The sequence below is a fragment of the Podarcis raffonei genome, chromosome 6 (genome assembly GCF_027172205.1).
Source record: "Podarcis raffonei isolate rPodRaf1 chromosome 6, rPodRaf1.pri, whole genome shotgun sequence".
In the NCBI taxonomy this organism is placed as follows: Eukaryota; Metazoa; Chordata; class Lepidosauria; order Squamata; family Lacertidae; genus Podarcis; species Podarcis raffonei.
In genome coordinates, this window is record NC_070607.1 from 80,850,907 (window position 1) to 80,922,995 (window position 72,089).

The window sequence follows — 72,089 nt, forward strand, 5'->3', positions numbered from 1 at the left end:
CTAAATTACTACTCAGCTATCCTGCTATTTAAGGCCTTTTATAAACCACTTACTCAATGAACCTCACAGTGTACATAACACAGTTAAATTAATTCTCAGTAAAACACAGACAGTATTGACAGAATTTAAAAACAAATATACATGACTGAATTATGTGGCCAGAAAGGCTTGCTGAAATAAACAAATAAAAGCTTTTGGCAGTCGCCTAAAACTGTACAATGAAGGTGCCTGCCTAATGTTATGTGGAAGCCACTCACCCAAACTGTAAGTCTGTTTCTTTGAGAAATAGGAGAGTGGCATCTCTCAGTGAATGCTCTCAAAGCCATCCAGGAAAATAAAAGTCATTTGCCTTGTTCTTCTTCCAACCAAGTCTAAACTGCAAAGTCAGCAGCTGCAAAGGATTAAGAGACTGCAGGCTTGACAGGATGAAAGGACATGAGGTCCCCATGTCAGCATCACATTTTATACAAACAGCCCAGTGCTAGAACTTCCTGCAAGAGCAAACAGAGAATGTACCACCCACTGTTGTAGTGCAATGGCACAAAACATGGCATTAGGCTGGCACTGCAGTGATAGTACACCAAGCTAGTGCAAGTGCTGAGAACTGGGGTGCCAGCACTTCAAATCTGGTAGCTGAAATAGAACTCATTTATAGGAGGAATGAAAAACATCTCTGTAAAAATGTGAGCCTCAAGCAAGTTTAAGTAATTAACTGACATTTTGCTAAATACTGTTAACCATACTTCCGCCTCAAACTTCTAAAATGAAAACTGGTTCTAAAAGCAGCAGAGGTAGCTTTTCAATTCCTCATTCAAGAATTATTTCCTGTGTGGTAATGTATTTAAATAGGTCTCTATGCTAAAGTTTCAAGGCAGAACATGAAAACAAAACCAATGTTATAGCTCTGTTCTGCACAGGCAAGGCAGAAAGTATCAGATATGAGGAGTGAAGAGAACTTTAATCATTTCTCTGGTTCACGATTTTTGTGTTTTTACAATTTTGTATTTTTACTTTTTCCATCCATCGTTGTTGTTGTTGTTGTTATAAAACAACAACAACAACAACAACTTTAAAACTGAGAGCAGGCGTTTTTGTCCAACAAGTTCAGGAAACATATTTTTGCTCAACAGAACTTTGCCCGGAAGTAGGAGTGATAACAGAGTGGTATATTGCTTACAGCATCAGACTAGGGAGATGCGAAGCCTACTAGGCCATTTTTGGCCAGTCACACTGACTCAGGCTCACCCACCTCACAAGGCTGCTGTGAGGATAGAGTAACAAAGCCCCTATATAGAGTTATAGCCCCTAGGTATATATTCTATCCTAAGCTCTGGAAAGAAGGATTTTGAGTATTAAATAACCACCTGACCATAGAAGCCTAGTATGCTATTTCTGTTGCCAATTTTTGCCTTAAAACATCTTGATCAGAGCCAAATTGGAAGCAACAGCCAGAAAAGAATTTGAGAAGATCAATGGTAAACCCTGAGAATAAAATTTCTTCATCAGTAAAATTAATAATAATAGTTCATACTCCACCCATCTGACTGGGTTACCCAAGGCACTCTGGGCTGCTTCCAACAAAATATAAAGCGACAAAACAAAACACCAAACATTAAAAGCTTCCTGAAGCAGGACTGCCTTCAGGTGTCTGAAATGTCACATAATTGTTTAACTCTTTAACATCTGATGGGAGGGTGTTCCATAGACTGGGCGGCACGACCAAGAAGGTCCTCTGCCTGGTCTTGCATTGCGGAAACTGCCAGAAGACCCTTGGAGCTAATCCTCAGTATCTGGGCTGAACGTTGGGGGTGGAGAGGCTCCTTTGTGTACACAGGGCCAAATCCATTTGGGGCTTTAAAGGTGATCACCCAATTGGCATTTTATTAGCTACCAAACCAAATTGCTTTTAAATAGAGGTTAAAAATACAAGATCACCAACATGAGTTTGACCAAACTGTGGGACGCAGTGGAAGACAGGAGTGTCTGGCGTGCTCTAGTCCATGGGGTCACGAAGAGTCGGACACGACTAAATGACTAAACAACAACAAAAATACAAGATCACTCTAACTCAAGAGATGGATACAATTCACACATGAAAGAGCATTCCTGTACTTCTGCCCTGACTTTGTCTATCCTGAATCTCTTACCAATCAGTTTCATCAAACTACTTTGAGTGTGCCTCTGAATGCCAGCTGCTGAGAATCACAATTGGAAGAATACAGTTGCACTCAGATCCTTCTTTTGGTCTTTCCACAGACATCTTGTTGGCCGCTGTGAGAACAGTGGTGCTGGACACTGGCCTGATCCAGAAGGCTCTTCTTATGAATTCTGGTATTAAGAGAGTAACTCCCCTCTAATTACTTTGTCCACACTGCAGCAATCATGGCAGGTGCATCATAATTGCTCCCATTTTACAGGATAAGGATGTGGCCACGGAACTTCATGGTTTGCTAAAAGCCATGCAGTTTGTCCACAGCAAAGGTGGAGCTTGAGCTCATTTTTCCCAGATCTAACTAGCTTTCTCACTATATACTGCACTGATTTTCCTAGAAGCCCATTCTTTACAGTTCAGAAATCTAGAAAAATTGTATACTACAAGAAGTAGTATACAACCATTCTGACTTATGCCTCATCCTCTTGTTACCAACACCAAAGGTTACTATCATTGACTCTACTACCTCCTGAAAACTGATCAGTTTTATGGACAGCAGCAGTTCCAATGCTGAGCTTCAACATGGAGAGTGAGGTTCAAAACCCTGTTCAGCTATGATGCTTTCTGATCATCATTTGTAGACTAACCTAGTAAATACTTATTATGCATATAACGTTTTAGTATCCAAAACGCTTCACTTTACAGTGGCAGCAGCCTTATGGTGGCCTGGTTAGGTAATCCAGTATTGCCATGATAGCTGTGGGGACTGGGCTCAGGGATGGAAAAACCTCCAGCTTACCTAACAATTCCTTACTAGTGAGCATATAGCAGAGGCATGATTTGAATCAGAGACTTCCTGGTTCATAGCTTCCTGAACTCTGCTGCCCTCCAGATATTTTGAAGTAAAACTCCCATAAGTCTCAACCATTTGTCATGCTAACTGGGGCTACTAGCTGTTACTATGCTACACTAGTCAAGCTCTTGGGGCTAGTGTGTAGCAAGAGAAGCATTCTGGAGGATGAATGAGACAGTAATAATTAGAGAGCAGCTTCCTTGCAAGCCATCTATCTGTCTTCCAGTCTAGCCTGCCTCTTCTCTAAGTAGCATCCTAGAAGTCACACCCCATCCTGTACTAAACAAATAGATTTAACATATTTATATCAATTTTTCTTCCTAGAAGGACTTCCATGCATTTTACAATAAATGAAGATCAATGTACAGCAGGGGTGGCCTACGTGGTGCACTCCAGGACTACAAGTTCCATCACCTGTGAACACTGGCAATTTTAGCTGGGACTGATGGGAGTCATTGTCCAAAATACCTGGAGGCCTCCATGCTGGCAAACCAACATACGTAATTCTTTTTTTAAGGCAGCAGTAGTGACTGAAAAATACACTGTGCTCCAAAAAACCCCAACAACCTTGAACACAGGGCACAGTCTGATGGCACAGGATGCAGCCACCTTGCTGAACCTAATCAGTGCTGGGGGTGATCAGCATCTGGAATGGAGCCCACCTGGGAGTCCCATACATGTTGCCTTAAGTTCCAACGTAGAAGGCAGGCAGGATATAATCCAGCAAGAAAATAAAACTGCTGCTTATCATTCCAGGTCCGGATTCCTCAGCGGCCACCCCAAATAAAACCGCAAGAGCCAGTGTGGCGTGATGCTTTTAAGAGTGCTTGACCCTGGGAGACCAGGGTTCCAATCCTGACTCTGCCACAAAGCTCACTGGGTGACCTTGGGCCAGTCACCGTCTTTTCCAGTGTTTCTCAAACTTGTAGCCCAACAACAGCTGGGGACCCAACTCCCATCATCCCTGAGCAATGGTTCTGCTAGCTAGGAGTGATGGGAGTTGCAGTCTGACAGCATCCAGGGCGGGGGGGGGGGGCAGGTTTGAGAAAAACCTACCTCACAGGGTTGTTGAGAGGATGAAAGAGGAGGAGGAGAACCACGTAGGCCACCTTGAGCTCCTTGGAAGAGCAAGGCAGCATATAATTGTAATAAATAAGAGCAAAAAGAGCAACCCGTCAGGTCCTGCTTTCTTAGTCGCAGCCTGCCAGGAAATCGGACAAGGGCAGTTAGAAATGAGGAGGGAGGGCGCGAGGGCCGTCGCAGTCTTCGGAGGTGCGGTGCTTCTGAACATGGAGGCTCTACTTGGCTGCCCGCATGCGGTCCCGTCCATCAGCCTCCCTGACACGTTTCCTGCGGAGCCCACCGGCCCCCTCCCGCCCCCGCCAGCCTTCCAGCGCCACCCCGGCCCAGGCCCCTGGCCTCCCCGCGCCTCAGCCCCGCTCCGGCCCCACAGCACACCGGCTTCCCCGGCCACCGCCCCTCGGGCCCCAGACACACCCAGCCGCCGAGCCCCGGGTGGCTCCCGCCTGCTTGAGGGGGGAGGATGAAGCGGGTCCCTCCCTCCTCCCGCCCCCGAGGACCCCCCGACCCCTCGCTGTCGGGGGAGGAGGCCCCGTGCCCTCCTCCCGCAGGCCAGGCCGGCCTCGGCTGCCGGGTCCCCCGCTCACCCGAGCCCGTGGTGGCCGCCATCTTGCGCCGCTTGTCGCTGCGAGCCCGGCCTCCCTGCCGCCCACGTCACCTCAACGCGGGAAGTGAGCTGCGGCGGCGGTAAGTGGCTCCGGGGGCGGGAGGGCGCGGGGCCCGGCGAACCAAAAGAACAAAAGCGCACGCAGACGCACACGCCTTCCGAGGGAGGTCCGGGTGGGACCAACAGCGTCTCGCCGCAGCTGGCCTGCACGCAGCGCGCGGGTTTTCGTTTTGCTTTGAAACGTCTCTGCGGTGCACGTATTTCGCCGGGGAACAGGAGGCGCTCGGGAGGGCGGGACGTCAGAACATAACAAAAGAGCCCGTGTGGCCCGACTAGGCCAGCATCCTGTTCTCACAGGGGCCAACCAGGTGCGGGGGAGCCACGGATTAGGACTGGACCACAAGGGCATTTCCCCCTCCCGTTGGTTTACAGCCACTGGTGTTCAGAAGCATATTCTCCATGCCCAATCCTCTTTTAAAGCCATCAGAGGGTGGCTCATGTTAGGTACAAGCCCCATGTTTGATGGATCAATAACTCGGTTTGTGTGGGGCGCTGCAAAGCACTGGGTTTTCGCTGCAAAACAACTGCAAAAAAAACTCTGGCGCAGGTCTGCAGATGACATATTAGCTCTCTTGCAAAATAATAGCATTAATTTACAGGAGAAGGTCAGCCCAAGACCATTTACTTCTTCAAGGCAAATGGCACCCCCACCAGCCAACAAGTTTGTTTTGTTTTGTTTTGTTTCTTGCACCAGTCTTGCCCTCCCTGGCAGTTAAAAAAATAAAATAACAATAAGTTAAAACATTTGCTATCTTAAAGCCAGCTGCCTGAATGAATCCTAATGAATCCCTGGCCACAATTCATAAGTAGGAAGGGGGGAAAATATAATTTTGGGTCGATGGGCCAGTTTGTGAGTTTTGTGGTGAAAATCCAGATCTTTAAGTAACTAGGGTGTTCAGCTGCACTTTTCATTACTGATTACACCTGAAGATAGTTAGAAAAATGCTGTAAGGCTGCTAATTCCAAACTCAGGTTGGGCCGGGAGCATGTTGTTCTGCCCATCCCACCTGATCTGCTGTACAGGGAGGACTCTGAGCCAGGGCTGTATAATCTGTGGCCCACATCATTCCTGAGCACTGTCACTGACCATTTGGGCTGAAGCCCATGATACCTGGAGTCCAACATAACCTGGAGGGCCAGATTCCTCATCCTTGTGTGAAGGGACTTGAATTGGGAAACCCTGCTTCAGAGATCCCGGTCTTGCTGTCTGGGGCTGATATGTGTTGCAGCCCAGCAATATCTACAAGGGCACATCCTCTCCACCCTTGGGGATTAAAGGTGGGCAGATAGATTCCTATGGGGAAGAGAGACTTCCTGAGATATGTCAGGCCTAGATCCTCAGGGTCTCCTGCTGTTAACACAGAACCGCTCATGCTGCCCTTAAAAAAAACAAATGTGTGAGCAAAATTCATAGTTTTCGCTATGCCCTGTGTTTCTCTCCTGAATCTTCATTGAGCTTCATTTCTAGTCTTCTGAGAGGGAGAAAAGCTTTTCTCTATCCACACACATACATCATTTTATTTATATGCCACCTTTCCATAGTTCAAGCCATGCTCAAGGAGGCTTACATAATTACAAACATAACAAACGTTGTCGTAGACAATAAAACAGCAAAAAGTACCCATATCCTAGCTAAACAATTTCCAATGAAATCATAAGAAGATCTAAAATTGATGCAATAAATGAATAAGAGCAACAACATAAAGGTAAAGGGACCCCGACCATTAGGTCCAGTCGTGGCCGACTCTGGGGTTGCGGCACTCATCTCGTTTTATTGGCCGAGGGAGCTAGCGTACAGCTTCCGGGTCATGTGGCCAGCATGACTAAGCTGCTTCTGGCGAACCAGAGCAGTGCATGGAAACACCGTTTACCTTCCCGCTGGAGCAGTACCTATTTATCTACTTGCACTTTGACGTGCTTTCGAACTGCTAGGTTGGCAGGAGCTGGGACCAAGCAACGGGAGCTCACCCCATCGCGGGGATTCAAACTGCCGACTGATCAGCAAGCCAAGAGGCTCAGTGGTTTAACCCACAGCACCACCCGCGTCCCTTAGCAACAACCTACATGCACCTAAATAACACCCCAGCCCAGGGGTCTGTTTAGCAGCTTCAGTCAGGCTTTAGCAGAGTCAGTCAGGGCCCCAAGCAGTCAGCCTCAAACTTTCTCAAATCCTGGATAAATTGAGAATTTAATAGTGGAATTCTACGCATATTTACTCAGAAGTAGGATTCACTGTATTAAACTCTTAGACTTACTCCCTGGTTCAGTATGCACTGGGCTGCACTCTCAAGCAGCTGCCTAAGAATAAATCAAAGGTGCAAGTCAGATAATATAATCAAATTAAAACTTTGTAGAGGGCTTTCCATTTACTCCAGTGATATAGATTGTACCTATGCAAATATATCTTGTTTGTTGGCTATTTAAGTGCTCAACAAACAAGCAACTGTGCTATTCAGGAAAAAGACTTGGGTCTTCCTGGTCTATAGTCAACATTTACTCTAACCGCTAAACCTCATTGCCTGTCAAGCTTGATGTGATGGTAAGACAGTGAGAAAAATGTGACTGCTGCAGAGTTAAACCTCACCTGCCACAAAGCGTGTACTGTTCAGGTTTCTGTATTTGTCAAAGGAGCCTATTTCCTTGAATTTGAAACACACCGTTCATTTTAAAAACTTTATGTGTGCATTATTCAGGCCTCTGTATCCAGACCTCAGGACTTGCTCCAAGTCCCACCTGTCACTGCCACTGCTCCATGTCCCCTTCAACCGCTTTCGCCTAGTTGGCATGTGTTCTTGGACTGTGATGTTTCTTGCCTAAATGGAGACATGAATGTGTAGAAACTTCTGACTTTTCCATGGCTGGAATGCAGCCTGCTATACAGAGTCATTCTGTTCTGCCCATGCACTAGCACGTGGCCTATGGAAAGGTATGCAGTTAAGGACAGAAGGTCCCAGGCCTTTCTTTCCAACTCTTCACTGACAGTAAACTAAGATGATGGAGGCCACAATCCCAGGAGAAGATCCCCTGCCAAACATCTTTAAACAAGTGTGCTGTTGCACTGCTCTGCTGATTCCAATGGGGCTTTGAACAAGCAAACTTTCCAATGCACTGGGCTCAGAGTCTAGTTCTTTCTGCCTTGTTTTCCTAAACTCTAATCCAGAGGCAATAGGATTCCATGGCCTACACACGGTGACACCCTGACCTTAAACACACACCTTGATATGCATGTAGTAGGGCCAAGCACCTGCAATGTAAGAGCGTCTTGATGATTTCCACCTTGAAAACATATGCATGAAGATCTTGCATCTGGAAGATCTGTATCTAAAATGGTTGGCGTATATGAAAATATTGACAGACCAAAGTGAAGGTGAACGGTTTAAAATACCCAAATGTGGGAAGTGTTGAAGGCAGCGTTAGTTTAGAAACATGTCACACAGAAATTATTTTCCCTCCACTACATGCATGACTCTTATGCTAAAACTTTCTCCCATAGATAGATCAATTGATCAAATGTTTTTTTCGCATCATGGACATGATCCAAAAAGCTGCACAGCTACTCACATGCAGCCAAAGCGACTCTGGGTAGTACCTGACAAAATTATACTTGGATCAGAGCCATTACTTAATTTTAGCCATATTAGTCAGCAAATATCAGCAAAGGAGCACATTGCAGCAGTTTTATCCTTGTGAGCTGCTGCTAAGATGTCTTGCCCTGATGAAGGAATTTAATACCAAAATGTCTTAGGTACAACAATTTTTGTTGCTCTGTTCCGGCCTCCCCCCCTTTTTTTTGGTGGGGGGAGGTTCCATTCTGAGCATGACTTAGTTGGATACCATTGGGCTTCTATTTCTCAAACATTATTTGCACTGCAAACCACTTTTGGAACCAAGGAGCCAAAAAAGGCACTCAATCTCTTTTTATATGTGACTGCCACAGCTAGAGTTGTATATGCGAAGAAATGGAAAGAAAAAAAGAGGTACCCAGGAAAAAAAATTGGCAGAATAAAACGATAGAATACACAGAATTAGTAACTATGACTGTGCAATTAAGAAATAAAGATGAGTCACAGATAAGAGATGAGTGGAAGTGTTTTGGAGAGTATCTTAGAGGGTGCAACCGTCAATATAACCTTCTGAGCAGCAGATAGCACTAAATAAAGGAATATTTGAGACGAAAAAGATTGGAATGATAGAATATGCAGCAGACAAGAGACTACCTAGAATGCCATGAAGAGATGGACTGGTAAGTCTGAGCAAAAGGGATAAATGATGGATACTGTATGATGTATATATAAATTGTAAAAACGCATAAACAAAAATCAAAACAATGAAACTAAGGAGACTTTATGAGGCCATTTATGATATAGTAAGTGTGTGCAGGAGGAGAAAGAAAAACAAGAATTTAAAGAGAAAGAGAAAACCCTACCCTTTCCAAACCGTTTTGCACCTAGTTGGATACTTAACCTTTAATGTAGCCGTTGCAATATCCAACTGTGGCCGGCAGGAGTCCCTGTTCACCTAAGGAACGGTAAGAGACAATGACAAAATGTATCTATAACAAGACTGATGCCAAAGTTGCAGCTGTACCGCCCGCAGTCCCAGATCTCCGATGTTAAGAATGACAAGATTGTGTTAAACGACCAACAAGTAAAGCGATCCACTTTAAAAGCCATTTATCCCCTCCAAAGAGAGTTGGAGGATGAAAACCAGACAGCAAGTTTGATATAAATCAAACTGATTTTCATTAAACGATTTCTAAAAGGATACTGCAAATACCATTACTACTCTCCTTTTGACAAAATAAGAGTGCCTACCTCCATATTTATAATGAATGTTCTCATTATGGTGGTAAGGTATTTTATTCCTTTTACAGAGTTGGAGGAACAGGATCTTTTTTGGGGGGCAGGGGGTTGCTCCCAGATCCATCCTTGTCACTAGAAGTCCACATGGCTTCAGCGGCAAGGAGAACCTATTTTCAAGTCCATAACTGGTTCCCAAGTTATGGCTGTCTGTGAATCGTGATAGCTTGTCCACTTTTGCATGCAACAGGAACCTCCTGTCTTGAGTACTGAAATGCAGTCCACATGGGTCTACCCTGGAAGACAGCCCAGAAACTGCAGCTGGTGCAGAATGCTGTTGTCAGGGTCCATGTCTGGGACTTTTGATGCTTTGCCACATTGCACTTACTTTGTAGGATCACTGGCTGCTTCTATGCTACAGGGCTCGATTTAAGGTGTTTGACATACGAAAAGCCTCATCAACTTGGGACCTAAAAGGTGCCTTTCCTTGTATCATCCAGCCAAGGTTCTGAGATTGGCAGAGGGGACCCTCCTTGTCCCACTGGACAAGGAGGTACCACTCTGTGTGGGGGTGTGAAATTTGTATAACGTGACCTTACAACTCTTTGTAGCACCATATTCATTTGCATGTTTAAAAAAAGGAAAAAAACCTTATCACCTTTTGGCCCTCCAAACTTAGGAGTTGCCTTACTCTGCAATTCCCTCACCCTGGAGGCATGGATGATTATATTTTCATTGTGTTTCTGTTGCTTAATTAAAACATTTCTGTTCTCACAGGCTTTTTGAAGCTCTAGTTACATCTGCATTCGGCTACCTATATTTTTGCTGCTTCGTGATATTATCTGTATTCCCTTTCTATCGTTGTCCTGTTTTTGTTGTTAACAATCACATTGGGATTTACACCTTGTGGGGAAAAGTGGTTTATGGATTTAATAAATAAAAAATGCTTCCTACAAAAAAATGCAAATGGACAGAGACTTATAAACAGGTAGCTCAGTTTATTATCTTTTAATGGACTGCAGGGCACAGCTTATCCCCAGGCAGGTATGTTTAGCCTGAATAAGCAGAGATTGAGAGGAGATACGATTGCCATCTTTAAATCTCTAAAGAGCAATCAACTAGAAGATGGAGCAAGTTTCTTTTCTCTTGCTCTGGAGGGTAGGACCTAAACATTCAACAGCTTCAGAATTACCAGAATGGAGTTTCCGACTTAACATCACAAAGAACTTTCTGACAGCAAGAACTGTTCGACAGTGGAACTGCCTCTCTTGGATGGTGGTGGACTCTCCTTCCATGGAAGTTTCCAAGCAGGGTTTGGATGGCCATCTGTCATGGATGCTCTAGTTGAGATTCCTCCACTGCAGGGAGCTGGACCAGATGAGCCTTGGGAAACATTCCAATTCTACAATTCCATAATAGTCACACACCCATCCAGGAATTGAACATCAACAGCTGCTTTATACTGAATTAGACCACTGGTCCATTTAACTCAGTACTGTCTACACTGTCACTGACAGTGGTTCTCTTCAGTTTTAGGTGTGGTCTCCCAGCCCTACCTGCTTCTGCATGCGAAGCAGATACTTCAATACCTGAGCTGTCCAGAACAAGTGTTGACAGCCATCAGCCATCTTATTATTATTAAATCATTTTTATTGATTTTCCAAGAAAGATAGCCAATCAATATATCCACATCATGATCTGATTTTTAAAAAACGAAAAAGAAAAGACCAGATTGTAATTATTAATTTTTCCGGACTCCCCATAGTCTGCACCTTTGAAGCATATCTCCGAATCTTCAATCCTATCTCCTCTCGTCGTTTTCATATTTTCCACATCCCAATCTTAACACTTTAAAGTTCTCCATCCCTGGCTCTACAATTCTCAGTCATGTCAAAAATCATATATCCTTTCGTCCGTCAAATACAGCTTTATTTGTGTATATATATTTTTTCAACTGTATTTGCCAGTGCAGCTTTCCCTGGCTCCATTCCAATCTTACAATCTGAGCTGTTGTCCAAGTCTATCATCTGAAGTTTAATGACGCAGCAACTCCCAAGTTGTTAGTGTCGGAATTCAAGCGAGCAGAGCCTCCAGCTCTTAGGAATTTGGCCACCCTCCAGGTGCCCGGCTTGAATCCTTATGACCTCCCGTCTGCGACTCCCGGCAAGATCAAGGGAGGTCTCCAATCGGCGATTCTCCTCAACGTGAAGAAGAACACACCATTTCTCCTCCCCCTCCTCCACTCCCAGGGGGGGGGGGAAAGAGACAGACAGAAATATATCTACATGTCTTTATTTCTGTCTTTCAGCAGTACAGAGAAACATGTCTGTACACTCTGATTCCCAACTCAGAGAGAGAATAAACTCCACCCATGTACTTCCAGTACAGGGTCATGTGTCACTCTGAGCTAACATCCGGCGCTCTGAGCAGTGAATAGACTGTTCCTGGTTCCCACGGTACAATCCAATAACACCCACATCCTGTTTACCATTCCAGCCACCTGGTGCTTGCTTCTGCATTGCTCCTTTTTCGTAACATCCTCCCCCAAAAGAATCAATGCGTGTTGCAGCAAGCAAAGCATGATCCAGAGAAGAAAACAAACAGTTGTTATACACATAACACTCCCCTGTTGTTTCAGTTCCACCCTTGGAACTCCCCGCCACTGGTTTCCCCAGTGTACCTCTCTGGTTGTCTGGTTTCCAAGGAATGAGTGCATCTGCATTACCTTGGCAAGCAACTCTCTGTCGTGTCTTTGTCTCTGACTTAGACACAGCTCCAACCTGTCCTCGGTTGTTTACAACAGCAACACATGCAACAGCTAAGTTAGCAAACTCTTTTGAGTACCTCTTGGGTGGTTGACCCTTTGTAACTCTCTCAGACCTACGTATGAGGTGCTGATCCTCTCTGCTCACTGGTCCAGTCTCAGGACTCTTTGGAGAACTAGTTCCAATGGTAAACAGTGGTTCATCCTTCAGTTGTGAAGGCCTATCTATTGTGTGAGACTTCCTCTCAATGACTGTGACAACTGAGCTCTCCGAGCAATCAGTGTCATCACTTTCTGTACAGCTGAAATCAGTGAAATCATCATCATCATCTGAATCGTCCTCAGTGGGAAATGTGTGTACTATCACTCTCTCCTGTTCAGGAGCACTCTCTAGAAATTTTGTGAGAATCACCTGACCAGATTCAGACAAAATTACTCTGTAGAGACCCTTTTCATACCCCACAAAAATGCCTCTGGCATTCTTTACTCCACCTGGAGCTTCTGTTCTCACATGAGACCCAAAAACCTTGAAATGGGCAACAGAAGGTTTTCTGTGGAACAGTTTCTCAAAAGGAGAACTTCCCAACTCTTTTGAAACCTTTCTCATTTTCGTATAACAGAACAACATTAGAGACTCGGCCCAATACTCATGTGGCAGATGTGAACTAAGCAATTGCGCTTCCATCCCCTTTTGCAATTCTCTGTTCACCCGTACACAGACACCCCTGTTCCACGCTTCCGCTGAAACAGCAATCTTGTGTCTTATCCCCTTCTTCTGCAGGAACCTTTGGAAATCCTGTAAAAGAAAAATCTGCTTCTCATCTGTGAATAGACAATCAATGTTAGCATCATGCATACTCTTAACTTTGTCACAAAACTCCTGAAACCTCTCCAAGGCTTCCTGTGGCTTTCTCAACACATAAACCCAGACATAGTTAGAGAAATGATCCACACACACAAGATAATATCTTGCATTGCCTCTAGATGGTTCTAGAGGACCAATCACATCAGCATACACCCGCTGAAATGCTCTGTTGACTCCGGTCTTCTTCTTGCTCACACCTGCAAGAGAAACTTGGTTAGACACAGATGAATTACATTCCATGTAATCACTTTGTGCAAAAGTCAACAAATATAGTCCATCCTTCTGTTTTGCAGAAAGATATAACTCTCCATCTTTGTAGATCTCGCAGCTCTCAGCATCGTAGCACAATCTCAGTCCTCTCTTTGCAATCTGCGAAACACTTAGCAGATTGAACTTCAATTCAGGAACCAAGTAAACATTGTTTATTGTCAAGTTCAGACTCTTAAGATAGACAGTCCCCACGCCGGCTGCTTCCAGCTCCTGACCGTTGGCCTGTGTCACAGCGAAGCTTTGCTTCTTAAACGATGAAAAGAGTCCTCTGTGTGGGGACATATGAACCGTCGCTGCAGTGTCGATAATAAACGCGTTCCCAACATCTGGCGTGGTTACTTTCGCCATCAATGCCTTTGCAGGTTCCACCATAGGCTTGGTATGACCTTTGCCTGACGCCTCAGGCTTTGCTGAGCGGCCCTTCGCTCCTTTTGGCTGACGTGGCTTCTTACAGTTCCGCTGAAGATGCCCAGCCTGTCCACAATTGTAACATCGGACAGTATTCAAAGCTACAGCATCCTTTCCAGTAGCCTCATCGGTGGGGGAATTAGAACTCCGTTCCTCCCTCCCCCTGTCCTTTTCTTCCAGTGCAGCATGCCGGCTGTGTTCTTCTAGAACCACGGCACTCAGGGGCACTCCCCCCTTCTTGGCATCCATGCTGAATCCAAGGGTCAGCTTTACACTCAATCTCAAGCCAGCTTTCACTTTTCAAGCCAGTAAACTCCAAAAGTCTCTTCTGGGTGTTTACTGCTTCACTGGCAGGCAAACCTTTGGGCTTATTTTCAAAACCCTTGCACAGCTGCGCAGATACACTTTCGATTTCCCAGGCTCTTTTTAGGCCACTCAGTAACTGGCAGACGTTGCCTAGCAACCTGCTCAGGACGGGACTCCTTATCTAACCACAGGAATCCCTGGTATGCAAGCTTGCTCTTTCAGAGCTTGTTTTTCAAACGCAGCTTGTGAACCAGAAAATAAATCTTTCTGCGTTCATTCTCTCTTGCCCGAAATGCAGCATACCTTTTTTGGGGCTCCGTTGCCTTGAAACACACTCCTCTCGGTGTCCAGCTGTCTGTTTCAGCTTTCTGGCTGCAGGCAGACGCTTTTCTTTATCTCCTTAGGTGCAGAGGATGGCAACGATTCATCGACCTCTCACCTCTCATGCAGAGGTCGATGGATCAAAACCATCCTCTGCTACCAGATGTCGGAATTCAAGCGAGCAGAGCCTCCAGCTCTTAGGAATTTGGCCACCCTCCAGGTGCCCGGCTTGAATCCTTATGACCTCCCGTCTGCGACTCCCGGCAAGATCAAGGGAGGTCTCCAATCGGCGATTCTCCTCAACGTGAAGAAGAACACACCATTTCTCCTCCCCCTCCTCCACTCCCAGGGGGGGGGGGAAGAGACAGACAGAAATATATCTACATGTCTTTATTTCTGTCTTTCAGCAGTAGAGAGAAACATGTCTGTACACTCTGATTCCCAACTCAGAGAGAGAATAAACTCCACCCATGTACTTCCAGTACAGGGTCATGTGTCACTCTGAGCTAACATCTGGCGCTCTGAGCAGTGAATAGACTGTTCCTGGTTCCCACGGTACAATCCAATAACACCCACATCCTGTTTACCATTCCAGCCACCTGGTGCTTGCTTCTGCATTGCTCCTTTTTCGTAACAGTTAGATCATTCCAATCTGGGCTGTTGGATCAGTCATCTTAGAGACCCGTCTGGCATTATCAGCTGATGGCAAAGGTAAATAATGCCTTCCCTTTCATTGGGTTATTTTATTTGGAAAGTGTGTTGATTATGACAAGTTTTTGTAAATGTAAAAGTCTATGGTATTGTTTTAACTTAGCTCAGTTGGTAGAGCTTGAGATTCTTAATCTCAGGGTTGTGGATTCGAGTCCCACACTGGGCAATTTAGGGGGTTGGACTAGATGACCCTCGTGGCCCCTTCCAACTCTATGATTCTATGAACTCACTGTTTTGAGGTTGAAGGGAGTTTGCTGTGTGAACTGCTTTGGGATTTTCTAACTTAAAAGTGTGGTTCATAAAGGAGCCCAATAGAATGTGGAGTTTGGAACTGACAGGGTCAGATCTCCGAGGTGTCCTGCGTCTGGGAAGAAAAGGAGGGGGAGAAAAAGGAGGAGTCTGCTGTCGCAGAGCAGTGACGCAGCGCGTCTCTCTGTTTCAAGACTCACTTTCACTCTTCACTGAGCAGCAGCTTGGAACAGAAGCTGCGAGTGTGCTCTTGGAGCACGGATGAGAATGTCGGAAGTTTCGGACGGATTTATTGCCTTGTAAATAAACGCTTTTAGAGATAAGAACTGAACTGTCTCTGGACTTGATTTATCCCTCATCTCACACGGACGGGACCGCTGCAGCTCTGCTCTCCTGCCAGGTCAACTTCCAGCAGAGCGACGCAGGGAAGTGTGACTGGACGCAGGGGTTTGATTTATGCAAAGGTTATGGACGTATCGCGTTTCCTGACAAGTGTGAGAAGGGAGAAGGCTGCCAGCGACGTGTTGCTGTAATCTCCTGCCAGGAAAGGGCAGAAGGGAGGTGCCGGAGAGCGGAGCCAAGAGCCAGAAGGAACGGCTGCTTCGGAGGTCCGGCTTGCTGGCAAACTTGTGAGTACGCTGAAGCCCCGGGGGGGAGAAGAATGGCTGCTGCACAGGCACAGCAGAGCCAAGAGAGCTACCCCGGTGAGAGGCTGAATGGGGCCAACTGGGAGGCCTGGTCAAGAGGAGCAAGGGGGTGGTTTGTGGCCACAGGGCTCTGGAGTCCAGTCCAGAAGGAGCCGGCCCCACCCATGCAGGCTACTGCTCTGCAGAGTGAGAGAGCGCAGAGAGAGCTTTGCCTGCTGAAAGCAAGTGTGGACGCTTTGCTGTTGCCCCACCTGGAGGGCGTTGAATCGGCTGAGGCCGTTTGGCAGGTGCTGAGGAGCCTGTGCGAAGGCTCAGCAGAAGCCAAGGGCCGGGAGAAAGCCGAGGGCCAAGGGAGCAAGCTCCAGGCCGGAGTGGGAGCCAGATCAGAGGGGGCTAGAAGATGCCCAGAGGAAGCCAGACCAGAGGGGGCTGTTCTGGGAGGCTGTTTCTATGCTTCGACACCTCTGTGTGCTGGAGAGCAGCTGGGAGCTGTGGAAGAGAGCGCAGGCTGCACCCCAAAAGGCAGTGGGGGGGCAGGCCAGGCAGGCCATTCCAAGAGCTCTGAGAAAGCGAAAGGCTTCGAAAGTTGTTTGTGCTTTGAGGCGACGTCCAACAGCGCTGGGAAGCATCCGCTAGAGGCCCAGGCTGCCAAGGACACTGGCCGGCGTGGAATGTCAACAAAGCAGGTTCCCAGGGCCGGTTCCCAGCAACGACGTGGGAAAGCAGCAGGCCAGGAGAAAAACAAAGACAAGGCGTCTTATCACCTCACAGCTGCACTAGCGTCTCTGAGAAAAGACAAGAGCCTTAGCCGGGGAGAGGCTGTGGCCATGGCAACCGATGGGAGTGCTAGCAACGCCATGGCATCTGTGGAAAACAACCAGAGACACTCTTTATCTCTCGTGATCGATTCAGGCGCGTCGCATTGTCTTGTGACATCTGCTGGACATTTGAGGAACTGCAAGACAGTTAAAACTGGACGCTATGTTACTTTAGCAGATGGGTCTCAAAGACCATTGACTGAAACTGGTCTTCTTTATTGCTCTTTCATAGATCATTGGGTAGAAGCTTTTGTGGTACCAGAGCTTGCCCACTCTCTTTTAAGTGTGCCAGCCCTTATGGCTGCTGGGTTTGATGTTTTGTTTTCTAACAATGTGTGTTCCTTTTTCAGGAATGGGAAGAAGATCCACAGTGTCCAGAGAAGAGGCACGCTCTTTCTGGTCGAGATGCCCATTGAAGATGGGGCTGGTGGGAAAATGGGGCTGGTGGAAAATGGGGCTAGTGGAGAGTCCATTGACGATGCCCAAGGGCAGTGTGCCAATGTCCCACCACACCATGATTGTTTACACTTATGGCATCGCAGGTTTGGACACGCAGGGTGGTCATATGTGAAGAAGGCCACAGACAACACCATTGGGTGCAGGTTCAAAGCATGTGACAAATACCTAGATTGTCAAGCCTGTAAGCAATCCAAGGTCGTAACATGCTCATATCCCAGGTCTGAGAGGAAAACCAGTAAACCCTTTGAACTTGTCCATTCAGATTTGTCGGGACCCATGCCGACACCTTCGTTAGCTGGATCAAAGTGGGTTCTGGTTCTGGTTGATGATTTTACAAAACATGCATGGCTATTTGCGCTGCAACAGAAGTCAGAGGCAGCTGCACTGATCAGGGATTGGATCACAGCGGTAGAGCTACGGTTCTCTACCAAAGTAGTTTCCTTTCAGTCCGATCGTGGGGGGGAGTTTACAGGTTCTGCGCTGCAATCGTTCTTCAGGCAGAAGGGTATCAGTCATCGACTGACGGCCCCCCACTCTCCGCAACAGAATGGGGTTGCAGAGAGGAAGTTTCGCACGCTACAGGAGTCAGCGAATGCTATGCTGGCAGACTCGGGGCTGCCACAGCGCTTTTGGGCCGAGAGTTATAGAACAGCTTGCTTCCTGCAGAATAGAGTGTTCAATTCCAGTGTAGGAGACACACCGTTCTTTCTGCTTCATCGGAAAAAGCCCAAAGTACATTTTCTGCGCACTTTTGGGTCAACGGCTTGGGTTCTGATTCCAAAGGCCATGCGCAGGAAAGGGGAGCCAAGATCCAGGAAGATGATCTTTGTGGGCTATGAGCCGGGTTCGAAGGCGTGGCGCTTCGCATACCCTACTGGCAACCAGTCCAGGCTGCTTATTAGCGGCAGTGCTGAGTTTTGCGAGCAGAGTGGGTGGAAGCGGCTTCACGGAAACCCGGATATTCTGGTAGACTCAGATGAGGAAGAGGAGGGTGAGGCTGAACCTGTTGCTGATGAGCACAGTCCACAGCCACAGAGTCCAGAGCCGGGATCTCCAAGGGAGAGGCTCCGTATCTCTCCAAAAGGGAGTCCCAGGACCCCTCCACAGGTCTCTGTCAAGTCTGAGCCAAGGAGTGAACCATCCTCGCCAGCAGGACCAGCTGTTCGCCCTAAACGGCGCAGCAGGTCAGAGGGGGATGATTCTGACATAGAGGATAGGAGGGTTGATCCAGGTGAATCAGGCGCAGTTCCAGAATTCACGCTGAGGAGGTCAGCAAGATCAACCAGAGGAAAGCCACCTGAAAGGTATGAAGCCACGAGTGTCTGGGTTGGTGTGGCTAGATGTGAACCTGAATCCTTTGAGGATGTTCAGAAGTTGCCTCGGGAAGAAGCCTGCAAATGGCATGAGGCGATGCAGAAGGAGATGAACTCAATGGAGTCTCTTGGAGTGTTCTCACTCACACAGCTGCCGGCTAACCAGCAAGCTGTTGGCTGCAGATGGGTTTACCGTCTTAAACCCACAGAAGCAGGAGAGCCACAGTACAAAGCGAGGTTAGTGGCGCGTGGATTTACGCAGAGACGCGGAGTCCACTTCACAGAGGTCTATTCGCCGACTTCAAGGGCGGAGACTTTGAGAATGCTGTTGGCAGTAGCAGCACAGAGAGGTTGGAAGGTGAACCATTTTGATGTAGATGTCGCCTACCTGAACTCAGATCTCCAGGAGGAGTTGTACATGCGTCCTCCTCCAGGGTTCGAAGTCAGTGAGCCAGGCGTTGTGTGGCGATTGCACAAATCCATCTATGGGTTACGCCAATCTGCCAGGAATTGGAATATGTGCCTACATGAAGCCTTAGAAAAGCTAGGTTTTAAGAGATCTCTTGCAGACAGTTGTCTTTACATTAGAGATTCAGGCTTGCTACAGCAAGTGGCACAGGTGTTTGTTGATGACATCTTGTTGATGGCAAGGACGAGTGAACAGGTGGAGAAGTTTGCTAAGGAGCTTGGTAAGCGGTTCAAGCTGAAGCAACTTGGAGATGTCAAGTCCTATCTAGGCGTAGAAATCGCAAGAGCAAGTGATGGAAGCTTTTTGCTTCGCCAGAAAGGTAAGATTGAGCAGTTGCTTGAGAAGTTCAGGATGTCTGATTGTGCAGGTGCCAGATCACCCATGGAGGCTGGGTACGTGAAGGAGTGTCAGCAAGTAGAACGCGTGGTGTTCGAAAACACTGAACTCTTTCAGTCAGCTCTGGGTAGTCTGTTGTATCTGTCACAGTGGAGCAGACCAGACATAGCGTTTGCTGTCAATCTGCTCAGTAGAGAGGCTTCAAGTCCTAGTGTGCAGGCCTGGAATGGTGTTAAGCGGGTGCTACGTTACCTGCAAGATACCAAAGACTTTTGCCTCAAGATGTCAGCTGAGGGCGATGTCAAGCTGACCGCCTGGGTGGATTCGGATTGGGCTAACCTTGAGGACCGCAAATCAGTGTCAGGCCTAGTGGTGAAATTTGGGGACTCAGTGATTGGGTGGAGGTCCCGGAAGCAAAGTCTCATAGCGCTTTCATCTACTGAAGCTGAGTTCAGTGCGCTATCAGAGGTTTGCAGAGAACTGGAGTTCTATGTGTGTTTGGTCGAGGAAATCTGTGAAGAGGATTGTCTGCCCGTTGTGGTGCATGAAGACAACCAACCATGCCTTAAATTAGCTGAGACAGGGCAATTCAAGGCGAGGACCAAACATTTGGACATACGTTTCCAGAATGTATGTCAGAGCGTTCATGAGGGGCTAGTCGCTCTGAAATACTGTCCCTCAACAAAGAACCTCGCTGATGGTTTCACAAAACCATTAACCTTCCAGAAGCACGAGGAGTTCTGTGAGGGTCTGTGTATGGGGAAAGCATTGATGGCTACTGTCTCCAGACGCAGGACAAGAGGGGGTGTGGAGTTTGGAACTGACAGGGTCAGATCTCCGAGGTGTCCTGCGTCTGGGAAGAAAAGGAGGGGGAGAAAAAGGAGGAGTCTGCTGTCGCAGAGCAGTGACGCAGCGCGTCTCTCTGTTTCAAGACTCACTTTCACTCTTCACTGAGCAGCAGCTTGGAACAGAAGCTGCGAGTGTGCTCTTGGAGCACGGATGAGAATGTCGGAAGTTTCGGACGGATTTATTGCCTTGTAAATAAACGCTTTTAGAGATAAGAACTGAACTGTCTCTGGACTTGATTTATCCCTCATCTCACACGGACGGGACCGCTGCAGCTCTGCTCTCCTGCCAGGTCAACTTCCAGCAGAGCGACGCAGGGAAGTGTGACTGGACGCAGGGGTTTGATTTATGCAAATAGAAAAATATTTAGAAGGTCACACCATTTCTAAAAAGAGAGCGAAAGATATCGTGGAACCTGTTAATAACAGCAAGATGGCTCAGAAGTGGTAAATTGTCCCAGATGATACTGGCCTGCAACTCCCAATGGCCATGATAATCTGTCATGTTGGTTGAGGTTGATGAGAACTGGGAAGTCCTGAAGGCCGAAGGGTGATATAGGTAAAATAAAAATCAAACACACAAAATGTACAGAGTGCCACAAAGTGATGGAAAAGCTTGGTTATAAGAATGAAACCATAAGCAATACCTCTATTTTATCTGTAAGTTAACCGTGTTTGGCCATCAGATTTATATTAAGAAGTAAGAATTCAATGGGAAACTTGAGTTAAATCAACCCACAAATATCTACATTTCTAATTGTTCTGTAGAGGCACAGAGTTCCACAGATCTACCTTGATGGATTTATTTTCTAGAACACTGACTTTTCAACAGTATTCTGTACAAATCAAGAAATCCACTCACAGCTTCATGGGTTTTGTCAGGATCAGCATGATATATTAAATTGCTCTGTGATTTGTATTTGCCTGCTAGAGATGAGGTTACACCCTCAAACCACAACAAAAATAAAAATTGTAAAGAGACTGAACAAATGCAATTAGTATAATCGAACTGCTTTGTTATAAATATATTATATACATTCAGACCACATTAAAATATTAATCCATGTTACACCAAAAAGATTAAGGCTTTATAATATTTACATGAATGAGCAAGCACCTTTAAAAAATACACACCATTAACCTATCCCTTTCTAACATATAAATCATGTGCCCAATTTCCTAGAGCTACTTTGAACAATGATTATTGGAAGAGGAATCATACTGAAAGGAATCCCAACTGCTGAACACTAAACGACCTAACACAAGCATCTTTTATGTTTGGACACTTGCGCAGAACACGTTCTGCTCTTCTTCCCAGGTTGCTACCAAGTCAGTTGCAGGCTTATACAGCAACAGTCTGCTCAGATATCAAGGAAGTAAAAACACTTGTTTATTTCAGGAGACAGACGACAATAAGGATCCTTATCCACTAGCAGAACGAGACTCCCAAATGTTCTGTTGCACACCACATAGACTAAGACTGGACATGATAGCAAGATGAAGCAACTGGAAGGTGTACCAAACATTAAATGTATTGAAGTGGTGACAATTTCATAAACTTCCCTTCCCCTCTGGCTGGTTTTTTCCCCAAGCAGTTTGAACCTGCTCCTTAAAAACGCAGTGCTCGTCTGCTTATCTTCATTATTCCACATTGGTCTTAACCCTGTTTTCAAAGTGGTAATTCATGTTGATACAACACATTTTACTGTGCCAATGACATATCTTACTAGAAAATGGTGCATTGTCTTCTCCAACTAATGGCTTTTGAGACTCAAGGACAAAAATGGTCAACATCAGCAGATGTGGCTAACAGAAGGTGCTCCGTACAAATGGGAATTAGCCATTTGCATTTTCAAGTATTATTTTGAAGAGTGAGTCCTTTAACTGCAGTCTGTTAGCACTTTTTAAAAGCATTGTGCTTTAGTCCATTATTTCTTTACAAGTCTTTAATTTGGCTGATGGCTTTTTTCTTTTAAAAATATTGGCAACAAGTATAAGGACTGCAGAAGCCTGGCAAGAGTTTATTTTATTTTCTGGGCCCATTTCATGTCATCTGCTCTCGGTTTTTCTCCGGTCAGTCCTTGAATGATAATCTCGAGGAACCTCCAAAATCTGATTTTCTCCAGCGGGTAGTTGAGCCAGCCTGGAAAACGATAGAAAGGGAGAATGCAGATGTAAATGAAGAAGTACAGATGTAGATAATTGAATTAATTTGTTTTAAGATAGTCTAATAAAAAAGTAAAATGCAAGGCAAATGATTATTTGGGTCATTCAACAGGAGTGGTGTGTACCCCCATCTTATGGAGGGTCAGGTAGAAGCAGGTCACCTAATGTCAATCCCATTAACTTCAATAGGATTGGCTTCAGGTAAGTGTATAAACAATTGCACTCTAAAGCGTTCGCCTATATGGGAGCTTTATTTTTGAAACTAAAAGTGTTCAACACAACACAAGTCTCATTAACATTTTTAAGGGCTACTTTCAAACCATGCAAACTGTCAACCAAGTTTGATATAGTACAGGTTTTCCATACACCAACCAGCTTATTCAACTTTTACACACAGCTCCCGTTCAACTAGCATGCATTTGTAATTAGTTGCTACACGCCAGTGAAAACTGGAATGCCAAAGCCAATTTTGAAGAGGTGATGCAAAAGCAGCAACTGATCCCCTTTAAAATTGGGAACATATTGCGGTAGCTGTGTCAAGGGGAAAGAGGTGTTACTGATACACTCTGCTGCTCTCCCCTTGCAGGGAAAGTGAAGGACAGGAAATGTGGAAAGATAAACTTTGCAGTTAGTTGAGGGGACAGAGCTCTGGAGTCGCTCAACATCTCAAATCGGAATCTGGCCACAAAACAAATTTTAGTATGACAAAATTAAGAGTAATTTAGACTGGGCTGGAATGAGTGTTAGCTGTCAAAATACCAAATGCCACAAGCCATCAAATATAACAGTCCATTGAACATTAGGTGTTGAATATCACTGAATGCTAGCTATCAGATATAAACCCTGGAATCATGTGTTGTTGTCAAACATAGGAATATCAAGTGTCGAAACAATGATACCCAATACCATTTATTCCACGTCAAAATTTTCAAAGGAGTGGGCAGGGGGGTGGAATGTTGGCTCCAACGGTAAACCGTTGTGGTTTGATTTGCCAGTCCCAGATTATGAATGTCTTATGTGTAAAAGTATAGCAGTAAACAGTAATTAGGACTGCAACACAGATGTGATTTAATAAATGATGGGATTCCAAACTTTCATAGGTAGCGCTCTGCTCTGTGCAACCTCCCTCATTCCAGCACCAGTTCCCTGCACACATTAAAAAGTTGACCCTCCAGACCCAGGCAAGGTGCTAGAGAGCTACCGCTGGATGAAAACATTAGCCCCACAGTTGTGTGTACTCAAAGAAGCGCTTTCTGCTCACAAACATTTTTATAAATTTACTTCAATATAATATATTCCAGGGTTGCTTACCAGATCATACAAAACAAAATTAAAAAATGGGATAGAATTGCAGCGTTAAAACAACCAGAAACCAAGAGCCTGGAAAAAGAAGGGTACCCATTTGGTGCAACAGGAAACTGATGTATATACTGAGTCAAACCACTGGGTCCATCTAGCTTAGCACTATTTACATTACAGTGGCTCTTGCTGGGCTCCGGGAGTTTTTGAATGCAGAGAGCATATGCACTCCCAGTGGGCAAAAGCACCTCCTCACCATGGCAGGTGAACATCCCTGAAGAAGGGGCGCTCACAGCAATGACAGTTCTCTCTGCAGTCGCTGCCTGCCTCATTCCAAAATGGTGTCGACACCCAGAAGAGGCGACTCGAAAGAGATCTAAATGTACAAGCAGGCTCGTGTTGGAATAGCAAGTTGCTAATGCACGTGTATGATATATCCCCACTGACTGGTCCCAGTCAGCAGTTCTGTTGCTGCCCTAGCTGAAGTTTCAGATGGCAGCTGCACGGGCAATGCATTCCAGTAATGGTCACCAATACCTGGGGGCTGAGCACATTCGCCTTGTTCCTTGACTCTTAACATTTTTCCACATGTTGCACCTGGCTCCAGCTGGTGGGTTTCAGTTTTAGTTTTTTTTAAAAAAAAAAAAAGCAGAAAAAATAGAACCCATAAGCCTATAGTCTGCTCATCAATGAAAGAGAAGCTTCACTTCTATTTACCTGTAGTAATACAGAAATAAGTTTCATGAGGAGACACGTGATGGATCCGGTGGTGTTTGCGTGGCAGGATAACGTGCCAGTCTTGCAGGAAGATAACCCAGCGAGGAAGACCAAAGTAGGTGTGAGACCACTTGTGAATCTGGTTTGTCAAGGTTCCAAATATAGCCAGGGCAAAGACGTAACACTCCCAAGGGCACGATTGGTGTAATGCTTCTAGAAATGGGGGGAGAAAAGAGGGAGCAGGATCTACATGACTCTCACTGAAATAAGCTGGCAATAGAAGGTGCCTAGACACATAGGTCTCCCCCCCCCCCCGCCAAAAAAACCCAGAACTGTTTCTAAACTTTGGTTACATTTAAGCAGTTCATTGTACAACACCAGAATGCTTCATCAGAGGGAACTTTGTCTGATTCAACAGGCCAATTATTGATAAGGACATGTGTTGTTTACCGCTCAAGACTGTATTGTTTTCCCACCCCACTTTGCGGCATTCAGCACTGTGAACATCAGGGCACATTTGCCATGCCAAGCGTGAACTGACCTTCAAGTTCAAACTAATAGGCACTTATGTGCTACTTAACTACACCAGAAACATTCTCCTGGGGTGCTCCCAGTGTATGCAATTTTTTCAGTGTCTGCACAACATCTCTGGTGCCAGAGTATCGGCCCATATTCCAACCCCCATTTAATCTGGGGTTAAGCTTCCCAGGGAAACCCCACAAAAAACAAAAAACAAAAGCAAAGCACTATTGCCCACAACCCATTTGTGCTAACTGATCAGCCCATTAACAATATTAAGCCCCATTCTGGAAGCACCCTTTCTCCATCCATGTTAAGCTACTCATAAAATAAAAGAATTGTGTTGGATGTTTAATTACAAGCTACATCCTCAGGGAAGCTCCAAATAGGCTTTGTTTCACTTCCAAAGCGAAAATGATCACAATATCTCAAGGTAATCATCTTTTCCATTCTCCCTTCACTAGTGTAAGACTTGCTAGCAACTAGAGGGATGCTTTGGGCCACCACTTTTAGTATTTGGCTTGGTTCACTCACCAGATGCATCTTTTAACATGGGTGTACCTTGCAGATTACCTTTGCTTCTGCCACAGTACACACTAGATGAAGTGATTCCTATCTTCAAATATCAGGTTAAGACTAGGTTGATATAAACCTTGCAACTTATGGTTTAAATATTCTAGAAAAATCTTTGAAATGATGGCAAGCTAGTTCTCATGCCACTCTACTCCTTTACTAACCTGCAACTATTATTTCTTGCTCTGACACTATACTGCTCCACCCACAAAGATTAAAACTGCTGTAAACCACTTTCGGAGTCCTTGCAGGGGCTGAAAGGCAGTCTGTCTCACAGGTACATTCAGCCTTCTCAGCTGTTCCCGTATAAATAGCTTCATTCTGCCTGTCTCTTTGGAGGTCAAAGGCCTATTCACTGTACACTGTGGAAGCTGCAAGTCCAGTTTACTCATGGATTTATAGTCACTTACCTGGTGATAAAGAAACCAGTTTGTAGGCCATGTTTGCCAATGGAACTACCGTCAACATGCAGTTATCTCCATTGGTCTCTATGAAGTCATGTCTTGTAATTGCTGTTGGGTCAATGTGATGTTCTCTGAAAGGTCTGATAAAAGCCTTAAAAAGTAAATACAGGGGGTGGGGGAGATGTCTGTCAGTCTTTGAAGTCCATAGCCTACACAATTTTTTACTAGATACCCCTGTCCACAAATTACCTACGTAGTTAATTTAGGTCTCAAAAAGAGACATACCAACCTGGCCTGTCACCTGGAGAGAATTCTCTCTTGCCACAAGCAACTAGCTTATTTTCAAGTTCTAGGCCACAGTGACTTGGGTTAGGAGAACAAAGGTTATTCTCTCCCCATACTGAAATATGGTGGGCTTGCCTGAGGCTACGTTGGAAGTGCTGGGATGCAACACAGCTTGAACTAGAGGCTGATGTGTCTGCATAGGAAAGAATAGAGAGGAGCCTCCAAGCTTCCTAGACTGTCCTTTCTGACCTAGCTTGTGCTGACCTTCCCCCAAGTGCTACTCATATTCATAGGTTGCTGATCTCATTTCCTACTTGCTTCTTCACCCTCACCTTGGGTAGAGGAGACCTCTTTTGTGTTTCGCCTGTTGCGATACAACAGCAGAAATGGCTAAAGGCCTCTCCACCTGAGATAGACAGAACTAGCATCTTTCCTGTCAAGCATGCATTTCCTGTAATAGAGCTTTCTTACTTTCCCAAACTCTGAGTCCCAGATTAAACCCAGGTCAGAGTGTGCTCCTCCAGCAGGGATACAGTACAGTGTTAAGGTGCAATTTCTGCTGGCTGTTTTAACGCCAAACGCGCTGTGAACTCATGGCAGAGGTGAGATTTGAATGCAGGGACTCACAGGTTACAGATAACTCTTAAGCACTGTTACTGGCCTGAATTCAAATGTTAGTGTCTGTATTTATAGGTACAGTGTGATCACCATGCAAGCAAGTGACTAGGAGATAAATTGTTAGTGAAGTGGGAGCTGGCTTAGCACCACACACACTGTAATCTCAAAGTTAGCAACAGGGCATGTCACAGGGATGGCTATTCAATATATCCTGGCTCACTCAACCTAGGACCAGTTTAACCTAGGGTTACACATCCTTTCTGCTGTTAAGTACACCAAGCTTATTAAGATGTGATAAAGTGGGGAGCAGGGAAGGAGAAAGCAAATGCCGTCTTTCATTAGTCTGATCAACAGAGAAGACACTTGCATTTGTCAGCATTACGACAGCAAAGAGTGAAGTGAGGATGAACTGTTAGTACCAAAAGCAGATTGGTAGCTTAGGGGTGGGGGAGAAAGCACAAGCTGTGTACTGCAGATCTCAGTAGCAACATTTGCTTGTTTTCAATAACACTAAAAAGTCCCAAACCGGTCAGAAGACATTCTGCATGTGCTCCTGTAATCTTATTCCAAAAGATGCACATCCGAGTAAGTTGTTTTGATCTACGTTGGCACATGACAATTTGCCATTACGCTTTAAGACATTTGAAAGCATGAGGTCCTGCAACTTTGGCCAGATACAGATTCCAAACCCAGACTTTAGGAATGTGTTTTGGGCTCACGGGGTTCCTCCTCCCTTTGCGTGACTGGATTCCCTTCTTCCCTGGTTTGCAGTTAACTAAAGTTTGCCATGAAATCTGAACCTGGCCAACCATGGTTACTGCAAACTGAGAAGTGAAAGAGAGAGTTGGAGGGAGTGTGTAAGCCCAAAGCATATTCCCAACAGCCAAATAATAGTTTAGATACAATGACTGCAATGGATAATTCTGAAAAGGTGAAGCTCAGGATTCTCAAGCTCTGCACTCAAATTCTGCCTACTTAAGCGATAGTGTTTTGTTCTATTACTGCCTGAAGATTATTGAAGTTTATTATTTCCCAATAATAAAAAGACAAACCTTTCCAACTATTGGCAGATCGACAGATCCCCAGGTATCTGCTCCCCAGTGCACTAGACCAGAGGCAAAATCAGCAGTAATGATTCCTGCAACTTTAAAAGAGAAAGGGAGGAGGGGAGAGAGAAGAAAAGAGATTCGTGAGACATTCTGATCAATTTTAAGTATGTGTAAATGCTATTTTGATAGATACATAAAGGCTGACATAGTGACTTCCCCCTCTTGAGACAATAAATCACTTCTGTGACCAACTCCCAAAACACAAGAAAAACTACTTACCTGCCACTGCTGCATCTATTCACTACCACCTCCATCATATGCAACTTGTACACAAAAGCACCTATGCTTCTGCAAGTACCAAAGGTAAGCTATAGCATACCACTGCCCACAAGCATCCATGGAATCTGAGGTCATTAGTCCAACTCCCTGTGCAGCACAGGATCTGTAGCGCAAATACAATGGCAGCATCCCTGGCAGATGCCCACCAAGTCTCTGCTTCAATCCATCCAATGAAAGAGAGGAGACCACCTCCCCAAGCAGCCTCTTCCACTGTCAAACAGCTCTTACCATTGGGAAGCTTCTCTTGATGCTAACCTTCCCTCCTATTTCCAGCCTAGTTCCCGCCCTCTGAAGCGAGAAAACACAGATCTGCTCCATCTTCTGCATGCCAGCCCTTCAGGTAAATCCAAGTTTGCCATCACACTCCCTCCCTCCAATCTTCTCCTCTCCAAGCTAAACAAGGTTAATTCTTTCAGCTGATGCTCATATGACTTGGTTTCCAGACTCTTCACCATCCCAGCCACTCTCTCTGGACATACCATAGTTGGACTGTTATCCTCCTTAAAATGCAACACCCAGAACCAACAGCACCTTCCCAATGCAGCCTGACTGACACAGAATAGAGTGGCACTACTACTTCGTGTGATTTGGACACTATGCTCCTATTAATGCAGCCTGCAATTGCACTAACCTTAGCAGCTGCACTGCTGGCTCATGCCCTGCTTGAGATCAGCTAAGACACCTAGATCCTTTTCACATGTATTGCTGCTGAGTTGGGTCTCTCTCCACACTGCATTTCCACCACTGAAATTTGGTAGTGAAATGCAAGACTTCACATTTATTTCTGTTGAATTTCATGTTGCTGGTTGTGGCCCAGCATTCTAACCCATCCAACTCAATCTTGACTCTGTCTTTCATGGTGTTTAGCCACCCCTTCCAACAGCTTCTCGTGATCTGCAAATCTGTTAAGCATCCCCTCTCCTCCTTCACTGAAGCCATTTCTAAAGATGTTGAGCAGCACAGGACCTAAGACAAAGTGGCATTCCACCCAAGCCCTCCCTCTAGGTTGACACAGGAGCCATTTGCTCAAAATAAAGCACTTCTAAAAATTCAAAAAGGGCCGCGGGTGGTGCTGTGGGTAAAACCTCAGTGCCTAGGACTTGCTGATCGCATGGTTGGTGGGTCGAATCCCCGCGGCGGGGTGTGCTCCCGTCGTTCGGTCCCAGCGCCTGCCAACCTAGCAGTTCGAAAGCACCTCCGGGTGCAAGTAGATAAATAGGGACCGCTTACCAGCGGGAAGGTAAACGGCGTTCTGTGTGCTGCGCTGGCTCGCCAGATGCAGCTTGTCACGCTGGCCATGTGACCCGGAAGTGTCTGCGGACAGTGCTGGCTCCCGGCCTATAGAGTGAGATGAGTGCACAACCCTAGAGTCTGGCAAGACTGGTCCGTACGGGCAGGGGTACCTTTACCTAAAAATTCAAAAAGCTTCATGCATACTTTCTCAGTAATCCTTATGGTATCCTGTAAGCTGGGTCTGTAATACCACCACATTGCAGGGGCAGAACGAAAGCCAAGGGAGTGTAGGGTCTGATAGAAACTTTATAGCAAAGGCAAGGTCTGAAGTAGGAGCTTCCCAATTCACAGTTCAGTTTTAACTGTGCTAAACTAGCTCACTGCACTGCAACTTTACAACACACCCTGCTGAAGTGTTAATGGCATTTCTACACCAGTGACTCATCTAGCAGGGTAGGGCAGGGGCAAGAGAGAAAGATTAAATTAAGTCTACCTCTTGATCCCAACGTTAGCAACCTGACACGAAGTAAAAGGAATCCCCACAAGGTTCCGAAGTTTAGCTTCCAGTAACATTTGCTTGAGGCCTATATAAAGTACTAGTAAACCAGGCTGCACAGTTTTCATTCACAAATAATGATAATGCAAGAGTGATTTGGGTACTTGAGTGAGACTGCAACAAAGCAGAGGAGCAGCAAGGAGAGCTGCATTGCAATCAGATTACGAACAAAGCACTTTGATTTGACTAGCAAGGTGTGGCTTGTTTAATCCTGGCACTCTGGAAATAGTCATAAAGAGCTCGCAAGCTACTGTGTTCAATAGCATTTTGCAAACAAGCAGCCTAGAAACCAAAAAGAGGCTCATCTTGAGGGCATAGATTTTGCACGTTTTGATTAGTTGGGACAAAGGGCTCGACTACACATGAGGTGCAGAGTATATATACATATATTTGCCATGAAAGCTTCCCTTGGCCAGGACTGTGTGTGGATTAGCCCTTTGGCCCCTGACATGCTCCTGGTGAAAATCCCCTTTCCCAAAGCTGCTATCTGTTCTAGGTGGGAAGCTCCCATCAGAACCAGCTATAAGAGGCAGGAGAGTGGATGGATTTTCACCAGTAAGACTTAAGTCTATCCTCCCAATGCAGCAGCCACTATCCTGCTTAGGGTGTTGCTCGGCAGCTATTTACACTCTTAAACATATTCCTTTAATGCAATTAACATTAGGTGTAGCCTGGTCCCAATTCAATAGGCCAAGAAGGTGGTGTTGAGGGAGGCACTGGGTCCCAATATATCTTACCCTCTTAACAAGGGAACTCGTATCATTTGCCCTGAGCCATGAGCAAATCTAAGCACGTGGCTCACACAAATCATGGCTGGCGAGCCAAACTTCATCTTCCAATCAGGCCACTTAGATCAGCTCTCTTAGATCCCAGTTAACAGGATTTGGTTCAGAATTAGCAGGATTCCAGACAGCAGATAAGTGTAACAATCTGGAAGACAGGTCATTCACTTTTAGCAGCATACTGCTTTTTCTCATCTATTTGCAGAAAGGAATTATTTTCTACATTAACGCATAGCCAGGCAGAGGTTCACTTTGCTTAACACAGCGCGTACTACATCTCTAAAGAAACCATTTACATTCATAAAGGCTATCGGCCTCTTCACCTCCATCACAATATAAGCGTGCATGATATCAACTGAGCGCATATAATACTCTTGTGAAATCCTCCCAGGCAGAAATGCAAGCATGAGATGCCTAAACACTCTATTCTCACCAAATGCGGAACAGAGAACTCTCCTGAGAGTTAAAAGGGCATGGTAAACAAGGAAGAGCAGTGCTGAAGCAGGCCAGCTTGCACAAGACCTACAGGCACCGAGGATTTTATTACCCCAGGCATTTTCTTAATTTGGCCTCTGATGCTTTCCACTGCTACCTTCATTGCTGGACCATTTATTAAGCTTACATTTTATGACTGGTGGCTTTGAGAGCTGCCTTGTACACATCATTGTGGAAATGGAGGATGGAAATGGAAGTAAGGGGGGGGGACCCTGAAGTCAACCCTGATAAATGATGCTATACACCAAAGACCTTGCAGCTATAGAAACCTTGAAAATAGACGTTACAGCCCAGGGCTTTTAAGACAGCCTTTGCCAAGCAGTCCAAAGCTAGCAGTCCAAGCTAGAGGGCATCATGTTGGCAAAAGCCATTTAAAGCAGATAAGTAGCAAATAGCACATCAGATTCTAAAAATAACAATGGACATCCAAGACCAGATCAGTCTATGGAAGCCCCTGGGCAGGGCTAATTGCCCCAACTCTACCCAGTCTCACAAATCAGCCAAGAGCAGGCATGTCCAAAGTCGGCAAAGGCGAGGAGCTATGATTCGTCAAAGACTCATAAAATTGTAGAGTTGGAAGAAACTTCAAGGGTCATCTAACCCAACCCCCTGCAATGGAGGAATCTTTTGCCCAACATGGCTCTCAAACCCACAACCCTTGAGATTAAGGGTCTCATGCTCTACCTTCAGATGGTGTTGGACTCTACACCAACAAATCCCAACCCACATAGCCAATGGTCATGGGATGATGAGAGCTGAGATCACATAACATCTGGAGCAGCACAGGTCTCCAACCTTTGCCTAGTGAACTTCACCTGAAGAATCTTTTATTGCGGCCTGCTGCCTGGAAGCACTGGCCATTAGGGGGGAATTTGTGGTAAGCAATCACTTGTACTACAGTGATTGAATTTGTGGCTTGTGGTTTGCGATTCCTGATAAGCTACACGAAACGTTTCAGGAGAGGCTGTCAAGAATGTATTCCATCTCTAATGCACCTGGCAGCACAAAGGCACTAGCAACACTAAGGCACCATAAGATACACAGAACGCTAGCAGAAGAATATAAATCCTTCACATTACCAGTTCATGCTACCTTCTCTGTTTCATTTTGCATCTAGTTGTATTATGCATTGGTATAAAGGCCATGGTCCAACCCAAATCAGTCACTCTTAAGTCACATTAATATTAATAGGAGTTATGGGCATCCGTCTGTCTCAAGAGACAATGGAGTGCGTTGGGTGGGGGGAGGAGTCAATCTGCTGTGTTAGCAGCACAAAAGTGACCAACCTGGGGCACAAGCCTGGGCAGTGTATATGGAGGTCCTGCGTTGCCCAGGTTGACAAGACCCTCCCCCTTGGTCTCACTGATGTGGTCCAAAGGAAAGCAGAGCAATACATTTGGGAGTACATGCTTAATTATAATTTATCCCTAATTTCTAATCACAGAAGCTCAAAAGGTCTCTGATACTCATAAGATGCAAGAGTAAATATGAATGTGGCTCCAAATTATGTTCGCTTTGTCCAATAATCTCTCATCTCTCTTCAGGAAAAGAAACAGGACACTAATGTGACTTGTTAACCACTTACAAAGCAAGAAAAAGCTGCCAGCTACTGGATAGGCAAGGATGAGAGCCACTCTCACCTGAATTGGGCACTTATTCTGCAGTACAGCAATAAGCACACAGAGATTCATGATTCACAGGCCAAGTATGAGGAAGTCTAATGCAATTTAGCAGCAGCTCTTAACAGAATTTATGTACGGTATTCTGAAACTACTCAGGCAAAGAGCCTCAACAGGTTTCCTAGTGTTCTCAGCAGGGTGTGTAGCTGACCCTTATATGCTGAGTTTTAAAGTGAAATATTCGATGAGTAGAATATCAGAACATAAATTCAGCAACACAGAAATTACATTTGGGGTTTCGTAAGTGATCTGGCAGGAAATATATGCATGGATCACCTATAACAGGAATATGAAAGAGTTAAAAGTTGGAAACACTGTAAAGAGAAAGTGAAGTGTGCCCTTTAAAGTCAAGCTGGGATGCTGGCCAAGTGACTGATCAAACATTTAATCAAGAAGCTTTCATAATTTTTTTGTATGCCTTCCCCTACCCCTGTGTTTCTGTGAGCCCTGACCATTTAGCCTTAGGAGTCATAGCTGCTAGCAGAATAGCTGGGCAGCTATTTTCTGCTCCTTGCTGCTGAACAACTGGCTTTTAACACCTGTATCTTGGGGGAAGACAGCTTCATGAGCTATGTAGGAGCTATGTATGGCATGTTATAAGAGCAGCCACTAAGAGAAGCTGTTCCTTTGAGGTTGTCAGGAGTTGGGACAAGGGCACCACCCTACTTGATTGCCATGAGGTGTGTTTTTTTAATGTCCATTGTGTCATGAAGTAGTGATCCTGTGAGCAAGTATCGCTGGGTGAGGCCCCTCAGGAAGGTTGTAACAACTAGTCGCCAAAGTGGGAGCATGTGATGGGGCTTGCTGGTTGCCAGCATTCCCCAGCCCCTATAAATCTTCAAGTTACCCTGCCGGGTGAGAGCTGGGTGAACGTCTGAGCAAGTTAGTTAACTGGGTTGGTGTGCTGACAATACTATTAGTGCCTGGTTCCTGCTACTTGCCTGCACTGTGATTTTTGTAATGCCAGGAGCGGTGTGTGATTGCAGAGGCGCGAGGGCTTGAAATATGTGCTTGTGAGGGAGGCATGGCTGGGGATGGAATGAGGCTTACAGAAGCCGACACACAAGCTGTCACCACAGTGACAAGAAGCCATAACTTCCCAGGAGATGCATATTTCCATCAGATTTGCTGTGGAGGAAGACAGTCTCACAGTCACGGTCTGGCATGATATGGTGCAAAGATTCTAGGAAAGAGCAGACTCTTGAGTCCAATGCTGCTCTCCAGAAACGCATGCTTTAAATTTGACAAAGCGTTGACCCTACTTTAGTGTTAGCTTCATAAGTTTGCTAGCAGATTCTGTCTAGGAAGAGATCTAGTAACAAAGCCACAAGGCTATATACAGTGGAACCTCAGGTTGCGGGCGTAATCCGTGATGGAGGCATGTCCACAACCCGCAGCGTTCATAACCTGCAGCGCCGCGTCTGCACATGTGCGTGACGCAATTTGGCGCTTCTGTGCATAGCGTGATTTAGTGCTTCTGTGCGAGTGGCAAAACCCAGAAGTAACCCTTTCCAGTACTTCCGAGTTTCCCGCGGTCCACAACCTAAAAACACGTAACCCAAAGCGTTTGTAACCCAAGGTACCACTGTATTAGTTTCTACCTTTACTTCTTCATGCATCAAACCTTCCCAAACCGCCATCTTTTCTGCCATACTTTTACTTAGAAATTGCCATTTCATTTGACCTAATAGAAGTGATCCTTTACCACTGGTGAGGAAGACTCCTAAGCAGTGTTAAAAACTCAGATATACCGTATTTTTTGCACCATAACACTCACTTTTTTCCTCCTAGAAAGTAAGGGGAAATGTCTGTGCGTGTTATGGAGGGAATGCCTATGGGTGGCGGGGGGGGGATCTGCTGCAGTCGTGAGCAGAGGATCCATGGTTCCCCTTCCTTCCCTCCTCCATGGTTACAAAGCATGGATCCACATGGATCCTCAGGATTTTTGCATTGGGCTACTCCAAACTCACTGTCAGATCACATGTCTGTGGCCACAGCATGAACCACAAAAATCATATATCCACTATTTTGTTTAGAATATTTTTTTTCTTGTTTTCCTCCTCTAAAAACTATGTGCGTGTTATGGTCTGGTGCGTGTTATAGAGCGAAAAATACGGTATATCAGATCCCTGTAACTGATATTTTGCTTTCCCCAGTTGCCAACCTGACATCCAGAGATTTCTTATGTCGTCTCAATTGGACCCGAGCCAGTTGCAAAACATGCCTGGCACCTGTTTTCTAGCACTGCTCCCAAGGAACCGCAAACAGGTTCTCAGGTATGCTTTAGTCCAAATAAGAAACAGCAGGAATTTGCTCCGCTGATTCTTCTCCTATCCGAGTGTCTGCACAAGGGAGGCAAGGCTGCCTCCCCTCCAGCCCTCTCTGGTTGCTGGAGGGCTCAATAAATTGGGAGCAAGGAGAAAAATAAGCTTGCTGGTATGTCAAGCTGACCTAGAGAATGGGCCACAGCTCAGTGGAAGAGCATATGCTTTGCATGCAGAAGGTTCTGAGTTCAAACCCTGGAATCTCCAGGCAGGACTGGGAAGGTTTCCTGTCTTGAAACCCTGAGTGTCACTGCCAATCAGTGTAAGCAACACTGGGCTGGATGGACCACTGGCCTCACTCTGCCCAAGGCAACTTCCTATGTTGTGGGCATTTGTGGACCCTTGCTTCAAGTTACAATCCACATTTGGAACTGAAAGTTCCTACTGAGACCTCCACAGAATTCATTCTGCCCCTTTTGTGAATGAAAAAGTCTTTTTATAACGAGACAAAATATTCTTTGTCAATGCGTCCATGCTCTGCCTTCAAGCTCAGTAATAGATTCACTGTTGCCTACAAACAATGGAGTATTCAGAGTTGAACTTCCCAATGTCACCTCATGAGCAAAATTAACAGGACTGGCACAGTCTCGTGGAAAATCCAGGGCCTCTTCTGAAGTACACCATGCCCACATGTGTACCCAACAAGTGCTTACCGTTCCCCAGAGTCACTGTGTCATTCTCCCCTTATGCCTGTGCACACATGACTTCACTCCCTTCCAACTGCTGTTGCAATCCTACCACTCCTAACACAACAAATACTCTCCCCCTCCCTTCCCTGATTATCACTGTCCACTCCTCTCCAAAACTAGTTTCAGCACAGCTTTAATTTTAGTTGCTGCCCATTTCCAGGATGATGCAATTGCTAACTTCTCCTTCCTGCTACCGGTTTCTGGCCAGGCTGTAATGTACAGCAAGAACGACTGTCTGCATTCGAACTGTTGCCATCAGAGGCTCTCCTCTCAAAAGCTTTATGACTGCTCAAACACCCTAAAACTAGCCTCCCACAGCCTAGGGCTCTCCAGATGTTCTGGGCTACAACTTCCACCAGCCCCTGCTAGCATAGCTCTGCAGGCTTATGCTGATGCATGTTGCAATCCAAAACATCTGGAGGGCACCAGGTTGGGGAAAGCTGCCCTAAATTTTCAGGCCGTGGGCCATGGGTAGGAAAAAGGCAACACCTCACTTTCAACACCAGGCAAAAACATGGCTATTTATCTCAGTATTTGATTCAAGCGATGTCCCTTGCTTGGCCGCTGGTGTTGTTAGTAGATTGTCTTTTATATTGTTGTATGCAAAAGAAATATTGTTTTAATAGAATCATAGAACTGTAGAATTGGAAGTTTAATTTTGATTATTAGGTCTGAGATTACAGGAACAAGAAGAGTAGGATATGAATAATGCAAATAAATTAAATAAAAATAGACCCATCTTGTTAGATAGAACTCAAAGCATGGACGCCTACAGGAAACAGCCAACAGCAACAATCTTCATATGGGACAGCTGCATATTCCTGCATCGTAGTGGGTGGAATAGATGATCCTCAGGGTCTCTTCCAACTCTACAATTCTATGTTCCAGAAAGGGAGTATTTCATTGTTTACACTTAAACCAAATTGTTTAGGAAAGTTATTAAGGATTGATGTTTTTATTATGTTTTCAGATAGGTTGTAAGCCACCCAGAGTGGCTGGAGAAACCCAGCCAGATGGGCGGGTATAAATATTTAATAATAATAATAATAATAATAATAATAATAATAATAATAAATGAAGCAGTTCTGTTGGCGCAAGGATTTCCTGCTGAGCGACAGGACTTGCCCCTCCTCCCGCCTCACATCCACCTAATTTGGAGGGTTCCGTCAACCATCTGGAGCAGATTTGGGGATGGTACACAAAGAAGGGTGAAGAAGTTATGTTGTGCATATTGTAATTCTTGCATTAACAGAACTAATTTGTTGGATACCACCTCTGGGTTTTTTTATTATTCCAATGTATCTGCTGACAAAAATAAACCCTCACCATCTTGTTCAAAGACCACAGGGGGAAATATTAAAAAGGCAAGCCAAGTTGCAATGCAAGAAACACTTCCAAGTGTAGGAACGCAATACTCAAGTATCAGATCCGAAAAGGATCCATGTGAGCACCCAGTGCTTTTTGTTTGAAATATCAAGGAAATGTCAGAAAGGACTAGGGCAGAAAAAAGGTACAGGAATGGAGAAATGCATCTAGCACAGAGTAACAGGTCCTATTCTTTAAAAATAGTGATAACAGGACTCATGGGAATTTGTTTTCCTACCAAAGCAACCATGATAACAGTATCAGAGTGCCACAGCCTTCTCAAGCAACGGCTCCTTATGGTTTTTCTGTTATAGAAGCCAAATACAGGAGACATATTCCAAGAGCAGCAGTCAGCAACCTTTTCCAGCCGTGGGCTGGTCCACTGTCCCTCAGACCTTGTGGGGGGCCGGACTGTATTTTGGGGAAAAATATGAACGAATTCCCAAGCCCCACAAATAACCCAGAGATGCATTTTAAATAAAAGCACACATTCTACTCATGTAAAAACACGCTGATTCCCGGACCGTCCGTGGGCCGGATTGCGAAGGCGATTAGGCCGCATCCTGCCCCCGGGCCTTAGGTTGCCTACCCCGTCCTAGAGTATCGGTCCAGAGTTATATTGCAGAGGCAGCTGTGTTAAGCAGTGAAATAGTCTTGAGGCACATTCATTAAAAATCAATGATGATATTGTGACAAAGGCTTTTTTGGGCTAGGAAGCTGCTTCATCAAATGCACAAGGGGGGGGGACAGAATGAAACCAACCATTTCGCTTCAAGCAAAGGTAAAACCAGGTAGCTATATTGAGTGGAATACGTCCTCTTCTAAAATGCTTGATTAAACAATTCAAAAGACATCTTGCTTGAGAAGAGGGGAGATGCCCAAGGGTCAGGTGTTTCAAAGTAGTTGAAACTCGCACCACTTGACATCCATTGCTTGGCACTGAGGTTCCCAAGAAAGCATTTTCAAATTGACAGAGCCACTTGAGTACCAGCCTGCCAGTCTTTGGAGAAGAGCTTCAGCAGATCTCCAAGTGCCTTCTCATCAGAAGCACACTATGCAACAATAAAGGCAGCTATTTCGGTGGTGGTGATGCCTAGTTACAGAAAGCCCAACATCTGGCACCTACATTACCATTTCCCCCAGACACCTTAAGTTCCATAATGACATAGGTTGGTGTTATGCTTTTAGCTTCTGCCTCTTAATATTGTTAATGTTACAGTTTTATTGTATGTTTTAGGGCAGCGTTAGCCAACCTCGTGCCCTGCAGATGTTTTGGGACTGCAATTCTGCAATTTAGCCAAGTGTACTGTATGTGCTTTTAAATTACTGGCTTTGTTTTATATTTTAAACCTGACACCCACCAGATGTTTTGAACTACAGTTCCCAGTTTCTTTTCGGAAACTGCTTACTAGGTTTTCTTTACAACCAAGCGGTATATAAATTTTACAAAATAAATAAACAACTGCAGTTAATCACTCATTTCTGCTAATTGGGGCTGATGGGAGAAAAATACTCCAAAATATCTGGAGGTTGCCAAGTTGGTGAAATCAGCTCTATAATCTGCAGTGTTTCTCTAGCCAATGAGCAAAATACAGACAAGAAGCTATTTGCTTTTTTAAAAGAGAAAGGAAAAGCAAGTGCGCAGCCTCCCAGCGCCCACATCTCATCCAGATACAAAGTGTAGTGAAATGGGGAGAATCGAATACTTGCATTCTCATACCTGTACACGTGTTAGGATTCCTAGTGCCTGAGCTTATCTGAGGAGCAAGACAGCTATACCCCTGCAAAACTGTGATAGGAGCAACAGCACTGTGGAGCATCTGTTTCAAAATCTAAATCATGTTTCACTAAAAAGCGAACAGCTTGCTTATTATCCTCCTGTAAATTCATTTCTGACATTAGGACAAATGTCAGTTTAAAGTGCATGAAATTTCACCCCATCATATTCAGCCTTGTTGGAAAATTGCCAGGCATGTTATTGCAAAACAACCCACGGACCAAGGGCCCAGTTCTTGGACTTTGCTAAGGGGGGGGGTAGCTGCCTTGCTAAGGTACATACAGTACCTTAGATCTTAAGACTTAAGTGTAATCTAGTGTCCACACATTTGCACTAAGTTCCTCTTTTCCAGTCAAAGCCGCAGGGCTTAAAACAACAGGCATTAAAAGCGCTCCCCATTTGATACCAAAATAAGAATGGGAAGAAACATTAGGTTGCTCTTGCACACAATCTTGTCAAACAGCCTCTCTGCTCCAGGCTAGAATTCCACATCTAGTTCTCTGCAGCTCGTTAATGCAAGACAACAAAGCTCTGTGGCAATATCACAGCTACGCAATGGAAGAGGTTTTGAGATGTGCAGGTTAGATATCAGTTGCTAGAAAGGGAATGAACAAGTCCTAAGGACTAGAACCTACAAGTCAGGACGCCTATGATTGATTCATGCAAGAATCCAGTATTCTTGGGCTTCCATCAACAGCACAGCAGCAGCAACCCCTTTATTGCTGTTTAAGTTAACAACGGGTGCCTAATGTCCTGAACAATTACTAACCTCGTAATGCCAAACAGTTTTAATTCGCTCAACAGTTTATGGAGCGCCCTCTGAGTAAGTGAATGTAAGCCTACAGAACACACAGCTATACTGTTTAGTAGCCCTGTTTAAGGGCTCCTGGCAAATAGAAATTCAGCTTGTCACATGACATTGGAGGAATTCCTCAAGTGTAAGCAACTGGCTGCTTCTTTGGATCTAGACCACAGATAACATTAAAAAAAAGGAGTGCCAGTGGCTGCCAGGAAGCTCTGCTTACAATGAATCACAATTCCACTATTTTAATAATTTACTACTATCTAAATAATATTATCAGTTAAGTTGTCAACCTTATCAATTAGTAGCTGAACTGACAACAGATTAGGGATCTTATCACCATAGATGTGAGAAGTACCTGCTATCAATTAACATGAGCGAGAACTAAAAGCAGCAGGTGAATCTTCCATATATATTTCTACAAGCAAGACTGAGCCAAGTTTTGTTTTGGTTTTTTTTAAAAAAAGAATTCCCCTGAAAAGAAAGAGGAGGTTGTGGTGGCACTTGCTCAGCAGCTCAATGCTCATTGAATGAATTGATACATATTCATCCCCAAACAAGCTATAAAAACCCTTCCACTCAAGAAGAGCCATGAGTGGCATTGCTGAAATGAAGGATGATATTGAAGGAAGTTTTACTCAGAGAAGACTCACTGAAATTAGTGGACCTATCTTAATCATGTTTATTACCGCATTTACACAAATGTAATGCACACCTTTTGGGGCCAAATTGTGTTGCAAAAATTAGGGTGCGTATTAGATTTGATAGCGCCGGCAAATGGTTTTAAGGCATGCATGTATGTATGAAGTCCATTTCGGGGGCCTAATCTGGTCCGCCGGTCGGTTTAATCCGGCCCCTGTGGCAGTTTATTTCCTGGGGGGAAATCCAATGAAAAGCTCAACAACTTCAATAAAAAAAAAAGTTCACTTCATCAAATCTGACCCTCTTTGAAAAAAGTTTGGACACCCCTGGAATTGAGGTGCACATTAGATTCAATGGTGCATTAGATTCGCACAAATACGGTGATTTTTATGGATCTACTCTGAGTATAACTTCATTTAACACCATCCTTGATTAATATATTTCAGCAAAACGAATTTATTATCACTTGAGTTTTCATCGACCAGTGGCCACTTCATGAGCTGCATAAAGTCATAGCAGTTTCTTGTTTTATGCAATCATTTTATTTGTTCTGTAATTGTCTATTTTATTATTGTAACCCATCCTGGACAAGTAAGAAATCCACTGAATTAAAATTTTTAAAAATTATCTTCAGCAGATATGTACAATGACCAGAAGGAAAAACTGCGAATGATTGGGTTAAATTGTAATAAAATGCAAAAAAAAAAAAAAAAAAAATTATATGTGAAGGCAATAAACATATTAAAAAAAAATGCAATAGCAGCTGCAAGGAAATTTAAGCAGCCTCTAGATGGTTGGTGGGTGGAACAGAAGTTTCTCTCTGTTATAGTCCCTGCCCAATTTAACTCTCTGAAGCTGCTCTGTGAAAGCGTCCCTTGAGATGCAAGTAGCAGCTCCAGAGAGGTTGTTTTTGTGAAGCTTCCCCACATTTGAGGCTGCTCCACTTTCCCCCACAGCTGCTATTTACATTTAGACAGGACATTAGCAGAATCCCAAACCAGAACCAGATCCCAAAGCCAGAGAGAACAAGCCACAAAATGCTGCTCCTGGGTGACCTGTATTAAGATGAATGGGTTTCACACAGGCACTGGCATAAAGCACAACACCACATGCAGCATTAACTGCAGCAATATTTCTCTGAAAGTCAACAAATACATTTTATGAATGACAACACCAAAGTATACATCCCTGATATTCCAAACTAAGCCAAGGTGGAAGAACTGTCTGGCCTGCAATGCAGAGCTCGGATACAGAACTTCTAAGAACCACAGTTCAATCTCTCTACACAGGAGCCCTTAAGTACCACTCATTAACCATTTCCCTGAACAGCAATATTGACAATTTACACTCAAGTGCCGAGGAGCCAGTCAAATAAAGTTATTGCAAATGTATCAGGTGTCAGAATGATATCTTTGTATTCATTTAAGTATTTATAAACCACACTTTCATGTAAAATATCACAAGGCAGTTTACAACCTAGCAGCACAGTATTACAATAAAAACAGCTGTAAACACGTCGAACACATCAGTAAAGCTGGTTGGCAAAGCATCTCAGGTTTGAAAGGCCTGTCTGAGTATTAGCTCGTAAAGGTAAAGGTAAAGGGACACTGACTATTAGGTCCAGTCGTGGCCGACTCTGGGGTTGCGGCGCTCATCTCGCTTTATTGGCCGAGGGAGCCGGCTTACAGCTTCCGGGTCGTGTGGCCAGCATGACTAAGCCGCTTCTGGTGAACCAGAGCAGTGCACAGAAACGCCGTTTACCTTCCTGCCGGAGCGGTACCTATTTATCTACTTGCACTTTGACGTGCTTTTGAACTGTTAGGTTGGCAGGAGCAGGGAGCAACGGGAGCTCACCCCATCACGGGGATTCGAACCACCGACCTTCTGATTGGCAAGCCCTAGGCTCTGTGGTTTAACCCACAGCGCCACCCGCGTCCCTAGCTCTTAGAAGACATCTAAAAGCAAGTGATAGTGGCTCCTGCTGAACTGCTTATAGGCAACGCATTCCACAGAGTAGGCCTATGTTCGGGAAGGGCTAGCCAAACCTCAGGGTTTCTTGGGCCAGGTGCTGGTATGGTAGCAAGTTACTGGATAGCACAAGTCAGGGCAAAAATTTAAATGCTGCTAGCCCAAAAAACACAGCATCTTCAATAGAAGTCAGTGAAGTCACTTTGAACCCTCTTTTGCTGGGGTCAGCACACAGCAGCCACTCTCACAATGGAAGGTTCCAATGAAATCAGCATTTCAAATGCCTGAAGTGGCATTAATATGGCTAAGGGAGCATTTTCTGTTTCGGATTTCTCAGTTAACCTGAAGGTAGGCTGCGTATTACACAGCTCCTATTTGCCAAGCTGACTTGTGCAAGCAGGTTCAACAAGTGCAAAAATGCAGGAAGCTCAGCTATATACCAGATGACTACTTGGTTCGTCATTTCTGGGAAGCCAAATGCAGTTTGGTAATACAACGAAAATATATGCCCTCACGGCATCCGACTGGTAGCACTTCTATCAGACGGCCCAAAGGATATGGGTACTAAACTTGAAGACGTTTACAAAAACCAATTCTTTTGCAGATTTTACTTAGCCAAATCCACCACACCAAATCTTATTGCTCTCAACTTATAAGCCACCTTCAAGAGCCCAAGATTTATGAGTATAGAGAGGAGGCAGGAACACACATATTATCCTTGTCCCCAACATCCCCATCCCCACAGGAAGAAACTTTGAGCCTCTGCGCACTTAGCATGAAATTCTGATGAAAATTCTACATTTACCCAACTGAACAAGCTTAGAAACCTCCGTGTGAATGGGAACATTGCATTATCAAAGTTCTCAGCCACAGGGAATATTTTAAGTATGTTCAGCTGAACACACTTAGAATCCTACTTCAGACTTTGTGTTCAGTGTGTGAGGATCATAAGTGAAGGCAACAGGCATCAGCTTGTGTGTGTTGTTCTACTCAGTTTAAGCCCTCACCTATTCTACAGCACACCTGAATAGAATAGATGCTGCAGATAATAACATGGTTCCCTTAATTAGGGAGCTAAGGATTAAGCTATAAGCATTTATGATGGCATCTTTGTTTCCACTGTGCACTTCTGCAATTCGCCTACTGTATTATATAATCAGTTCGTACTTACATATCCCAAAAATAATTGAGAAGGCATGTTCCAGTCTCAAGCAGAAGAGAAGATGGTAGAAGTTGAAAGACATCAGAGAAAAACATAGGATGACACTAATCCATTCCTGCAGTCTCTTCCCTGTTTAACAAAAAAAAAAAGCATTTTTTAATTTAACAGGTAGATTGAACAGTGAACACACACACAGCTTATTTTTTAAATTCTACAATAGTGAACATAAGAAAAACACTGCTGGATCAGTTCAAAGGTCTATCTGGTCCAGCATCCCATTTCCCACAATGGCCTAGCACAAGCAGTGACAGGTGGATGGGCAAGTTCCTAGCAGTGTTCGAAACTCCCATTGTTCTAGGCGCATTTTGTGGCAGGGGAGTTCATTAGTGCAAGCAATTTCTCAGCTCTGGCCGCAGTACTGTGCCTACGATTTCAGATTAAAACTGCAGAGTGGAAGGAAGACCTTTTTCTGCCTCTGCACTTCCAGCTACTCCCTGAAGACTGGAGCAGAGACCCTCTTAAGAATATTATGGGGGTGGGGTGGACAGGGGAAGGAACAGACCATGTGAAAAATGAACGTAAAATTTTATCTGCAGTTCCTTCATGTTCAGCTTTGTATTGTTGTTATAAAAAAAGTGTGCCTAGACATTCCGTTGTTCTGCCCACAATCTAGGTTTAAGGTGCCATATAGCTCCTAGTTTTTATATCTCAGTTTCTAACACTGGTTCATTGTAGTCTATGAGCAGTAAGAGGAAGCTATTGGCAGTAGCAAAATAGCAAACTTATCCGCTATAGGCTACTACCATAAGCAAAATGGTATAAGCAACATTCCTTTCGCAGCATACTCTCTCCATTATTTTGCATTGCTGAATTGGGCTCCTCAGCTGCGATCAGCTTTTGCACACTTGTGAAAGTTGCAAAGAGATTGCACAAATTAATGCCACTAGATTATTCCAAGGCAGGGGCGAAACCAGGCTTTATTTCGCCTGGGTCAAAGACCCAGTTTGGCACGCACACCCCGTGCACATTTGCACACACACACACAGACACACACAGGCTGGGGGCCTCAATGGTGCCCCTCTGGAGGCTTCACCCAGGGCACGAAAAAGCCCCAGCAAGCCCCCCTACCCCATAGCTATGGCTCTGCCCAAGGGTCTTACTTGTGGTAGCATTACCCTTGCGTATAGGACTGGGCAGTGCTGCAAGTGTATTGCTTAGAAATTAATGGGTGGGATTCACTGCTATTATAAATGTCACATCTACCCAATAATTGCAGGTTGCCAGATCGAATGATTGCCCCCTCTCTTTCCCCACCTCCACTGTTCTAGTAGCTCTTCTGACTCCCCTCCCCACCAATTCTTGGAGGCCACAGGGAGAGGCGAGGGAGGAAAGCCCGATTGTGCAAGCAGAAGTCCTTGCACAGGGCTTCTGGCGACAAGACTCATTAGGTGAATCCCACCTAATATTTCTTGTACAAGCAAATATTGCATCTCATCAGAGACACACAGGAAATCATAGAATTGTAGAATTGGGAGGGACCACGAGGGCCATGTGGTGCAACCCCCTGAAATGCAGGAATCTTTTGCCCAATGTGGGGCTCAAACCCACGACCCTGAGATTAAGAGACTCATGCTCTTTAATGTGCCAAATTGAAGAGAAGACTCCCTGGAAAAGACCCTGATGTTGGGAAAGATGGAGGGCACAAGGAGAAGGGGACAACAGAGGACAAGATGGTTGGACAGTGTTCTCAAGGCTACTAATATGAGTTTGACCAAACTGCAGGAGGCAGTGGAAGACAGGAGTGCCTGGCGTGCTCTGGTCCATGGGGTCACGAAGAGGCGGACACGACTAAACAACAATCTTGCATTATTCCCCCCCCCCAACACAAACACAATAAATGATTATGTGAGGTCTCTGTTCGCTTACTATACATACTGTGCTAAGTTTGAGAAGCAAAGCTATTACATCCCGTAGGGTGTGTTGTCATCTGAATGAAACTAAAAGGTTATCTAGATCATTTGAAATGTAACCATTACAGCCCACGATTTAGAGGCTGCAGTCAGATATAAAGCTAACTATGGCTCAGCATTACAAGAACAAGCCTAGCCCTCCCTCCAAGCTAAAATGTTCCCCAACCAGAATGGCCACAAAGATACGATTAGAAGCTTCCACTCCCATTGAAAAATTAACTGCAGTTCATCATCTACACCCTGAATTGTGGTATGGAACTGGCATGCTTCTATTATCAGACATCTAGCATTAACCAGGTGATCCGTATCAGTGCTCAGACATACCAAGGTCCACCTATAAGGCAGTGGGAAAGATAACTGCATGGATGAACATAAATTTGCATAGAACACACAGTTCACAATGCCCTCTCTCTGCATGATGGTGAGGATAAGCTCCCTCCTCCACTATGCAAAGCAAATGCATGAAGCAGGGAAGGATGAAATGTACCTAAGTGAAGTATGCATAGCATGCCCACACCCACACAAAGACTGGCCCTGTCTCAAATGAACCAAGCAAACCCAGAAATGTAGCTTTAGGTCAGGCATAGGCAAACTCAGCCCTCTAGATGTTTTGGGACTACAACTCTCATCATCCCTGACCACTGGTTCTGTTAGCTAGGGATGATGGGAGTTGTAGTCCCAAAACATCTGGAGGGCCGAGTTTGCCTATGCCTGCTTTAGGTGATACAAGAGAAACTGCATGAAGTCAGTGCAGTTTGCACAAACCCATAAATGTCACAGGTAGAACAAGACAGAATACAAAACCGACAGCATGTTTTCAGACATGGGTATGATCACAACATGGGTATTATTCTAAGTCAGCCTCTATGGCATCCAAGTTAATACCCACATTCTGCAGAGGAGCAACTGCACCCTAAATAGAAGAGCTAAATGCCCAAATCCACAAGGAACAATTAACATGTGGGGAACTTCATGGTGCTTTCATGCATCGCCCAAGGGAACCATGTGCAAGCTGCTTGTGAAGACAACCCTGCCATTTCAAGTCAAAGCTGAGGATTTTGCAGAATTGGTGGACCGAGAAGTCACCCCATATGCATGTATCCATGTGGAATCCAAATCTGTCCATACAGTATGGCCAAAAATGAACTTAACTGTAAAGTGCCTAGATTAATGTAGACAGCAAGTGTTGATAGCGTTGTGGAGCCTTCAGTGACAAATAGCAGAACGCCACATAGATTGCAGCAACGGATTTTAAAGTGAATCACCATCTACACCAACACACTGTAAAGGTTTCAAGAACTGGTGGCCCAGGAGACAGCTTTCTCTGCGGCAGCCTAAAAACTGCAAGTCCCTCCCTTATAGAGGTGCATCCAGCATAATTATTTGCCTTTTGTTACATGCTGAAGACACACCCTGGCCTTTGACAGCTGTAAAGTATTTTGGTGATTTACCTGGAAATTGCTAATTAATGTAGGACTGTTGTTGTAATTGTGATTGGGTTCTATGTGGTTTTAAATTCTGTTATTTGAGCCACTGTAACCCATCCTGGGAATTTAGAGTGAAGGGCAGGTAGCAAGCCTTAATAACAATGATTATCATTTGCATTTGTACAGCTGCCAGCTTTGTGACTCCTGAAGGGGAGCTTCAGGATTTTTTAACTGTGCAAACGGATTTAATCCATTTAGTGCGTTCATGATTTATGCCAGGCTTTTGGATCCACAAAGTTAACTACAGTCCACCAGCAGCTTGAGAAAACTCCCCCTTTTTGCCAACTGCCTGAGAAAAGGCTTGTCAAGCACTTGGCAAACCACAATTCATGGCTGCTTGGCGGGTCATACAGTGTGCAAGTCTGGTGAACACACATTGCATCCACCAAGATTAGCAGATTCCTTTAAAGTACAGGGCTTAAATTGCCCACCAATTTTCACACACAAGAGACAGTGGAAGTAATAAGGTGCCTGCTTTGAGGACTGAAACAATTCCCACAAATAGCCACGTTCATCTAACACAGAACGCATTCTAAAGCAAGAGTATTACAGCATCTTCTCTGAACAAATTTAATAAATACAAAATACAGATTTTAAAAATGATGGTGACGATAAACATTCAGATACTGAAACAGGCAGATTTGATGTGTTGACAAGCTGCTCAATGGCAAACCTCAGCGGCAAACAGGTAAAACTGTTCAGCTGGCATAGGCCACCTGACAAATGCTAAATAGCACAGGGAACTGGAGAGCTGAAAATCCACAATCCACATATAGTGCACACTCTTATATTTAAACCTGCCTGCTAAGGCGTTTTAGCCCAAAAGCAGTTTAGGGTTTTTCTGTTGAAAGCAGCAAAAATGGTCACAGCTACTAAATGCTGCAATACATTTTATTCACTTGAATGGTTTAGGTTGAGCGAAGGGGAAAGTCTGCTGGCAATGTGCCAAAGACACCTGCAATTATCCTGCAACAGCGGTAGAAAATTTCCCATCATGTGAAATTTAGAAGTTATTTTACCTGTTACTGTAATGCTGTAACTGCAAATGAACTGTCAGTCCACATCCATAATGGGTGGTATCCTGGTCTCCCTTTTCTGATGGAAGGCATCTCTCAGCAGAATGTTGAGAGAAGCAAATTTCCAATGATACCACCCTATCCACACACACACACCCTCCCAAACCTTCAAGTGTCGTTGAAACCTACAGAACAAATTTTAGGGGGATGTAGGGAGAGAGAAAATTGCTGAAACTGACATGTGCCTTTCATCAGAGATGTAGGAACAACTTATACGACCCAAGGTTTCTGAACAGGCAGGTGCACTAAGAGCATTTTGAAATCACCTGCAAATTAAAAACCAAGCATGAAAATCTATGTTGCTAAAAAAGTGTGGAAGAGAGTAGTTAAGAAGAAATGTCTATTAAATCCAAATGCCATGGTCTAATACATGTACTGAAGTTCTCCATGCTGTCATTTACACTGGTGCATAGCCACATAGAAGTAAGTCAGAGCAAAGTGAATGATATACTCACAGTAAAACTGCAAGTTGCACAAAAGAAACACGGAATCATGTCTGCTGCCAACCTACATAATCCCAGTGACATTTAAAATAGATGTAATTCAATGTCACTGTACCCAGTTATTTTACTTTCGAAGCAACTGTCAGTGGAGTGAAGCAGGAGTGGAATGCTCAGTGCCATGACAGCACATATAAATCTAGCTTAATTGTTATGAGAGAGATAATGTCCATACAGTCCACTGTACATGTGGTTTATAGCCCCTGCAAAGCCATGCTTGTGATCATGGTTCCTGGAACAGGAGTCACCCTCTTGGAGCATGTAAGCTTCCTGTTTCATAGAATCATAGAACTGGAGAGCTGGAACGGGACCACAAGGATCATCTAGTCCAACCCTCTGCAATGCAGGAATCTTTTGCCCAATGTGGGGCTCAAACCCACAACCCTGAGATTAAGAGTCCATGCTCTACCAACAGAATTAACCCAGTTTGGCTTGCATCAAACTTTAAAAACTCTGGGTTCTTTTCTCAATTTAGGTTACTTTCTGCACCATCCTCTTGTGAGCACCAGTGATCCACAGATTTACATTCAGTGAACTTTTTGTACTGCATTCAATTTTGGCAACAGCTTGGGTAGCAATCATTAGACTCCTAGAAAAAAATAGGATACCTTGTCCTCTTTTAAAGCCACACATATACAAACATAACAAAGAACCTGCCTTTTCTTAACTTCTTCAGAAATCACCTTAAAAAGAAAAGAACTGCCACTGGAAATCAAATGTGTATCAACGAGACAGTCCACTGCCAGAGTACAATGAACTGACTCAAGTTCCCTCCACCGCACCCTAATAAGCACATGGACTAAATCATAATTGCAGGCTTAGATTCTGAATAGAAACCTATTTCCAGCATTACTCACACAAGTTGCCTATTTTCATTTACACATTATGAGTAGTTCGGTATTTAATATCCAAGCACTTTAATAGGTTGCTACTCTTCCAGTTTCAGATATTCAGACTGGGATGTGTGGTGGGTCACACATGGCTTAAGAAGAAATCTGAAGCGAAAATCCGTTGAGACAAGTCCAACATTTTATTTTTTAGGCAACAATGGTAGTTAGAAACAATGGAAGTGCAGGGCTTCAGATCTAGAAACATAAGAAAAGCTTTTCCAATGGCTTCCCTTTAAGCTTGTTCAGTAACTAGATTTCTTAGACGTCTGTTCTGTGAATGGGTTAAGGCATGATGGACTGGCAAGTCCTATTACCACTAATGCCATCCCCTTCATAATACACACGTCTTTCCTCTGGGTTGGCAAAATGTGGGTCAGGCAGTACCCCCTCAGAGGACCTGATTAAAGTGGAGAGCCTTTAGCTGCCGATTCCTATTTTAAGCCTCTTCCAAACCTTAAAAAGTTCTGATTAAGGAAGCAAACTCCTTTAGGAACACAAAGGGTTCCTATTTGTGCTGTAACCTTGAACAAGACATATTTGCTGTTCCTACAACAACTGCAAAATAGGGACACTGCCAGCTCTTGCGTGTGCTAGATTTCTGGAACAAAATCAATATAGCCAGACACGTCCTCAGACGACTGGATTTCAGACTCCCCAAACATCTTTAAAAATGTTTGGAATAGCCCATGAAGGAGACTTAAATGTGGGGTTAATCAGTTGATTTTGCTACGAACAGGAGCTTGCTCTAAAGCAGACTTGTAAATAGCAACTCACTCAAGCAGAGTACCAAGTCACCTGCTGCTGACTAAGACAGTGAAGCTTTTGTAAATTTTAGGAGTTGGGTCTTCTGTGGCACACTGATGTGCCATGAATAACACAGACAGGTTAAGTGGGGTGGACTAGTGACTCACAGGCTTATTTGCATGCTTTGTCTCAAGAAGCCCAACACAGAATCCTAAGCCTTTCCAAATGCAATTAAGACTGCAAACAGTTAAAAAAAAAGTACCTTAAACACTTTCTTATACACTGAAGAGATGCCAGCTCCTATCAGCAGTGTCAAGATGACAGGCTGACAAAACAGAATTAAATCAAGGAGATCAGTTTGCACTCCAACTGCATCCACTAAGGTCTGGCATCTGCAAGCTTCATTCACTGGAGCCTGGGATGGGTGGGGTTTTGTCTTTCAGTACAGCAAGAAAGTGACCTAAAAAGCACACTTATAAGCCTTAGTCACATGAGGCAGGAAAGTTACCGAAGGAAGTACGTGCTGTTTCCTGAACGAAGGCGGGACTTAGATTCTCACAGTGTTCGGCTGGCCAAGACAAAATGTCTTGTGCTGAACTGAAGGAGGGAGGACCCAAGTTTCTGAATGCCATGAATATCTAAGTTACCAGCGAGTTTTAAAGATACCAGCCCTTAGAGATGTCCGAAAGATTCCCACGTGTATACAAATGCTTGGCACTACAGGATCCGTAAGCCTTGCTCTTTTATGTTCCCCAAGCTTGCTGCTTATCATTTCTTAAATGGTGTTCTATGAAGGGCAAGGGAAGTAGGAAATCCTGCGAAGGTCTCTGACTTTTCTCCAGATTCCTGTTCCAACTGCCAGCCGGCACTTATCATATGGCACTTACTAAAAAAGGAAACAATATTTATGATGGGTCACAAAAAGGATTTCAAATGACTAGCATGCACTGGATTTCTGGCAACACCTCTGACCCTAATGCCCTCTGTTAGAGATGCATACCAAAAGTGAGCAGGGCCACCCAACCCTCTCTCTCTGCCACTCCCATTTCTGTTTCTGACACCTTTCTCTCACCCTCCCCACCCAGATGGCAACTGGGGAAAGGGCAGATCGTTCTTGACAGAGTCCTGAACCAATCACTTGCAGTGGGTTTCCATCACTACATCTATCTCCTCTCACAAAATGGGGCTGAGGGCTGCCCACCCCAGCTCAAAATGTTCTATCAGCCATGTAGCAGCTACCTATGAGGCTGAGATAACAAATATCTGATCAAATCACACTGGTTGGGCCAACAGAATGGTCTGCCCAAAATAATCAGTCTCTGGGTTTCAAGGGAAAGGCCAACCAGTCAGGGCCTGCCCTCATGGCTGGATAAATTATTTTAAGTAGGGTTTCAGCCAGATGCCCGGTAGGGAAATTGAACTTAGAAACTATAAAAAATGAAATTTTATTGCATGCTCATTTTTCTGTTCACCACACCCAAAGCTGGAAACAGAAGAATTACCAGCTTGCTTAACCTCACACCACCTAAAATAGTAAACTAATATTAGAGCTGATAGGGGCACCCTCCAGGCAGACTTCCACTCCTATAGGCCTCAACCAGCAAGTCTACCTGCCAGGATAATGGGAATTGTAGTCTGAAATCTGGAGGGCCACAGGTTCCCCCCATTACAGGGCTGCAGAAAGGGTTCAAAGAGCTCCTTCATATGATACAGTACATACTACCAACATAGTAACTAATTTCAGGAAAAAACTGAAATGACCATGGGGCCTTTGTAACACTACTTTTGGAGAAGAAAAAAGTTTTGGAGAAGAAAACAGGAAATGGGCAACTACTCAAACACACTATTTCGTAAAATGAATCATAATAACTATTAGGATGAAATGCAGATTTTTCTTTAAATTCATATGCAGTGGGAATACTAAAGCACATGCGAATATGTAAGATCACACCACTGTCCTCACTGTAAAACAATAGATAAGAATAGTTTTTTGGCCTTGTAGCCTAAACTTGCCACAAAATATATTACCTTCCCTAACCACCCAAAGCCACTATGAATAAACACATTGAACATACCAGTAACTTCTGTTAAGATACACAGCCTCAGGCTTTTAGCAAATCTCCTGGGAAATAATCTCCCAGTGGAGAATGTTAAGGACATGGCTACTTTATAGTAGTTATTCAACTGTAAAAAATGGTCAGATTTGCCAGTGTGAGCTTTTGCAACATACCTGGCTCTATGCCTCCAGAAAGTCATCTCACACATTACATGGCAACAACCACACATTTGCCACTCAACAGAGATTTGCAGCTAATCACAGCTGGCAAGGATACTTGTATCATGTGTGTTTGTTTACTTTACAGGACAAGTTCACAGTCCAATTACTTATACTACAAAATCACTACATTGAAAAAAACATCCATTCAAAGAAATAGTAGTTAATTAACAATATTCTGCCAACTAAATCTGAATTTCAAGTATGCCAGCTGGCCTCAAAACCTTCTCTTCCACTTCACATCCACATGTATTGCCACTTCTAGGATGGACCTGCATATGTCAAAGGACCAACTAGAACAATATTTGTTGGACTGATTCGATAAATGCTTTTGTTTAGCTAATAAAGGGAGCCACGGAGTCATCAGGTAGAATATATATAATGAGAGATTAACTGATAAGGCAGATTATTATTATTCTTTTCAACCAACTAACCTACCCAATTAGCTAAGCAATAAAATCTAGTCACAACTTGCAGAAAGAAAAGTTGGTTAGTGCATGGTGCCGATTTCCCTTCTCTAGCAGCAGAATATTCCCACGAACTCCCTTCCCAGGGGAGTCTCTTCACACACTCCCGGCTGCCATTCCTCAAGTGCGCAACAATCACGAGAAGAAGAGTAAAGGAGATGTTCCTTGCAGGTGTGAAGCAGGCCACGCTTTCCACTAGGGGCGAGGTGCGTGCACGGGGAAGGCTTCAAAGGTTCCAGGCGCGCGCCCGAAGTCAGATACCGGGCGTCACGTGTGAACGGAACCCTTAACCTGCGTCAGACCCGGAGTCCCACCCGCGCCACGTTTTAACTCAGAGGCGAGAGAAAGAACACCTCCCCCCCCCCCGCGCTCACGCCGGCCTCACCGGGGGAGTAGAGCTCGGCCAGCTCGCGGGCTCCGGCGTGCTGGGCTCCCCAGCGGGGACCGGCGCCGTCTGGGTCCCCTTGGGCAGCTGACGCAGCGGCCTCCGCCTCGGACACCGCCCTGCTGGCCCCGGGCGCACGGCCCCGGGCGCACTCGGCCGTGGCCCCGCCGCGGCCTCGCTCCCCGCCTTCGTCCTGCTGCTCGCGGAGGCCGGCCTCGTCCTGGAGCTCCGGCCCCGCCATGGCTCGCGCTCCAGCGCCCGGGGCGCCTCCCGGCAGAAGCGACGAGGGCGGCGGCGGCAGCAGCATTGCGAGGCAACCCGCCCAAAGGCCAGCCGCCGCGCGCGACTCGCCGCCTCTTTCTTGCCCTGCAGGAGGGAGGGGGAACGGAGGGACGGGGCGGGCCCACAGGCTCGGGCCACGCCCCTCCGAGGAGGAGGGCCCGACCAATCAGAGGAGCTTCGCTGGCCGCAGCCGGCCAATGGCGCCCGAGCTGGCGAGTGGGAGGGAGGGGCGACCGCCTGGGGGGGACGGCGGGTTCATGTCCCCGCCCACTCCTCTTGAGGGAGGTGCTGGAGGGAACGTCCCTTTTTCCTCGCCGCTCCCTCTCTTTTCTGCCTCGCCCGCAGGCGGCGTTACGGAGGGTGAGGGGCGGGGCAACCCATGTGGCAGCCTCGGCGCCGCGCGCTAAAGGAAAAGGGGCTACCCCCCCAGCTGCAAATTACGAACCGCGCCTCGGACTTTAGGACGGAGCAATGCAAAAAAAATGCGAGGGGGGGCGGCTGCTTCTGTAGCATCAAATCCAGATAGGCGGCTAGTACAGTGGTACCTCGGGTTACATACCCTTCAGGTTACAGACTCCGTTAACCCAGAAATAGTACCTCGGGTTAAGAACTTTGCTTCAGGATGAGAACAGAAATTGTACTCCAGCGGCGTGGCGGCAGCAGGAGGCCCCATTAGCTAAAGTGGTGCTTCAGGTTAAGAACAGTTTCAGGTTAAGAACGGACCTCCGGAACAAATTAAGTTCTTAACCCGAGGTACCACTGTATAGGGTGTTTGATGTATGGAAGTGAGAGCTGGACCATAAAGAAGGCTGGTCGCCGAAGAATTGATGCTTTTGAATTATGGTGTTGGAAGAGACTCTTGAGAGTCCCATGGACTGCAAGAAGATCAAACTTCTCCATTCTTAAGGAAATCAGCCCTGAGTGCTCACTGGAAGGACAGATCGTGAAGCTGAGGCTCCAATACTTTGGCCACCTCATGAGAAGAGAAGACTCCCTAGAAAAGACCCTGATGTTGGGAAAGATGGAGAGCACAAGAAGAAGGGGACGGCAGAGGACGAGATGGTTAGACAGTGTTCTCGAAGCTACCAGCATAAGTTTGACCAAGCTGCAGGAGGCAGTGGAAGACAGAAGGGCCTGGCATGCTTTGGTCCATGGGGTGACGAAGAGTCAGACACAACTAAACGACTAAACAACAACAACATAGAGTGTTTAAATTAAACGTTCAGGTATTTTTCAGAAGGGTGTGTTGTGTCGCTCTTGGCTGTTGCAGCAAAAGCAGAGTGTTTGTTGCTGACATCATAAAAGGGTAATGGAAGTTTATTAGGGCGTCAGCTTTTGTAGGCTACAGCTCACTTCACCAGATACATGAAGTGTTCCGCAGTACTGAGTTACAGGTGTGCACAAACACTCAAACACACACACAGCTTGCTGCAAAGAAAGGGAGATTGCAAATGGGTCAGAAACATCGTGTTTCAAATGTGAGGTTGCATTTAAATAATCGTTGAATGGCTGTTGTAGAAGTTGCTTTGGCACCAGCCATAGGAAAGCGACATATAAATCAAGGCAGCTTTTGCCCTCAAATGGCAGTCTTTAAAAACAAAATAAAATGTATAGATAAATGAAGCCCGGGTTGCCTCGTTCAGAAGTAATGGCAGCGCCGGCCCACCCATGAGGCAGGGTTGGGCGGCGGTCTCAAGAACTCCTGGGAGCTGGACTGATTCCCAAATAAGTGTGCTAGGAGAGCAAAGCTGTTAGAAAACCTTCAAGTTCAGAGACATGGGAACATAGGAAGCTGCCTTGTAGGGAGTTGGACCATTGATCTATGATCTAGCTCAGTATTTTCAACAATAACTGGGAGCAACTCTCCAGGACTTCAGATGGGTCTCCTCGCCCTACCTGAAGATGCTTAGGATTGAACCCGGAGCCTTCTGCACAAAAAGCAGGTGCTCTACCACTGAGCCACAATATACTTTTGGGGACAAAATAATAATAATTGAGGAATATTGTGGTCTTCATGCCCTTCTTCTGGTCTTTCTGGAGGCATCTGGTAGACCAGTTCTGGAAAGAGAAGAAAGCTGGGTTGACGTCATTCTATTTTGACAATGTCCCCTATTATCCATTCGTTCCTGTGCTTCTTATACCCTGGTCCTATGTATATTTACTTGGAAATGTGTCTTACTTGAGTTTGATCCTAAGCATAAGTGTACATGGGACTTAAAGAATGCCTTTGTCTATCGCTATTATGCCACATCTTGTGATGATAACCATTGTAACCATAGTAGCATCGACTCATAATGTTGTGCCATGACCGTGTCATAGATTGGTTAGCAACACTGGCATAGTATTATAGGCATGGCGTTGCACTGATGCAACTGTCCTGGAGCCTAGCTTTATTGATTTATTTGCCAATATTTGTATCTTACAAGACTAGGCCCAAATGACTCATTGCTCATTCATTATGTCACAAGCAACCAGAGGGAAGCGATGGAACATACAAGTGTGAATGTGAAGTGGATAACTAGTGGGTGCAAGAGAAGTCGAAATCTTACTGTATTATTTATTTGAAAATTTTTGGGTAATAATTTTTTATTGAAATTTTTAAAAAATTGACATATATACTTCAATATATAATAAATTTATCTTTTCTTAACTTCCCGTCCCATTTTTCAGGGTGTTTTAATTCTGCCTCCCCCCTTTTTGCTGCACAATACCCTCTATTTCATATACAGTGGTACCTCTGGTTTAAATACTTAATTCATTCCGGATGTCCGTTCTTAACCTGAAACTGTTCTTAACCTGAAGCACCACTTTAGCTAATGGGGCCTCCCGCTGCCACCACGCCACCGCTGCACAATTTCTGTTCTCATCCTGAAGCAAAGTTCTTAAACCGAGGTACTATTTCTGGGTTAGCAGAGTCTGTAACCTGAAGCGTCTGTAACCTGAAGTGTCTGTAACCCAAGGTACCACTGTATCAACACAACAATACTGTATGCTCTAATTCTTTCTGTTGCTTATATTTCAAACCCTGCTTGCGAGTTCATCAAACCATAATATGTCTTTAAATAGTCCAGAAAAGCCTTCCATTCTTCCACAAAGCTCTCATTGTTAGATTCTTCTATTTTGGCTGTTAACTTTGCCAATTCTACATAGTCCATCACCTTGCTTATCCATTATTTGGTGGGAACTTCATCTTACTTTTATTTGCCAAGATTTGTACTGTATACTGCTTAATTGACAAAAGTCTTTAAGCAGCTTACATAAAACTATATAAAATATTAATTAAAAGTATGAGCCAGATTTTGTACTATTTTGGTTGATATTACCCTGCTGTGGATTTTGGATTCTTCATCCAATAGCCAACTTTAGCATAGGACGTGAAGAAGAGTTGCTCAGCCAACCTCAGTGTGATATCAGAATGTATGGTCAATGGCACTGCTTTTGTGACAACAGGAAAAAAATGATCACCTAGACCAGGAGTGAGGACCAGCTGTTGTTGGACTACAACTCCCATAATCCCTGATCATCAGCCGCAAGGGCTGGGGTTGACAACAACTCTAGAGCCACAGGTTCCCCAACCCTGGCATAGACTGTGGTGATTTCTAGATGGCTAGCCATGTTAGTCTCTAGCAGCAAAATTTACCAGATTTGTCAAAGTCCACAAAACATGCCCCAATTAATATTGTACCTATATTTTTTTTTAAGTGCCACAAGAATCTTTGGTTGTTTTAGATTGTGATGAGACAGTAAATGTGCCTGGACCCCAGTAAAAAGGCAGAAAGGAACAGCAGCACATCCAAAGCAATTTCTTTTGGCTGCCTATTGTGGAACACGGGAAGCCTTGTTGCTTTCTTTTGTGCAGGCCACGGAACAGTGCGTCTGAAGAAGCAGCTCTGCCGGGATGCATTATTAAATAGAGAAGGTAAAAGCCAATCTGGAGTAATTTCCAAGTTGCAGCGTGCCAGACTTGGGAATGTAGAAAAGGAGTGGGAGCACATAACCCTCGTTTCCGGATGGGACCCTAAGGAGGTCTCCCCCACGTCACTTGCTTCTGCTTGAGAAAGGCCTGTGCTCCCTGAGGGGAACTAGGGTGCAGGCTGTGGTCAGGGACTTATAAAGGGACCTTTAGTCAGCCCTACAGAGCGAACTCTGTAGTCCTATATACCATTTTTGCAGCATTTTTAAAAAAAAGTTAAATGAATTATTATTATTATTATTATTATTATTATTATTATTATTATTTATTAATTGAATTTATATACCGCCCTATACCCGGAGGAGTGAATGAATGGCTGCATAACAAATGCAGAAACCAAAGACCACTGGGTGTCAAATACAAATTTAAAAACAACTGTGGAGTATTTGCCAAATATTTGAACAGGCAGCTGGGTGGATCTTTTCCAAATCCTGCTTTTTTAACCTCTTCTGGACGTGAAATCTTGCTGCTTATGTCGTCTTAAAACACTAGGCTGTGTACACACCATACATTTAAAGCACATTGTTTACTCCACAGAATCCTGAGAGCTGTGTGTTTACCTCCCACAGAACTACAATTCCCAGCACCCTTAAGAAACTACAGTTCGCAGGATTCTTTGGGGGAAATGTGCTTTAAAGGTATGGTGTGCACCCAGTCCAAGAGACCTTTTCATTCCTCTGGGCACATGGAAACCTGCTTCACATCCAGACACTGAATGCAGCTGTGCATATCAGACTGACCTGACTGTAATCATTAACCTATTTCTGATAACAGAGAAGTTGAATAATTAGATAAAGATGAGTCTATTGAGCAAATGGTTGGCTAATATTCTCTCTGTTTTTCCTGGATTTACTGGGCAAAGTCTCTTTAATCAAGTCCCATAGCAAGTCCCATAGCAACTAACAGTGTGAATCTCCATAATTCAAGTTTCCCTATTACAGCCTTGCAGATAAATGCTTTCAAGTTTTATCTTATTTTTTTTTAGTGGTACCCAACAAGCTAATTGCCCAGAAGCTGATTTTACTCAACCTAAGTAACTTACTTCATGTCTGCCTTTTAATCTGAACAATATTTATGCCCTGTTTGGTGCTCGATACTGAAAACTAAAACATTTGGAGAATATTCTCCAAATATTCATACATCCAGAGAACATCTAGAGGAACAAAATGCAAGGGAGAATGTTGAAATACAAATTCATTTCAGCTCTGCCTGAACTCCTAGCACACAGTGGCCTTGCTAAGTATGCTCTTATTACTCTGAGCTGCTGATTTAATTAAATAATTAGATAAAATGGTTGTCTGGCAGCATCTTGAGAGCCAGTGTGGTGTAGTGGTTAAGAACGATAGACTCGTAATCTGGTGAACCGGGTTCGTGTCTCTGCTCCTCCACATGCAGCTGCTGGGTGACCTTGGGCCAGTCACACTTCTTTGAAGTCTCTCAGCCCCACTCACCTCGCAGAGTGTTTGATGTGGGGGAGGAAGGGAAAGGAGAATGTTAGCCGCTTTGAGACTCCTGAAGGGGAGTGAAAGGCGGGATATCAAATCCAAACTCTTCTTCATCTTTCCAGGTTTTCAAGCAGGGGTCTGTCCCTTCCCTACCAGGAAATGCGAGGGTTTACACTTAAAACCTTCTGCTTGCAATCTACCACTGATTGATGGCCCTTTCAGCAGCAGGATGATCAGGAAAGGTAAAAATCTCCTGATTAAAGAGTATTCTTGGATGGATTACTCCTGGGGCCATTCTGTATCTTGCTTCAGTTGAGGTCCACAGAAATTTCTGGGTTAGCCAAATTCTGATCCCAGGAAAGATATTGTGTCTATAGAGGTTACACAGTAGACAGCGGCTGCTTCACAGACAGGGCGTCTCAGTTTCATTTCCCTTTTAGGGTAAGGTTACCAGATTTTCCCCAAAGAATCCAGGGACACTTTTTTTTTAAGAGAGGGGGGAAAGTTTTTTTTTTTTTAAAAAAGTTATTTTTTAAAAAAATAATTAAGAAGTAATATCTTCTCTTCTGTGGTCTCCTCTGTCACACGGACTTCCACTGGGCCCCAGCCTGCTCTCTTGGAGAGCTAGCCGTCATGGAGTAGGCTCGGGTCGGGCCTGGGCTTGTCTACATGTCCTTGCCCTCCTGGTGCTCTCCTGCCTCTCCTCCATAGCAGCAGTGGCAGCAGCGGCGCAGCAAAGTCAGGGCTCCCCTCTTTTTTCTCCTTTCTCTTTCTCTCACTTTCTTCTCCTTCTCCTCTCCTAATGAGGCATCTGATCATAGCCTGCATTTTAATCAAGGCTTATATTTTGATCAGATTCCTGTATTCTAAAAATGACCTTAAAGAAATATATATTTGTAAATGTTTGTATCTCTCATGCCAGGCAGAAACCATACTCTGGCAGCTGTTTATCTTCTTGATCAAGGGCCCCCCTGATCTATAGCAGTGTCTCAGGGTTGTAAAAGGAAATTACAGGCTAGGAGCAAAAGGTCACACTGACCATACAAATTATAGAATACAATCAAGGTTGCAAAAACACAATTAAATAGTAATAATTATTGTGCCTCCCATTAAACTTGAGCCACATCTTCCTAAGGTTAAAAGGGCAAGAGCTAATACAAACAGCAACTGCACTAGGCGAAACTGCTTTGAATCTTTAGAATTTAGAATTTAGCTTAGCTTTTGCTAAGTTCCCTTTCTTCTAAAAAAAAACTATGTTATGAAATATATTGGCTTAAATGTAATTATGCAAAGGATTTAGAAAGTAAGAAATCATAGAATCATAGAATCATAGAATCATAGAAGAGTTGGAAGAGACCACAAGGGCCATCGAGTCCAAACACCTGCCGAGCAGGAAACACCATCAGAGCACTCCTGACATATGGTTGTCGAGCCTTTGCTTGGTGACCTCCAAAGAAGGAGATCTTTCATTGATAATGTGTGGGAAGATGAACAAAAAGATCTGTTCAGATAAAATTAGCCACCATCTGTTTTGGAGTGAATAGGGCAATAGGGCAAAAGATGAAATGTTAGTTAAGGCGCCTAGTCTAGGGCAAAAGGTTATCTGGTAATTAAGGTGCCTGGTCGAGGTAAATGTAAGATATATGACTACTTATTTGCCAATTATAAATAGAAGGAAATATAGCTCTTTGTCTCCCATAAAAGGTAATAGGAAATGGGTGTATCTTTTATGATTGGTTCTAGCAAACAGCCAATAGGAATTTTAACCAGGCTGATTGGACAGAGGCAGCCAAAGGAGGAGCAAGGGGGCTGAGCTGAGGGAATATAAGTGCTGGCCATAATGGCAGGAGGCCAGGCCAGAGCTTGGTAACCATATACCACTGTGCCTCTTATTTATTTGTCCGACAAATAAATTATTATTTTAATTTCTCTATTGCTGCGTTGAATATTTCATTCCAGCTAAGCGTTAACCACAAGCAGGGTGCTACACTCCTTCTCCCTGCATCAGCTCCATGGTTTTCCTGGCCCCGGAGCGCCGCTGGAAAGTCTCTCACTCTCGGCTCCATTTGAGTCGTGGGTCAGCGGTTCCCCCAGTTGACGCGCCAGCCGTCCCCAGTTCCCCCTTGGCAGTGGTGGCGGCAGCGGCAGTCTCAGCAGCCTGGAATCAGCCTGGTAGCGCAGTTGGCTCTGGCTGGCTTCAGGAGCTGCCCACTGCCATGGCGCCCGCCATTTTGCCTCGCCAGAAGTCCCCATATGATGTGTCTCGTGCCGTTGAACCAATCACGCAACATTCATTCCATACTAATAAATCTACAACACCATATTTTAGGGTCTCAGGTAGTGGAGCTAGATCCAGGCAGGTCTCTCCAAATACTTGTAAAGCTGCTGTCAGCCAGAGTAGAGAATATTGGGTGAGGTGGAACTTTGGTCCAACTATATATGGCTACAGATTATTGGGGGGGGGGGGCGCGAATCTGTACTTCTGTGCTGCTTTATAAAGGTAAAGGGACCCCTGACCATTAGGTCCAGTCATGGCCAACTCTGGGGTTGCGGCACTCATCTCACTTTACTGGCTAAGGGAGCCAGCGTACAGCTTCCGGGTCATGTGGCCAGCATGACTAAGCTGCTTCTGGCAAACCAGAGCAGTGCACGGAAATGCCGTTTACCTTCCCGCCGGAGCGGTACCTATTTATCTACTTGCACTTTGACATGCTTTTGAACTGCTAGGTTGGCAGGAGCAGGGACCGAGCAATGGGAGCTCACCCACCCCGTTGCGGGGATTCGAACCGCCGACCTTCTGATCGGCAAGTCCTAGGTTCTGTGGTTTAACCCACAGTGCCACCCGTGTCCCCTGTGCTGCTTTATAACCAGGATTATTTGAGTGGCTTACATTTTGAAAATTAAACATGCGATGCAAAGGCAGCCCTGTTTAGGGAAGCCTTTAAAGTTTAATAGGTTATTGTATTTTAGTGTTTTGTTGGAAGCCGCCCAGAGTGGCCAGATGGGTGGGGTATAAATAATAAATTATTATTATTATTATTATTATTATTATTATAGCATCACAAATGAAGCATAAAGACAAACACCGATAAAGTCAGTCAGTACAATAGCAGCCTCACAGCACACACATTCCAGCCTTTTAGAGGCATGCATATATACTGTATATATATATATATGTATACACACACACACACACACACACACTTCACCTAGCATGAAAAGGAAGACAGAGAAGTCTCTTCAGACTTTTCACAACTCGGATGCTACTGCTGAGAAGCTCGTTTTGGTTTAATGTGCAAGAAAGGAGACATTTGGCAGTTATAGCTGCACTGGGAATGTGTTAATGGGTGAGATAAAATTGATTCTCACCCCCCCTTCCCCTAAAATGAAAGGTACAAGAGAAAAGACAAGTCCTTTCCGCCTAAGAGGGGATGCTGGTATAAAAATAAATTAAGCTTTGCAATAGCTCCATCTTGTGGCTAAGATCCTTGGTTATGTTTGCAACAAGATAAGCATGCCAACTCTTCCCTCTCTTGTTAAGCATTTGCTAATTTTTACGCTAAAATGTAAATGACCTTATGAAGAGAATGCATGGACAGATTAAACTTGATTAGAATTTGCCAACCAAACTGAATTTGAAAGCTGAAAATCAGTGCTAGTGAATGTTCATTTACCACACAAGCACTTTTTTTGTCCAAGACGTTACAGTCCTCAAACTACTTGTTATTATAAACCTATCTTTTCTACAGTTTTATCTCTCTTCAGCCGGTCACAGTAGCTCCTAGATCTCCTGTCATAGGAGCCCTGAAGACTTAACTGATTTCTAAGCCCTTGCCAGGGACGTGGGTAGCGCTGTGGGTTAAACCACAGAACCTAGGACTTGCCGATCAGAAGGTCGGCGGTTCGAATCCCCGCAACGGGGTGAGTTCCCATTGCTCTGGTTCGCCAGAAGCGGCTTAGTCATGCTGGCCACATGACCCGGAAGCTGTACACCGGCTCCCTTGGCCAATAAAGCGAGATGAGCGCCGCAACCCCAGAGTTGGCCATGACTGGACCTAATGGTCAGGGGTCCCTTTACCTTTACCTTTAAGCCCTTGCCAGGCTTTCAAAATGTGCAGAGGACGGGAGGCATCTCGGAGGCAGCCTCAATGAGATGAACATAAGAGCCTACTGGATCAGGCCAATGGTCCATCTAGTCTATCATCCTGTTCCCACAGTGACTGATCAGACACTGGTGGCCTCCAGCAGCTGGTATTCAGAAGCATTACTCCCTGCAGCTGTGAAGGCAGAAGCACTATCTAAGTTGTTTCTTGGGGGAGTGAGTTCCACAGTTTCACTATGCACCGTGCAGACCCTCCAAGTGTCCCTATTTTGTAGGGAAGTCCCTGATTTAGAGAAGCCATCCCAGTTTCTGATTTAATCCTGGAATGTCCCACTTTTCCATAGGATGTCCCTACTTTCATTGGAGAAATGATGGAGGGTATGGCATTATCTGACCCCCGAACCATTTGAAGGCAATCCCGTATAGGGATTTTAAAAAAAAAGTTTAATATTTCATTATGTTTTTATATATGTTGGAAGCTGCCCAGAGTGGCTGGGGCAACCCAGTAAGATGTGTGGGGTATAAATAGTAAAATTATCATTAGGGAATGGGATGACCCTATTTTCATTAGAGAAATGTTGGAGGGTGTGACTGCATGAAGAAGTACTTCCATTTGCATGGCCTGAATCTTCCAGCATTGGATGCCCGTGAGTTCTAGTGCTATGAGAGAGGGAGCAAAACTTTCTCCATGCCATGCTACAAACTTCTATTATGTTGCCTCTTACTTGCCTTTTCTCTAAACTAAAAAGTTGCAAAAGCTGCAGCCTTTCTTCATAACAAACCTTTCTTCTTCCCCCAAAGAACTGTGGGAACTGCAGTTTGTTAAAGAGTGCTGGGAGTTATTCCCAGAACAAACTACAGTGGTAACTCAGGTTACATACGCTTCAGGTTACAGACTCCACTAACCCAGAAATAGTACCTCAGGTTAAGAAATTTGCTTCAGGATGAGAACAGAAATTGTGCTCTGATGGCACAGCAGCAGCAGGAGGCCCCATTAGCTAAAGTGGTGCTTCAGGTTAAGAACAGTGTCAGGTTAAGAACGGACCTCCAGAACGAATTAAGTACTTAACCTGAGGCACCACTGTACAGTTCTTTCAGGGAAGCCATGACTGTGCTTTATATTGTAAACAGCCCCTGTGTTCCTCGGATGAAGGGCGATATAGAAATTTGATAAATAACGAAATAATAATAAACGCCAGGTATGGAAGCGTTCACGTTTTGGAGGGAAATGAATTTCTTTTTCTTTTGTTAGGTCACTAGATGGCAGCATGAGCTCGCTGCCAACTCTTCTGAAGTCATTAAAAATCCTAGGGAGAAATCTCAAGTCAAGGGCAAGGAATTTGAGAGCGTTAAGACTTCAGGCATGCAGAATGAGCTGCACAGGTACAGCATCCCAAAACTGCAGGGAGACGTCCCCCATGCAAAAGGTTGTCAGCCTAGAGTAGCACAGAAAGGACTGTTCAAATCGGTAGGTGCTGTCCCGCTAAGCCAAAAAGAAGGCCTTTCTACCTCTTTAGTGGCCTTCAAGGATGCCAACTTGAATAAAATATTGAGTGGAGGGCTGGCAAGCCCCGTCTGGCAAAATCAATCACAAGACATGGCACATGCAAAGCATTTGAATGACAATGCCCAACAACTTTGTGGGGCCCCAGCCCCCCTCAAATATTTTATTGGGGGGAACGAAAGGACCTCGGTTGCTGGGAATTGGCTTCTATGGCAGCAAAGATACATTTGCTGCGAGAAGGCGTCACCCAGACATTTCCCCTTGGGCTTTAGCAGCAGCTACTCTGTACTCGTGTCTTGGAAGGGACATGGTGGTGCTGTAATCTAATCCATTGAGCCTAGGGCTTGCCGATCAGAAGGTCAGCGGTTCGAATCCCCGCGACGGGGTGAGCTCCCCTTGCTTGGTCCCTGCTCCTGCCCACCTAATAGTTTGAAAGCATGCCAAAGTGCAAGTAGATAAATAGGTACCACTCCAGTGGGAAGGTACACGGCGTTTCCGTGCGCTGCTTAGTCATGCTGGCCACATGACCCGGAAGCTCTCTGCGGACAAACACCAGCTCCCTCGGCCTATAGAGCGAGATGAGCGCCGCAACCCCAGAGTCGTCCTCGACTGGACCTAACGGTCAGGGGTACCTTTACCTTTTTACTCTGTACTCATGTTTTGGAAGTTCCAGTAAATATTTTGATCAGCCTTGCCCAATGTGGTGGCTCTCCAGTTGTTTTGTACTACAACTCCCATCATCCCTTACCACTGTCCATTTTGGCTGAGGCTGATGTGTTTTGGAGTCTGACAGCACCCAGAGAGCACTGGTTTATTCTGTTTTCACAACTTTCCCCTAACTGTTAATGTCTGCATTGTGTTTGGGCTTCCATTTGGCATAAAAGCCAGTTCCAGAAATACAATGGCGCATGGGGCAAGTTTAGTGTTCATTTCCATGCTTCCAGGGGGGAAAACATTCAAAGAACAATGAAACATTTATTTCTTTGTTTATATCTCCTGCCCCTCCTGTCCATGGCAGAGAGCAGAAATAGAAAAAATAAAAACGTCCTAAAAACCAATTTCAGTACAGATACAGATTACCTACTTAGAGGGCTTGTTTGAACAACAGAGACGGCACATATCTAATATTCAAGGAGAGCTCATTCCTTTTTTAATTCTTATTATTTTATTTATGATTTTCAATTTTATACATTTCAATAATTTTACAATCATTTTAACATTTCAAAACTCGACTTCCTTTCCCCTCTTTCTGCGGTTCCTTAAATTTATTTTTCATATTTTCTGCATATTCCAAATTAACTTAACTTACTCATTTATTCATCTGTTTTAAATATATACTCTTATCAAACTGCAGGCTTTTACAACAATCCTGCCAATGTTCTTATCTGTTATCAGTTTATTTGTAAATATTCAATAAACCATTTCCATTCTTTTATAAAAAAAGTTTGTTATCTTGATTTCTTATTTTTCAGGTAAGGAGAGCTCGTTCCAGAGCACTATGGCCCAATTCCTGCACTGTACGCACCTGATCACCTAATGAGATGGCGCCACATAGAATCATAGAATTGGAGAATCGAAGGGACCCTCGAGGGTCATCTAGCCTAACCCCCCTGCAATGCATGAACCTCACATGCAGAGTGAAGTGATCAATTAGGGTATATAAGAGGCGAAACAATATTTCAGGTATTGTGTGTTATTACTACAAGTCCTACTACTAACACTATCGGTTTTGCCTGCCCTTTGCCCTAAGGTGCAACCATTTAAAATGCAACATTGAAAATAGTTTAAAATAGTTTAAAACAACTTACAGTCACAAAAATAGGATGCGTCCTAAAAATATACCTCTTATGTGTCAAAGGCTAGAGTGAAGAGATGTTTATACCACTTTATATTCCAAAACCAGCACCTTCAACCAGCACCCAGTAGCTAATTAGCTGCCAGTTTTTGCTATTATTCTCATTATTATGTTATGTTGTTGTTAATTGTTGTTGTCTCTGTCTAAAATCCCTCCCCCCCCCTTTCCGACTATGTACCCGTGCATCTATCTTGGCATTCAAAAACTCATTGCAATCTGTCAAAATCTGGACTGAGGAAATAAACTGAAATGATGTCAATAGCTTCAGGGAGTAAGCGAGCATAGAGCAATTAAACATAGGGAAAAGAAGAATAAAGTAATTGTTTGGGCTGCATGGGCTTGTCTTAAATGGGTTTGTGTTGGCAGCTATAAAAACATGCGAGCTGCTATTGCACAAAGGCGGAGAGATCGTTCCAAGAGCATTTTGCACCTAGGTAGTTGTTTGGAGAGTAAGTCAGTGTGTGATTGAGTGGAGGGGGAGGGGAAGAGGATATCCATGCATTCCATTGACAAATCCATTGCTGCATCCCACTATGATGGGAACCGCTCTTGCGGAAGTGGCTTGGGAAGAAGGTAAGATACAGCCATGCAAGGCCTGAGCGTATGGTGTGTTGGACTTACTTATTTATTACTCTGTCCTTCATTCGAAGATCTCAGGGCAGTTCACAAGATAAAAATACAGGATAAAGGGAGAAATAAATAGTTAGAATAAAAACAAAACAATAACAACCCTTCCCACAAACACATTTAAAAGGCCATAGAATATTAATCAACAAAAGGGCTTGGTTGGACAGAAACATTTTTGCTGGTTGCACTGTTCATTTTGAATGTTTGCAAGTATCTGGCATTGTATACGATCAGAGTTACATTGTGAAATGTTGAGTTCAAATCCCAATGTGAACATGTTAGGTTGTCTTAGTCAAGTTACTGTCCCTCAATTTGTAGTATGAAGGTGGTAATACTGGCCCAGCTTACTATTATTGCATTTGGAATGCACTACAGATTCCAAGTACAGTCATATCTTGGAAGTCGAACGGAATCCGTTCCAGAAATCCGTTTGACTTCCAAAACGTTCGAAAACCAAAGCGCGGCTTCTGATTGGCTGCAGGAAGCTCCTGCGGCCAAATAGAAGCTGCGGAAGCCCCGTCAGTTCGGCTTCCAAAAATAGTTCACAAACCGGAACAGTCATTTCTGGGTTTGCGACGTTCGGGAGCCAAAACATTCGGGAACTAAGCTGTTTGACTTCCAAGGTACGACTGTATTGTTATTAAAAGCAGTGTATCTTAATATACACTATCCTGTGTATTTATAACAAATTAGTGTGCAATGCTTGGTTTTGTTTGAAAATCAATTTCTTGCGTTTACATTGAATGAGAAAGCCATTTTATATGAATTTCCCTAGAAACAGAGATGCAAATGGGGACTTAGGAAGGGCTTTCTCACGTCTTGTATTCAGTATCCATTTCCCATGGAGTGCAATGATTAAGCCATAAGCAGACCAAGCAACGAATTAGCCAATGAATGAATGAAAGGCAGCAATGCTCGCTTCCTAGAGATTAGTAATTATGTTTTAAGGCTATAGTAGTAAGCCTACTTACCTGGAAATAAGACTCGCAGATACCATGGGATAGATATGGGATCTGGCTGCAAAAATGCTGAGGGAAGTGGGCATTTATTCAGCTCAGACTTTACATATGAAGGTATGCGCGGCCTGATTTCATGTTTGAGTACTTGTAAAAGGCAAAGAGGCCTCCTTTCAGTCAGACAAAGCGTCTGAAGCAAAAATTCCATTTTGCCTTTGTCAAAAGTGCCCCGTCAGTGTGGGTTAGCCCTTCCAGCAGTTTCCTCCATAAAGACGAGAAACGCAGCTGCTACTTTGACCTCTCCGATGCACTGGAAATTTTCCGAGAGGTAGAGGAAAGCATTTTGGTCATGCTGTCCCACAGGCAACAGGCAGGAGCTGCCGATGGCCAGGTGACGTCTCTCATGTACCCTGTAGGGCAAAGAGCATCGCTTGGGCAGATAAAGCGAAAGGTTGTGCAACCTCACGTGCTACAAAGGTTGGGAGTGCTGGGTCAGAGGTGAGCCTGGAACAGGATGAGTTTAAAGCATGGTGGAGACCAGAAGAAGCAGGGGCTAGGAAGATAGGCTCATCTTTTCTCCTGTCCGCTTTCCTCTTTCCTAGGGCATGCTTTGAATATTGGACCCAGGGATCGTTTTCTCTTCGGTGGGCTCATCCATAACTCATTTTGACACTTTCCCCTCAAACAGTGGAGAGCGTGTCATCAAGCCACTTGCTTAACATCAGCACAGTGGCTCTCAAAGGGTGTTGCAGGAGAGGAGAGCAAGTGTGGCGAAGAAATTCAAGGACAATCAAAGAAACGTTTCAACATTTAGGTGTCTGAAAACACTGGTATTGCTGGACCATTTGTAAAGACAGATTACCAGTGACCGAAAAGATTAGCATTTACAAAACTGTTGTCTTCTGCAGGTGAGGCATTAACAACAGTTATAGTGACTCATGCATTCCCAATCTTGATTTTTTAAAACTAATGGATGTTGTGCAATATTAAGAGAGAAAACTTATATTCACAGCTAATTTGGAATGTAATGTACTTTGAAGACAAAATGGTGTTGGCCTCACCTTTGTGTGAAAATTTGTCCAAGGAGCCTATCACTTGGCTAGGTAGAGTTGAAATATTCCTTTTGAGCACTTGGAGTAGTAGATTGACATCACATCTCTTTATCTGGCAGTACAGTGGTACCTCTGGTTGTGGACATGATCCGTTCCCAGGTGCTGTTTGCACCCTGAAAAGTCTGTAACCAGAGCGGCGCTTCTGCGCATGTGCAAAGCGCGATAGAGCGCTTCTGCGCATGCGGCGAAACCTGGAAGTAAACACTTCCAAGTTTGCCGCGTTCTTAACCTGAAAAAATGCAACATGAAGCATTTGCAAGAAGAGGTATGACTGTACTGACAAGTGTCGAAAGGAGGACTGTGGCCAACTCAGAGCCCATCTCTTGAAACTGACTACCAATGAAAACTGGGGGACAACTTTCATTTTCTTTCGTGGAGTCTGGAGGTCATTGTAATGCGAATATTATACACAAAGCAATAGAAGGAAGGAAGGACACTGGCTTTTATAGCTAGCACCTCAACCCTGTAGAGGTTTTATTGAATGCAAGCCCCACTGACTTGGGTGAGCCTTGCATCCAAGAGAACATTCTTCAGATTATAGCCTTGCAGAATCAGGAGAAAGATTTCATTTCATATTACATGCGTTGATGGTCTTACCAATGCCAGGATGTTTGGATTAACAGCAACTTCTTGTGTGTGAGAATGGCTGCTATTAGTAATTACCATGCTATGTACTTTTCTGCACTTCCCCCTCTTCTGAGCTCGCTGTTTACAATCCTCATTCCAATCGTGTATATACCTCTAACTCAGGACAACACTTCATGCATCTGATGGAGTGGATCGTAATTTTGTGCCATAATAAATGTGCTAGTCATTCAAAGTGGATGATCACAAGCTTTGCATGTAGAAAGGTTGAGGTCCAATCCCTGGGATCTCCAGGTAAGGCTGAGAGTGGGTTCCTGTTGTTCGTTGGAGCTACACATAAGGGATAGGGAACCTGTGGCCTGCCAAGTGCAATAGGACTCCAACTCCCATCAGCCCCAGGCAGGATGGCCAATGGTAAGGAATGATGGGCAATGTAGTCCAGCAACATTGACCTGGCCACTCTTGTAGGGAAGTCGATCTTATTCCTGTTATGGTCACGTAAGCCAATAATAGCCAAGGAATTAACATGTTGGTGTTCTTCAGGAAGGAGTCTGCCCTCTCGCTTTTGCCCAACTTCAACCAGTAGGAACAGGTTACTAAAGATTGGTGGAGAAGATGAAGGCTATGATTGGTTATGAAATTCTAATTAGTCCTACTAGTAACTATCTTTGGATCCTTGAAACACAATGTGATGAAGGAACACAGAGACTTTATTGGGAATCCATTTACTTGTGCCAAAATATTACTGAGAATGAGAAAGAAGGGGGTAGGGGGTGTTGACAGGCAAGAGAGCCATGAAAAAGCAACAGAAAGCCTCAAAACGGCACTGGAGAAAAATACATGGCAATTGATAATAAGCAGCTAACAGCCCAATGGCTTCTTCAGGCATTCATACAAATAAATAAATAATAACATGTATCGTGGTTTATTTATTGAGCCATACACTTCTTGTTATTTTAGTGATTCTGGAGAAGGCCTTAATAAAAAACAAGCTGCATATTTTAGGCTCCGTTACTTGGGAGTAAGCCCACTGAACCCAATGGGACTTACTTCTGAGTAGACCTATGTAGTATTACAATTTTTTTACTGTTTTATTACTAGGCAGTCCAGTGGACCCATGGAGGTTTAATTCCATGTAGCCATTAATATATTTCTGCTATAATTTAAATATTTTTTCAGTACCTTGTGAAGCTTTGCCCTTCCTTCCTTCCTTCCTTCCTTCTTGCTGCTAAAACATTACTAGTAAAGTACTGGGACAATGAGGAAACCACATTAAGCTAACAAACTAATTAATTCCAGACTCTTAATGAACCTTGTTATGGAATACCAATGTCGGAAAAATGGTGCCATTTCATTTTATTTTGGAGTGCCCGTAAACTAGAAAATAATAGGCCACCAGTACCATAGTTTAATATTATGTATAAAACAAAAGGTTTTTTTCTATTTAGAAATTGCAATCTTTTATATGTCAACATTAGAAAAACGCATTCCAGATTTAAAGCAGCAACTCTACAACTGGAAGGAAGCCCTACTGAACACAGTGAGACTTACTTCTGAGTAGACATGTACAGAATTAGGCTATTAGGTGGAAGGATCATCATGTGAAGAGGGAAAACAAGTAGGTTTCACTATGTAATCTTGGGGAGAGCAAGTGAAATCTAGGGAGACCATGAAATCATGAGCCTAGACTTGACTGAAGATCAGTTGCTTCTCCCTTCGCCTTTTCAAAAAGATTAATCACACTACATTCTTTTGGCAGCAGCACCTCTCCTTTCCAAAACATGACAAAAAAATATATCCACACTCAGGTTTTTTTTTCTTTTTTTTTAAAAAAACAGCAATAGAAATACTGCTATTCTTAGCTCTTTGGAAAGGGCTTCTCAGCCTTTGACGAGAGGAGTGTCTGTCTTGAAATGCAGGTGCAGCAGCTGTAATCCACTCTTCAAGAGGATAATGGCCCAGAACAGGAAGAGAACTGCATACAGAACTAGCTATCAGTGGTATCCACCTAAATTTAACCATTAAAAAATAATGTACATTGAAGATGGAGCAAACTTGTTTTCTCCTGATCCGGAAGCT

General features: G+C 44.5%; 2 protein-coding genes across 3 annotated transcripts in view; both read right to left on the reverse strand.

The window, feature by feature from the left end:
* The window catches only part of UBE2V1 (ubiquitin conjugating enzyme E2 V1), an 18,603-nt gene extending 13,757 nt beyond the window's left edge, over positions 1-4,846 (reverse strand). Inside the window, exon 1 of one of the 2 annotated variants that reach the window (XM_053394242.1) lies at positions 4,673-4,846. In XM_053394242.1, coding sequence (XP_053250217.1) covers positions 4,673-4,694 — 22 coding nt within the window. In that variant the 5' untranslated portion in view covers positions 4,695-4,846. Of the gene's footprint in view, positions 1-257; positions 496-4,672 lie in introns of those variants that run through there. The other variant, XM_053394241.1, reaches the window with a different exon arrangement.
* Positions 4,847-21,318: 16,472 nt separating this feature from the next.
* On the reverse strand, positions 21,319-53,925 carry PEDS1 (plasmanylethanolamine desaturase 1). Its single transcript, XM_053394239.1, has 6 exons — positions 53,570-53,925; positions 43,785-43,904; positions 27,966-28,057; positions 26,017-26,161; positions 24,515-24,727; positions 21,319-22,475 (listed from the first exon to the last, which is right to left on the reverse strand). The coding sequence occupies exons 1-6, from the start codon at positions 53,874-53,876 to the stop codon at positions 22,354-22,356; spliced, it is 999 nt and encodes a 332-aa protein (XP_053250214.1). The 5' UTR covers positions 53,877-53,925; the 3' UTR covers positions 21,319-22,353.
* Positions 53,926-72,089: the final 18,164 nt, after the last annotated feature.

What these genes read in the sequence shown, in the direction of transcription:
- PEDS1 (XM_053394239.1), bottom strand. Translation starts at nt 53,876, where the DNA reads ATGCTGCTGCCGCCGCCGCCCTCGTCGCTTCTGCCGGGAGGCGCCCCG. An exon ending in CTCAATTATTTTTGGGATAT is followed by an intron (nt 28,058 to 43,784) that starts GTAAGTACGAAC and finishes TCTCTTTTAAAG; the next exon opens with TTGCAGGAATCATTACTGCT. An exon ending in TTATTTCTGTATTACTACAG is followed by an intron (nt 22,476 to 24,514) that starts GTAAATAGAAGT and finishes ATCGTTTTCCAG; the next exon opens with GCTGGCTCAACTACCCGCTG.